This window comes from Cimex lectularius, unplaced genomic scaffold (assembly GCF_000648675.2).
Source record: "Cimex lectularius strain Harlan isolate CLEC.00 unplaced genomic scaffold, Clec_2.1 scaffold152, whole genome shotgun sequence".
NCBI lineage: Eukaryota > Metazoa > Arthropoda > Insecta > Hemiptera > Cimicidae > Cimex > Cimex lectularius.
The window spans coordinates 20,123-89,766 of record NW_019392749.1 but is presented as its reverse complement, the minus strand read 5'-3'; the positions used below and the strand labels follow the sequence as shown (position 1 = coordinate 89,766).

General features: G+C 35.1%; 1 protein-coding gene across 2 annotated transcripts; it reads left to right on the top strand.

The window, feature by feature from the left end:
- The first annotated feature begins 18,822 nt into the window (after positions 1 to 18,822).
- Positions 18,823 to 36,795, top strand: LOC106672615 (ejaculatory bulb-specific protein 3-like). 2 transcript variants are annotated; one of them, XM_014404167.2, is made up of 3 exons: positions 18,823 to 18,925; positions 36,286 to 36,451; positions 36,523 to 36,795. In XM_014404167.2, exons 1-3 carry the CDS (start codon positions 18,902 to 18,904, stop codon positions 36,663 to 36,665), a joined length of 333 nt encoding a protein of 110 aa, XP_014259653.1. In that variant the 5' UTR covers positions 18,823 to 18,901; the 3' UTR covers positions 36,666 to 36,795. The 2 variants fall into 2 exon arrangements, with proteins under 2 accessions (XP_014259653.1, XP_014259654.1); XM_014404168.2 differs by lacking the exon at positions 18,823 to 18,925 and adding an exon at positions 31,545 to 31,662.
- Positions 36,796 to 69,644: the final 32,849 nt, after the last annotated feature.

Below are 69,644 nucleotides of genomic sequence, written 5' to 3'. Positions count from 1 at the left end.
ATTCACTAATTTCGTGGTCCGCTTGACCAATTATTACAACTAATTAAGGTTTTTTAGTTGAGATAAAAAAGTCAATGGCACGAGCGGGATTCGAACCCACGATCTTCGGCTTGATACGCCGCTGCTCTAGCACTGGAGCTATCGTGACCTCGATCCACTCGGACATCACCTTCCTATCTCAACCCCACCTGTTGATGTCCGAGTGGATCGAGGTCACATTAGATCAAGTGGGAGAGCAGCGGCGTATCTAGACGAAGATCGTGGGTTCGAATCCCGCTCGTGCCATTGACTTTTTTATAAACCTTAATTAATTGTAAGATATTCGTATTGTAAATTTTGCTTATGTTGCAATTTACTAGATCAATAAGTGAACTGTTTCGCCAAATAACGGGTAAATGAGCGAATGTAAATTTTTGAATATGTTTTATTTACATTTTGAACTAATTGTAAGTCCGCTGTTTTACTTTTTATGTTTCTGATAAGCTGATGATGATGGATACTCGGAGAAGGCTTTTTTTTGTTCCTCAAGCATTACAGAATTGACTTATTGTACCTTAGTTCAGTGCAATCGACTCGATCCTTCTCTTAAGAAGTACTAGGTCATGATTGTCGTTGCATGGGTTTTCTTTGCATCCCAGGTTTGCCTCCATTGAGCTTCATATTTGAAGTTGATATGGGTGGCTTTTTCTTCCTCCTCATTGCATAATCTACAAATGGGGTCATCATGAAAAGTACCCATGCTGTGAAGATGTTTTCTCAGATGCCAGTGACCGGTAAATAGTCCCATCACTCCTCTGATGCCCTCCCTAACTGTTGCAGTGAGTTTGCCCGTTTTGGTGAAGGTTGTTTTAACATAAACCTACTGTGCCTAGCACCTCTAGAGTATATTCACTTCTCCTTTGCATTTTTTAAAATTCTATGTTTATTTTTGTTATCCAAAATAGGTTCAGGGCCTATATATGATCTTGCAGATCTTCCTCTTGCCAGTGTTTCTGCTTTTCGTTACCCTAAATCCCTTGTGTCCTGGAACCCAAGATATCATCAGGTTGTTGTGTTTCCCCATGTTTGGATGTATTCACAGACTATTTTGATGTTATTTTTTTACATGCTAATGCTTATGAAGATTTTTGGGCAATGTAACCTCTTGTAAGATCGTCTAGGTTACAAGCATTTATTTATTCGTATGACTTCAAAGACCGACATGTACTTCCCATAATGAGCTTGATTCCTCTTATTTTGGGTTTGTACAGAATATACCTGAACCGTTTCCTTAATTTGTTTTGGAGCCATTCGATTATCACGTCATGGTATTTCATTTCCTCCTGAATTTTTCCTCTCTTTGCAGTATGCAGACTTTGTAGGATGTTATAAAGAGTGTTTCTGAGATCATGTAGTCTCCGTTTCTAACACGGATAAAAAATGTTAAGAATAATAAGCTAGTAGTTTCCATTGTTTCCATTTCTCTATGTGGACTTTTGGTCTGACGGGTTTTGGCATTTCGATGATCCTGAAAAGCTTTGTATTTTCTGTATGATCTAAATGTCTAAAAATTATGAATTAAGTGGAAAAGATATTTATTTTCAAATGTCCTTTCGTACGTTGGCCTTTTCCCGGTCAATTTTTACATTTGAAAGATATGTTTGAACAGGAAGGCGAGGAAATTGTGCTAATCTCGTTTTTTATAAACGCTCCACTTTCCCTTAAACCAAAAAAAAAAGCAAAGTAATCGCTCCTAATATCTAGACGGTCCCTCTGCGTGGAACATTTTTCACTTTTCCCCCTTTTTTTTCCTCTCACTCTTTCTCCTCCATACAACAATTTTCAACTTATGCGGGGCCGGGCGTCATTCCTCGTTTTATCATCCCGTGTCACTTTTTCTGGCAGTAGTTCAAATTCCGTTTTACAAATACGTTTATTCGTCGATTGTTCACTGTTTATTTAATAAGAACGACTTGTCGGTGGAAAAAAATCCCACAGGATTTAGTTTTTCTCAAATCCCCCATTTCAATTGCTGCATGACGAATTTGGCTGACAATAGAATATTTCGTATCAAACAAACTCCTGGTGTAGATCTTCTCCAGCAATACCATCCGCAGTAATATTCGGACATGATCTTTTGGTCTGCACACTCTCACTGGTTTGGTCTTTTCATCAAACTGATCAACAACGACCGAGGTCCACCACCCTGCAGACATCCTGAAGAAATCTCACAAGTTGAAAATGAGTTTCTGCACCTCTTGACTAAATCTATTGAAATTTTGTGCACTTTTTACTTATACTTTGAAAACGGGGTTGTTTTATTGTATACAGTAGTGATAGTTTTGTGCACCTTGCATGAGATGAGAGTGAATGTATTTATTAGCGTGAATGTGTAGTGTGAGAGGGTTGATGAATTTGGCTGACAATAGAATATTTGCTATCAATCAACTCTTGGTGTAGGTCTTCTCCAGCTATAACATCCGCAGTAACATACGAAAATGATCTTTGGTCTGCACACCCTCACTGGTTTGGTCTTTTCATCAAATTGATCAACAATATTGAGTATCCCATCGACCTTCAATTAGGTCAGTTATACTATAGGTTTAAAGGGGGATGAAAGAATATCGAATACTCCACCATCTAAATGGAGTGAATAGGAAAGAATGTATTTAAGTATGAATGACGATATGAATGGGTTTTGTTCAAAGAACTTTCGTTGGGTCCCCGGATTGCCAACACTCAAGATGGGTAATTATTGGGGCCTATAGTAATAATAGTTGTGTATACCTAGGTTGTGTTGGGAATGAATGTATTTATTAGCGTGAATATACCAATCAGCGTGATGGGAAAGGATAGATGGTGGAAAATCGAGTACGCCATTGACCCTCAATTAAGATAGTTGTGTAAAGAGTGACGGAGGAATATCCACCCTAATTGAATGAATGGCACGTAAAAAGGAGTGAATATGTTTAAGAATGAATGTGAGTACGAATGGGTTTAGAACTACACGCGTTGGGTCTGCTCCCCACTGCCATAAGACTGCCAACACCCGAGGTGGGTGATTCTTGAGCCTGCCGGCAATTTACTGTAAATAGCAAAAGCTGGAATTGCCGGTGGACTGCGAGAAGCGAATAGTTCTACTCGGCGAGCATTTTGCCTTTAGTTGTACGTTGAGCCTATATAAATCCAAATCCAATCTCAAAATCCTCTAAAAATCGTAACAGGGAATCCAGATACTTGCTCTCATATCGGATGGCATTCCTACACGTTCTCTATATAGAACCAAGGAGTTGCACTCTTAAATTATTTGGGACACATAGAGCAACCTTTCTTTACATACCGGACACTTGTGGGAAAGGTTTGTGAATAAAGCGTGTTTACTCTAATTTTCAGATTTTGAGTGAAAGTTTATATTATTATGCCCTATTCAAGAAAAATTAAAAAAAAAAAAATCCGAGGTAAAAGTTAAATATTTTTAATAATGTGTTTCTTAGTGACCTGTTGTTAAATAATTTGTTGAAGTCGTGAGGAGCGGTCAAGAATGAGGTAATTTAGAAATATCCCTTTTCATTTTTTTGCTGACGTTTCGACCTTTATTCGGGTCATCTTCATTGCATAAAGTGTGGTGCTATTCTTGTGATGTCATGTTGGTTTAGTATCAAACTTTATGCCCAGAGGTCGAAACGTCGGCAAAAAAAAGAAAAAAGGCGTTTTTCTAAACTACGTCATTCTTGACCGCCCTTCACGACTTCAACAATTTTTTAATAATGCTTAATTAAGTTATATTATGATTTCCAATTAACTGATTATTTGGAAATCGTGAGGTGCTGTCTGGTGTGACGCAGGTTTCAGAAAAACTTTTTCTTTATTGTGCCAATGTTCCGATCTTTATTGAGATCATCTTCAGGGCTCAAAGTGTTTGTTTTCTGCGTATTTGTGCCAGTGGCACTCTCAACACGACACGCAAGAATGGCACAATTACGGAGAAAACAAACATTTGAGCCCTGAAGATGATCTCAACACAGATCGAAACGTTGGCACGATAAAAAAAATGTTTTTCGGAAACCTACGTCACACCAGACCGCATCTCACGATTTCCGAATAATCATAGACTAACGGTCACTATCAGCATGCATTTCCAATTATCCTTTGACAAAACAGTTATGAGAGAACTCTGAGCATCTCTTACCTCCATAATTGCATTGTATATAAAATTAATCAGGGTAGTTCCGGTAATCCGATTTGTATTTTGTTTATACCAAAATGAAGAGTACGGAAAAGAAGATTAATATGCAATAATTTTCTTCCTTAACATCTTCAACTAACCTTATGATATTTTCTTAAACCAATCCCCTTGTATTTCAAAAGTTTTGTACATCATTTTCTTTGTAATGAGTTTTATTTACACTTTTACATCGATCTTGAAATTTGAAAAACCTACTCTCCAAAATCATTTGATATCTTAAAAACATCAAAAGGATTATGTATAACAAAAAATTTAATCCTATTGAAAGCGTCTGGACCATGTGTGTGGAACATTTTCTTTATACCGGAAGGAAGAGGGAATTTCGGCATATAGTGCCTGTGTTGTGTACGGACTACAAGCACTAATGCAACTTCTAAGTAAATTACTATGGATTCGAATGCCTTACCCATTAAGGTAATTCGAGGGCTTGATTCTTATCACATCCTAGATCCTATCAAGGAGGCCCGCCATCTACCCTCCAGGGCCTTTTAACTTATCAGTGGATCAAAGGTACCTCAACTGACAGACAGTATGTCCTAACTTATGTTGTTGATGTACTTAAATTATACATTTAATCAACATTAAAAAAAACATAATGATGCTATTGTTAGCTACTTTATTTAATTAATTAGGACAAAATTGATGAAGAAAAATACTATCTTGGATTCTACTTTTCTGATCTTTTGTATAAAACTCTATTCACATTTTCATGATTAAAAAAATAAATAACGGCTTGTATTTGAAATTAAATGTAAAACACGAATTTGCTACATGATATGAAAATTATAAATCATACATGTGTAAATAAATATAAATTCAGCCCAATGACAGAAATTGTCAGCGATGATATCTTTGCTTTCGTGTTATTAAAACTAGAGATAGGCGGCCTTCTAAAACTCGAATTGAGATCCATCTGCTTCTCTATTTTTATAACTCACTGGCCAACTTCAGATTGTTAATAAACTTCTATAGCCTTGCCAGAGGTTCCTTAGTGCAGTATCTTGTTTGAGGCTTTTTCTCTCCTGGTTGTACCAATCTGCATCTACCTAGACCTCCATAAAAACATAAAACGTGTTCTGAGGTCTTCTCTTCTTCCTGGCAGTATCTCCAGTATTTCTTCTGTCTTTTCTCAGGCAGCAATGCCCTGTCAGGAGTCTAACCCGAATCCTGGTTACCCTCAAGTAAACTCATAGTCATTGAAACTAAAGAAATGTTTGCCAATTTAATATAAGTTTGATGTTGCCGATTTTTTTGCCTGTTCATATTTTAATTTTCGTTCAATGACCCAGACGATTCTAGAAAATCTGGTTATCCCATTTCATAACCTTGAATACCATGAATATTGTAGGGGACAACGCCAACCCCGACATCTACGCAGTGCCCCCTGGGAACCTCGATGCTGCCGGCACCCCACAGGGAGAGAGACGCCAAGGGATGCCCACGGGGGGGGGGTCTCACCTCTACTGTGGACGACGCTGGTAGATGAACTCCTACAAACATTGAGACAAGACTAATTTTACTGTTTAGGCTATGCGGACGACCTTGCCGAAGTAGTAAAAGGCCGCCAGGCAGACATCGTAATGGATCGCATTCAACGAGCCCTCAACCTGGTTGACCTGGTTGAGGTGGTGCAAAAGACAGGAGTCATCTATTAACCCCCTCAAAACCATTATGATTCCATTTACAAGGAAGAGGACAATAGGAAGCCTAAAAACTTCAAGTCTAAACAGGACCCCGATCGCATTTTCCAATGAGGTCAAATATCTAGGGAAATCAGGCGGCTCACATGGAATCCACATTTAACTAATACCACCAAGAGAGCTTTAATTGTCTGGGGGAGGTGCAGAGGACTCTGCATCAAAATCTACGGATTCAACCCCAAAATGACCCTATGCGTCTTAAGACCATGTTGACATATGGGACGGTGGTGTGGTGGACCAAGACTCTGCAGGCCAAATCAATCAGTTTATTAAGTGGCAACCAAATATAAGCTTGTCTCAGTGTCACTGGAGCCATGAGCACAACGCCAACTGCGGCTCTGGAGGTGTTGCTAAACCTCCCACCACTGCATATTCTAATCCAAGGAGAAGCCAGAGCAGCAGGCTTATAAAAGGACAACCAACTGCAAGGAACTTGCATCTAACTATCTTCTTGCAACTAGGAAGGAAAAACCACAAACAAGATCTTACACTAAGGAGCCGCTGTCAAGGCAAAGGTGGTTGATTAACAACCTGAAACTGGCCAGTTATAAAAAACAGGGGAGCACAATAGACCTACTCAGGTCGAGGTGCAGAAGGCCTTGTGGCCTTCTCTTTTGTCTCTATCCCAATCTTGAATATTTTTTTCTCGTCTGTTGGAAGAATATAAAAATTCAATTTTACGCGAAGACAACAGACCAACCTATTTAGGAACCCTTTCGTTTTTATCCAATTTAAAAACAATTGACTTAAGATTTTCCACGTGGGATCTTGTGATCTTGGTATTTAAGCAATTGACCAGAAACAATTGTGACCGGGCGACTTTATTAAAACTGGTTTCATCAAATGAAACCCTTCTCGGATTATCATCTTGTTTGGACAAAATTTCTTTTTAGAGTCCGAGAGCACTTAACGAGAGCACTCAGAATATTGCCCTGCGACCGTTACGTTCCTCTTTGTTGGATTACTTTTTATTACATCTACCATATTTGCTTTATGTTCCATGATGATTTGTACATTTTTCTTTATTATCTTTCTTCGAATAAGAAATGATTCATTAAGTTCAATATGATATGGTACACTTTCATATTTTTTAAAACTTTCTTTTTCGGTTGAAGAATCAGGGGAAATCCATTTCACAAACTGTACTTACGAGATAGTGAAACAACTTCGTAAGTATATACTATCACTATGATGGAATTATTAATACACATTATTATCGATTTTGAATATTATTGGTTAATAGAATGGGATTTTCTTCAAATAAGAAGTAAAAAAGACTAATAAATAAAATCAATTTACAATTTGGCAATGAACAAGTCAAGATATGAACTAAAATCGAAAATGATGTTTTAAAATTATTTTCAGTCATTTACCGAGAATGTTGTTCGTGTATGGCAATATTTTGCGTCCCTTATTTCTATTTTTGGCGTAAACAGTATACAAAGTTATATACAATGTTTTAGTGTATATATAATAGCTCATTGTAGTGATTTATTATAGTACACATACTAAGTTTGATGATAGTTGTATTTAGTATAATCTGTTTCGTTTGAATGTATTTATTAGCGTGTAGCGGCGTGATGGTTAAATGTTGAGTACTCCATGATAGGAACCGACTTGGGAGAATGTTGTGTAAATACATAGTACGTTTAGGTTAAAACTTCCTGCGTTGGGAGCTGGAATGACCTCGTTGTCGATAGTTGTAGGATTCTGCCTTGGCATGCTCCCAGACAGCTAATCGGTATCTAACATGATCCGCAATCGTCATACAAGACGGATAAGACCCCGAACTGCTAAAAAACCAAAGTGGGTTAATTGTTACTTGCGGAGAGGAGTCATATGCTCGATTGCATAGCCACCAATGCCGGCTGCTTTTTGATGTTTAAAGCAAATAATTTCTTGGCAGTACATCGTAGAGTTTTCCCTCGATAGAAAAACAAAATGTATGATTACAACACGCCACCTTTGGTCTTTTTGGATGAAGATTCTGCCTTGGCATGCTCCCAGACAGCTAATCGGTATCTAACATGATCCGCAATCGTCATACATTATCAATCTTTCATCGCATGTTATTATTATTCCAAGAAATATCTAATATTTTTTTACGACATAACAGAGAAAATAAAGCTCTTGGCATTTCAGTTGTTGAAGTTGGTTCAGCTCTTTCAGGAGATTTTGAGTTGTAAATATAAAAAAATTCTACTGATCTAAAAAATTTTACTGATTAAAATTCTACTGATGAGTATTTGCTTCAACAACTTCCTTAAGAAGTTCGACATCGACTATTGTTGAAGGACTTCCGATCTTCTGAAGAAACCTTTCACAACCGACGAATAGTTTTTATATTAGAACTTTCTTCATCCAAAATCTGGTTATATACCGTACCGCTTGGTCAGCTGAATGATCAAGTTTGACTGTACCAAAAAAATCATAAATCGTGTTTTCATTGACACAAGAGATAAAATAGATAATTATCCAGTGGTTAGTACAGATTGTACATATTTTTTTTATATCCGATAGAAAACGTGTTGTAATTCCTCAAAAAAAAAAAAAAAAAAAAAAAAAAAAAAAAAAAAAAAAAAAAAAAAACTAGAGGATAGTTAATGGACAAGAAAGTGTAAAGATTTACGGATCTGAACACATGCTTAAGATTTTTTCCCCCTGATGATAATATGTAGGGTCTGAGTCAGTTTTCAAAGAAATTTGAAAACTTTATGAAAAACTTAATTATGTTTATCTATAGGCATATTTAAAATAGTTTTGATGATGGCCTTACAATAAGTTGAAAGCTTGGCAGTATCAATTGAATTTGCTTTTTCTTCAAATTCATACCGTGCTCCAGAGTATTAGTGAATAGAAAAATGGTCGATACATCTATCACTTAAAACAGATAACGACAATAGATATTTTTTTTTGTAGTGTAATATATACAATTCGAATGTAATAATAAGTAATTAATCACTAATAGTGAACGCGTTCCTGCACATTATAAATATGTGGAAATTTTGCGAAGTGTAATTCATACGTCGTGTCATCAGCGAAGATTTAGACGTTTGCAATTTTCTGCTCATTCAACAGATTTTACAGAAATTCCAGGGTCCATTGGGCAATGGCGGAAGTTACTTAAAACTGAGGGGACCGCAGATATACAAACAAAGACTTATTTCACAATTTCTCCTCGCAGTAAGACACACAAGTCAATTGAATTACATAAATTACACATAGCCAGATTTCACCTTGACACTGTCCACTTAGAAATAGCATTAATGACAACATTCTTTTCAGATTTGTCCGGTGTGTAACCAATTCACAAAACGAATTTAACAATATATGTATTTCACAATATAAGCAATTTTTAAATACAATTAATGGTAATGATCAATAATTTATTTTTGTTACTAATAGTTTATAAATTGGAAAAACTCTTGTTCATTTTATTAATTAATATAAAATAAAATTAATATTCAAGATATAGCCCATCGTGTTTCACTGTCATTGGTCATTTTTCAGACAGTTACTCGAACGCGACGATTTTTATCAAATGATTATTGTGGATCGAAATGTGAAGAAATCAGACGGAGAGAGGTCAGGGCAATATGGTGAGTGCAATAGGAATTGGGAGGGATGTTCCAACTTTTTCTTGGTAGGACCATCCTTGTGACCGAGCTTGCTGTAACATAATTTCTTTACAGTTATCGAAACCTGCTTAACCTCGTGACAATTCGCGTCATTTTTTTGAAGTTGGGATCAGAATTCATAAAACAATCATCAAAAACAAATTTGTGATTAATAAGCACTTGATTGTAGAAAAGCAAAGCTTGGATTGTTTCAGTTGTTCCTTGCAGCAACTGGATAAGCCATTTGATCGATCCGCTGTAGGATTTGCAACTAAACCGACTTTTCATCACGCTTGGCAGTGTTTTGGTAGAATCTCTCTAAAACTTTTTTCCCCGCATCTTTCTGCCCAATCACCGGATAGCTGGACCGTAACTTCATGTTGGACTTGTCTACTACTCAGTTTTCACCTGCTATAGTTAATGGTTACTAACGTGTAAAAGGTTCTATAGAATTTCAATTAATTATTCTTTAAGTCTTAAGGTTGTAAGGTCTTGGTTGAGATGAAAAAGTTAGTGTCACGAGCGGGATTCGAACCCAGCCGAAGGTCGAAATAATTAATATGGTCAATTAGACCACTAAACATAAATGGGTTCTATATAATCTTCACAAACACAAACACCCAGAAGCTTACAGAGCTTCGACACTCCTCACCCCATGGCAAGTACTGGAGTACTTGTTGCATTTCATCTAAGTGACTGTAGAATGTCACTACGGTCATTAAACACCACTCACACGTTACTATCCTAACCTCATCAATATCCATCAATATTGATCCTTTCTTCCTCCCCAAAATTCGATTTCATGAGGCGTGCCGTGCCGTTCGATCACCTATCCTTTCACTTTTAGTAATTTCAAGAGCTGCTTCAACGTCTGTATTTGTCTATCAATGCCCTAATATAACGAGAATTTTCTCAGAAACCACGAACTTTTTTTTGCCGTAATTGATTTATAAACAAGTTTAGATAATGATCGATAAGTAAGCGTTGATGCCTTTATTGTGAACAACTAACAAGGTAACAAACCAAATACCTCCATCCTTTTGTACCTACCCAATTGGACCATTTTCAAGAGTCGGCCCCTATGAGAGCGAGAGTATTATAGGACAGCTTGGACTAATACTTCAGCTCTTCTTCTACGCAGATATCCCGACGTCACTTTTGTGCTTTCGAGTTCCAGGTACATGCCCTGCAAAAAGCCGAATGGAGCAAACATTCATTAAAAAGTAATGAAAGCAAAAGTACCTCATACAATATACTTCAATAACACTCCCAACCCCCAAAAAAAGCTGGGTCCGGTTCTAACTAACTCACGACTAACCTCGAACCAACACACACTCTGGAACAGCATGGGTTAAAAAGACTCTCGGACCCCCTACAACTTGTTTGAACCCAAATCTAGTGAGTGTACAAAGAACCAATGGGCCATCTACAAAACAGCTAAAATCAATTTGGACGTACGGTATAAAACTGTGGGACTAGACCTTTCAACATCCAATCCTATGAAGTCAATGTACCCTACATAGTCCCCAATATCTATATCAGTCTTAATAGCGCTACAACCGTTTGCGGATCCTGGCCTCCCAAATAGGTTTATGACCTTCCAACCTTCTGCTCGTGCCCAGTATCACAGGACACCTTGTCTCCTTGATCTCTTCTTCTACGCAGATATCCCGACGTCACCTTTGTGCTATCGAGTTCTAGATACATGTCCTGGAAATGCATCCATTATCTTATCCGGCACCTCCCCATCCTCCATTCTCACATCATGATCAGCCTTGCTTAATCTTGATATTACATTTACGACGCTCGCTTCTTCGTACAGATCGTACAACTGAACTACTTCCTCAACATCACATTTTACAATGAGGTCAAAATCCCATTCGTATAAAGTAATCCCAAACAAATACCTCACGTTCCAAAATAAACTCTTCTCTCACCCAATGGATTAGCTCAATCCTTATTCAATAGAAACCACTTCTGTAAAGCCACAAGACGACTGAAACAGAGCTGGCATCTCGACATCATTGACTATTTTAATCCTTTCCACCAGCCAATGAATACAGTCCTTCCAGACCAAAGTCTTCAGAACCGTGTTCAATGATCCATCCCTTCTATGTATCATCATAACCCTTCACAATGTACTTCGAACCCTTTTGCGTATAAAAACAATCACTAACTAATTTTTCACATTCTTCAATAAACTCAAACTTCAACCCAATCGATGAACTCAATCCTCATCCAATAAAACCCATTTAACCCATCTCGCGATATATTGACTAAATCCTTTGTAAATATTGTGAATAAATATCTCAATATATAATGTAAATAATATGCAGATTATAGTAAATAAAAAAATGAAAATATAATTTAATAATAACTTCAACTTGTAGCGTTATATTATCTTAAATCAATTAAATTTTCTGTTTAATGAAGTTTTTTAGTTTAAGAAGTTCTTTTGAGAGGATCTTCGGAAGAGGTCCAAACCTGTTTTGACCTCTTCCGAAGATCCTCTGAAAAGAACTTCTTGTATCCAGCAGGTCGATAATCTATTTTCATCGTTACATTTTTTAGTTTACTCTATTTAATAACAAGTTGTATTGATGAAAAACATTTTGATGTTATGCTACAATATATTTTTACACTGAGAGGTAAAAAAAGTGGCTACCCTTAATATTTTTAATGATCACTTAGACAATCCTGTATTTATTATTTTACAACAATATTTGGATCGTTTTAAAGGATTAGAGATAAATAAACCACAGATAAAATCTCAATGTGTGTTCAATTTACAATTTGGATCTAAAGCTTCTTTCTAAGTTTCTAGCGGTTTGATTTTTTAAGTTGAACCATTTTTAAGTTTCAAATTTGTTGAAGTGATGGTTCAGTGAAACGGATTCGACTAGAATCATAGGAATTAACTACTTCATTATTGGAAGTTGAAAGAAGTCAAGCGAATGTGTGCTTAAAATTCTCAGACAGGACAGCTGCCCGAAGGGTCTTCCATCGTCACCGAGGTACTGGAGGGTACACAAGAAGGCATGAAGGTCGTCGTCGTGTCCCATCTCAGAGGGATGATCGTTTTATTGTTTCGAATGTACTCGACATTCTACCGCTGTTAAGAACAAGCAACGACTTCAACAAGTTAGAAATGTTAATGTCAGCTGGATTACGAGCGAGAATCTCAGTATCGTAAGGTCACTCATTATTTAAGCTTTGTACCTCTATAAGCAATAAAGTTTCATTTAATTTGCAAAGTTTCTTTGAAGTGATGTAAGGGCAAGAAGATAACGTTATTCCCGGATATTTTTATGTCATAAAAATCTTTATATTCTCATATTTTGTAGAAATGAGAGGCCCTTTAAGTCACAGAAAGCTTGATATTACTTTTGATGCCGGTCGCAGTGGTTGCTTCTCCACTTGTATGTTTCAGTTGGAAATAGCATGATCGATCGTTTGGAAACGTTATTGATGTTGATATCTTTTGAGTTCCCAACCAGAGGTGGGCGAAACGGCCAGATAATCATTGCAAAGGGCGAGGCGGGGGTTGGGGCAAATCTGACGCCGGGGCTCGTAAAAGCTAATTACCGTGCAGTTGGCAAATTGTCCACACGATAACGAAATAACTCAGATGGGCATGTCGGGTGGAAGCCGAACATTGGAGTGGAATCCGCTCAGGGCAATTCAGAGCCGAGTTATAGTTGAGATCGCTTCATAGGAATCCGTTTGAATATGACGGAATTCCATGGATACCGACGGCCCACGGCCAATTAGTGTCATTTGACGAGTTTGATTTAGAGCACACTTCCACCCCGTTTCCCATATCCACTTTCTAACCCTCATGAAAACATTCATATTCAAGTATGGGGATGATTAATACGTCGAATATCATTTATTATACTTACTCCCCGGAAAATATATGCGCGAAATATAACAACACTTAAATATGGATTACATTCTTGCCATAGTAGACATGTACGACAACACCACATACTGACCGACCTAAACTTTTTGCACAAAAACATAATATTTGCCGCAAAACAAGAAAACAACAGCATAAACTTCCTTGTTTTGCAAGAGTGCCTTCTTGCAAAGGATGGCGATCATCAGAGTTTTTCATAATGCTAGGGAAGTGTAATGACGTAGCTTCCCGTTGCCTTCCTCACTGGTGCTGCATTGTATTTATGATAGATCCTTTAGATAGAGTCCATACTCCATTTTATTCTTCTTTAAACCACTATTTGGTTCTCCCTGTTAGCCATAAACGCAGGTCTCTTGCCTAGGATTACCAGACAATTCTGTGCGGCGTCTTTGGCAAAAGGAAGCCGACTTTTATGGGAACAACTTTGACCCTATTGTTTGGTTAGTACACGTAGGTAGAAGTTACCCTTTGGGTACCTGCAACTACGTGGCCTCCTCCTCACATCCCAGGATGACATATCAGTCTTTTCAATAGCCATACCAGATTTCGAGTTCGGGAATTTTTCGAAGGTCAGGTCTAAAATAGGCCTTGAGACTTTTGTATGTCTTCCTTCCAGCCGGTGTGTGACCATTGTACGTAGGTAAAACAATTTCACCTAGAGATCTGTCCAGCAACTCATCTCAATGGCGAAAATATTCCATTTTGATTTGTAAAATTTACAAATACTTACTTGTATTTAAATACCCAGATTAAAGTTCTATTAAAACCACAACACTTCTTTTTGTGGGTACAAACACCGCTTCCGTGGCGCTGCTGGGTTTTTCATTCATTGGGACAATACAAAACCCATACTTAATCGACGCGACTAAACGGAAATTGCACAGACACATCACTGATGCTGGCGAGAAGCAGAAATGGGTCTGACAGACCAAACCAGCAATAGTAGAAGAATTGATCGAAACGACCAACCTACATGTTCATTACTTCACAAACCGCACGGGAAAATCATTTTATTGACTTTTTCAAGTGACGCACTTACAAGTTTCTGTAACCATTAACTATATTCTAATAATAGATAGAAATTGGAACAATATTTTGTAAATTAACAGTCAAGCTGATAAATTTGTTTTGAGCATAAGTTTGTTACTAATAAAAGTTCTCCTTCAATACAGTAGAGCAGCCATTGATACTAGATTGATGCTAAATTTTCTTTGTAAATAGTTTATATTTATTGACTTTTGTCGGTGAAGAAATTACACGTAATGTGTATTTTTCCTTAAATGTTAAAACTAGTGCGGTGTAGCGGGTGAGTAATGTATTACTGCTTCCGTGAGCAGACTTCTCTATTGTGGTAGACGAACAAACGTGCGAGTTATTTGAACACATTATTGTCCATGTGATTCATCGTATGTACGCTTTGTATTCTCTAATATATAGTGAATACCTAACCAGGCTCTTTTGAGGACTGAGAATGCCACAAAAAAGAGAAGAGGTGTGTGTGTGTGTGTGAGAGAGAGAAAGAGAGAGAGAGTGAGAGAGAGAGAGAGAGAGAGAGAGAGAGAGAGAGAGTGAGAGAGAGAGTGAGTGAGACCCTTTTGCTATAATCGATTCGTATAAAGTATGGAGGAGAGATAATGCCAATTAAATTAACAAATGATGGACCTATTAGGCAGCGAACCAACTACCTCTGCCAAGATGTGTGTAACGTGTCATTTAGCTACCTCAACACCAAGAACATGTAATTCACCTTTAAAATAAAAAATATAATTAATGATCATCTCATTACCAGCAATTTCATCTCAGTTTACGAAAGAATGAGTGCGCTTGTGAGAAAACACAAAAGGAATAAAGCCCCAAAATCTCCTAGAAAGGAATGAACTTTGGGTGCTTCAGTGAACCACGTTGCTAGAAGGTAGCATTTACTTTTAAATTTCAGATTACGGACTTGATCGTAAATCTAACTCTATCAGATGGTTACAGAACAATGGCTAATCTTACCGACAAAAAGGCGGATTTTTACATATTTCAACTCCCGGACAACAATCGGAACGGAATAAGGCATTTCCACCAGTTGTCGCCACCCGGAAATGGTTAAAAATGAATTAAGTGTTCCCGGCTGTCTTTTCGCCTGTAATCCACCCGTAACAAAACAATCCCTGCCGCCCTTTTTCGAGGATCGCCACGCTCAAACGACGTGCTAACGTTTTGCTTTGTTACACACGAGTAAAAGTAGAACCCGAGAAACAACGCAACACCGGCCATTGGAAACGATGCAAGTAACACGGATATACCAAATATCTTATCCATTATCGGCCAAGGTGCGCCCAATGGGCAGAGACATTTTAATCAGGACATTTTTTCAACAGAAAATTACTCAAGCCACTGTGCATTGGCAAATCTAAAAACTACGTGGTTTATAAAGAACTCCAATTGTACGCGCTCTTCAACAATACGTCCTAACACCATGAACTATGGTTTAGGGTACAGAGAATCATGGCCGAAGAAGAAAAATCATACTACACAATGCCACACCTGCCTGCAATCGATTTTGTGTAATATTGGATACATTTGAAGAAAAATATTCTGCCAGTGATTTCATAGATACTGAAAAAGCAATTTGTTACATCCATATATTTTAATCAAACTGAAGCCTCTCTTAAAGGACACTGTACCAACGTTACTAGGTCCTGGCTGGCCGCTTGTTTTCTATGCATTTTGGAAGAGCTAATCCCAAATACCACGGGAGTGCTTGAAATGCACTTGGGATTTTTCTCTATTCACTTTTTACAAGTGTCCAAAACTAATAGAACTCTAAAAATTACATTGCTGACGAAACTCTCTCCAGTACGAATGCCTGTGAATGGTGCAAAAGAATGAATACAAGATTGAATGAAGAATAAACCTCAGTGCAAGTTCATATTGAGAAAACAGTATTTCTCTTCACCGTATGCCGACAACAGAAAGATACTGACTTCCATTCAAGTCAAAAACTTAGGACTGTACCTAGGCAGCAGACTGAGGATGTATATTTGTAGTCCTGTTGTACCAACGAAATTTTTCAGCAATATTAGTAGTTCGAGTATTCCTTGAGGTTGAGGCCCATATTTGTGGGGAAAAGCAAAGTCTCTTCTATGTAATTCATCAGGACATAGTAGCTAAATTCCATCACTTCTGCAGGTGCATCGGAGGTTCCGTGTTTTGGCTCAAGTGGATCAAAGGGAAGAGACGATTGGTCCAACCGGGAATCAATCTTTTTGGAGTACTTTGATTATTTGGAGGTTGTGAGATGCGGTCTGGTGTGACGTAGGTTTTAGAAAAACATTTTCTTTATCGTGCCAACGTTTCGATCTTTATTGAGATCATCTTCAGGGCTCAAAGTGTTTGTTTTCCGTGTAGATGTGTCACTCCTGTGTGCCGTGTAGAGAGTGCCAACTTTTACATACAATCATACATTTTACAAATTTTTTTTTCTGATTTCCAAACGGTCACATTACTCCCGGAGAAGGCATGTCTTGAAGTCCTGAGAAACCAACCTAGGCTGGCACCCTTCCCGCTGAAAGATTATGGGACGGTACGTCTCTGGGCACATGTGGAGGACGTGGAAGATTCTGTGGATAGGAGATAGTAGAAACGGCTTGAACGGAAGGGTTTGTGTGAGACAATAAGCTGGAGTGGAACTTCGGGAAGCGGGGACGGGAAGCCTTGAACGAAGGAACTTGAGGTCATTGGGGATGGTGAGGTTACACAAGAGGGAACTTGTAGAATTCTTTTAAACACTTTTGACTGGATGGCTTGGATATTGGAAGACTTCAGGGTACCCGAATACATCATGGTTTGGTTCTATAAGTCCGTATAGGTCGAATTATTGTTTTGTAGAGTGGTAGTTTATTGGTCACAGTTATGCCTGATTTTGGGCTCTAGCAGTCAGGCGAAATAATAAGTAGTCAAATAGAACGCCGCAAAATAGCGAAACAGCATTCATCCAAGTGGTGGTTGCCAGAGGCAGAAGAAACAAAGATGGAAAATATAAGAGCAGATCCGGATTCAAGAAAAACCTGATTTTATTGATTTGGAACTGGTCGATTTTGATGCCTCCGAAGTGGTGACGGCTCTGGTATTGTAGCGATATGGCGTGAATTTCCTAGTGCACGTGCTCGGATCTGTCTGCAGATCACACTAACCTTTCGATCCATCCTAACCCTTCTGCTCGAGGAGCCCTCTCTACACATGACCTTCTTGCACCTTAATCCATCACACTCAGTGCCAGCAGGTTTCTCATGGCATGTGTCCTTCGGGTTCAGCGATGGCATTAGTGTTGCTGTTGTGACCGTATGAAAAAAAGGTTTGCCTTTGCAAAAATACTTTGCTATTTGCTCATAGATTAATCATAATAATCAGATTATTATGGTATAAATAACTTTTATGAAATTGTTAATATACAGGGTATATCAACTTCTATATTCCATCCATTTAATTCGGAACGATTAACTTTAGCAAAAAATGGTCTTATACAAACTCCAAGTTAATTTTGCTAGAAATTGGGTGGTGGTAACAGATTTAACATAACTTTCTCATCTAGCTGGGAAATGACACTAACTTTGTTATTTTAAATAAGAATCCCATATTTTTATTATACACATCGATTCTAGAGCTCATTTTATGCCACTGAAAGGAAAATTTTCATAGGATCGACCTTTTCTGAGTTATGCACAACGGAAAACAAATGCTTTTTGTAACATCAAGATGGCCTTCAACAAGATGGTGTACGGTTCGTATCCAAAATTAACTTGTGGTTTGTATAACATCATTTTTTGCTAAAGTTAATCGTTTCTGAATTAAATGGGTAGACTGTAAAAGTTGATAGACCCTGTATTGTCTCGGGTGGGCTGAACAACTCCACAACCCATATTTTCAAATATGAAATAAAATAAACCCTATAAATTCATGGCGTAAGAAAATAGTAAAATGTAGAGTGATAAATACAATTACAAAAAAAGTAATCTGCGAGCTAGTCGCATGAATTAATAATACTGAATAGCCGAATGAATAGTAATGTGACATGGCCGCCTTGTCGCACCTTCGAGGACGTCGTAAAATACATCCTATAATCTGTAGAAACATGTAATAAAAAACTTCTTAGAATTGATGATTTGTAGCGTTCCCCGCTCTCAGCACAAGCGATGATATAACCCTGTTCCACAATTTAACTTAATCACACAAAAAAAAGGTTCATTTAATACCAATGAATATTATTATAAAAATGTTTTAAATTGTATTTCAAAAGAACATTTTCCATTTGAATTAACACGTACATAAACAGTCAAATCACGGTGCCGAATTTACCAGTATTTGAAGGGAGGGAGTGCCCAGATGGTGGTGGTAGGGAACTTTCTATAATAGTTTACTTTCCCTTCTCAAAGTAGTCACTCCTGAGGACAACATGAGCTCTTTAAGGTTTATTCAGGTCAGTCGAAGTACTCATTTCAATAAAATGTTTTGTCAATTTTTTTCCTTAAATATTCATTTTTTTATTTTAAGCCGGAATTACTGTTTTACTTTTTCAAGCAAGTTACTTTACAACGATAAATTGGCATTTGCCAAAATTTTTTATTCCGCGTAGGAAGATGTGTTTTTTATGTTTGTGTTCGGCAATGGTGTTTTATTTATTCTTAAACAGGATTTAAAAAAATCATACATTAGCAATTTATGGGACAATCTTGAAATTTTGACAAATTAAAATAATCCCAGTAACTCAGTACCTGTCCTCAACTTTCAGGATTTTCCAAATTTGCATTGATAATCTTTATGTCCTTTATTTTTACCTGCTCTTTATAACTCTTGCTTATAAAAATAAACATTTAATTTCTTATATATAGTTTTAAGTTTTTTCAATTTAATTTTTAAATCATTTTACTTTACCCGCTTATAATTTTTTAATCATTCGTTAAAAAAAATAAATAAAACAAATATAGTGTGAATAATAAGGAATTTAGTAAATAATTCGACGTAAGATACAATATAAAGTCTGCGAGTAAACATGTTCAAAATGATTTATTTACCAGATTGAATACTTAAATCTTGATGCTTTAATGTTCATTTAACCCCATGTACAAGATGTTCCATCCTCGATTAAAACAAGTTGTTTTGGGAACATTTCCTTGACATACATAGTCGATTTTTATTTCAGATCCAGAAGATCAAGTTGAAATTTTTTAAACTTTACTGTTTATGTTATGTTGAATTGTACATATCAAATCAACGCTAGTCCTAATTAGCAATGTGTACATTTCTTGTATTTATTACTGCCTCATTTTATGGAAATGTATTCATGTATTGTAATATTCTCCTGCTTTATTGTTCTTTATTACAAAGGTTCCCCGGCGGTGGTGTTTCCAAATGTCGTTATTAATTACGATTGTTGGCAGTTTTGGGTTAATCCGTTTTGAACCTTATTTCGCGTCTGTCCTTACAACCTATTCTTGCACGGGAGAGAAAAAAAATATTATGCTCTCGCAAATTTTATTAATTTATTTACAAAAGCTTTAATTTACAAACTAAAACCGTATTTTAAGAACAAACCAAAGGATTATATGAGAAAATTGTAAAATTATGGGAATATGTTTCATCTGTTTAATTGATTTGTCACGAAAGTAAACAAGAATATATTATAATTCAATTCAATTCGAGTACTATGGGGTAGTGTGATGCTAACCAGACTATCGTGTTTTTATCTTGTCTCTATGTTAATGAGTACTTGTGTTTGTTTGTGAATGCATTTATTAGCGTGAATGGAGGAAGATTGACTACTCGGGGGTGCTGTGAATACTAACCACACTATCATGTTTTTATCTTGTCTATGTTTTTGTGCATTTTTGTATGTTATTTGTGACTGGATGTGTGAATGTAATGTATTAGCGTGAATGGAGGGACTTATCCTCGATTAACTCGAGAAATATCGAGTATTCTGGGCTAGTGGGAATGAATATAGGAATGAAATTTATTAGCGTAATTAGTACACAATATGTTGAAAAATTAGTGAGCGGGACTCGAACCCACGACCTTCGTATAGGTATCCCAGCTTGAGCTATGGTGGCTTCTTGAAATTATGAAGAATGTGTGAATGTAATTTATAGTAAATCTATTATGTTTAGTGGTCTGATTGACCAAATAACTTCTTTCAATTAATTATTCTTTTTATGTAATGTCTTAGTTGAAATGAAAAAGTCAGTGTCACGAGCAGGATTCGAACCCACGACTTCGGCTCAATACTCCCCTGTTCTAACCACTTCAACTATCGGGACTTCGATCCACTCGGTCACAAACCACTCTCTCAACCTACAACCTTTCGAATTTTCCCTCCTTTTTTCAAATTTTTTTTGAAATTTTTCAAATGTCGTGTAATCAGGATTCGATTCTCGGCGACTTATGAAGTGGCCACGGGGAGCTGTTAGTGAAGTTTTACTTCGTTTTACTTATTAAATCCATTATATTTAGTAGTCTGATTGACCAAATTATTTCTTTCAATTAATTATTCTTTTTATGTAAGGTCTTGGTTGAAATGTAATTTATTAGTGTGAATGAACCCTTGGGATAGTTTGGATGACTAACCAACTATAACTAACCATATGATGTTTTTTTCTTGTTACTGTGTATTTGTGTTTGTAATTTATTATTTTATCCATCAATGACGAGCCCCTGAGATACAGAGAGGCTAGCAATAAAATAAAGAAAAAAGAGACTTAGTTCCAACAGGCTTTATTTTTTTCAAAGTAACAAAATATAATCTATTTATTGGATTTATTAGCTTGTAAATTGAAGAATTATGTTTGACCTAGGGTTAATAAATAATTTAGCTACCCAACTTTTCATACCTTATGAAAAATCGAGCTGAATGTTGATTCATCTGTTCTAAATTAGTCTTGGCCATAAAAATAATTTTATTCTTTGAGCTGAAAGTTACTGTATAATTTTGTTGTTTGTATTGAATTATAAATATTAGAACGTTAAACTAAGAATTGAAGAACATTAAAAATAAACTTACATAGTTACTAGAGTTTTGGTACGTTTGGTGTAAGTCACAAGAGGTGAAATAAATTGGTAAAATCTTGCATTAGATAACATAAATGCAAACTAAAGAAATATATTTTTAGGTTGAAGTCGTGGCAGGATAAAAATAAAACTATTGATGTTATATATGTTTTTTACGATTTGCGGTTATAGATTAATAATTAAACATTCATACATTGATGGCTGAAAAAAATTCAATTGGAGGACTTGCAATAACTTTTATCTTATTTAATTAAATTAATTTATTTATATAGTGATGTTTATTATTTTGTAATTTTTTTAAAACTAATAAATAAATATTTACCGTCTTTTTCAACCATTATTCAATGAATATTATTTTCTCGTTACTATTTTCAGTTATGAACAAGGATGGAACGCTAATCAAAAGGCAAAATCTTGTACTTGTCTAAATTAAGGGAACCCAATTATTTATTTCGAGATACTTTGAAGTCTTCGAAATTAAATTGGCTTCAGCTTCAGATTAACAATACAGAGGGATGTTACGTCTGAAAATATTTGCCTGAATATTTTCAAAGAAACACACAATGGAGATAAGTAAATTTAATTAAGCCGGTATGGTGACGTCCGCCTGTGCGTCTTCGAATCTTCTGAATCCAAGTAAATTATTTCGAAAAAAAAGAAATTTGACCTATTGTTGAAAATGACGAGTTATCGGATTATTAGAATATAATAATTAAGTACAAAATAATAAATTATCTCACTAAATGGAAAGCTTTTTCAATACAAGAGGTAATTGATTTATTGATAAAAGGTGGATCATTGAAACGACATATTATTTCAAAGAAACTTTAGAATACATCGACACATAGTTGTGCATCGAAACCAGGTTAAAAAATAGCCTCCTTTATTTTCAAAGTCAACATTTGCGTTTTCCTACAGGTAATTAAGAATTCATTCTCTTGTAATTTCCATCATATCCGAGAGCATGCAAATTTTCACGAATATATTTCCATTGTAAGTTAAATTGTTGCCCCACCCCCCGCGTACCAGGTGCCTAGTTTTGAAATTAAGTCCAAAATACTTGCGCTCCCGCCACTTATTTGTTAAGAACCGTGAGTCAGCCGTCGGTGATAGCTTGATATGGAGAAAGCGGATCAACGAAAGAAAAAGAAACAAGAAAACCGTTATGTAATGATTTTGTTCAGTTTATTCTGTCATGCGTCAGGATTCCGGTACCTTACGTAAGAATATCCGGTAAGCGATATACTATCATGCAACGTGGCAAAGGTTAGAAAGACAATTTCTTTTTCGTTTATGACAGTTATTTTACTCGTAAATTGTTAGCTAAAAGTTATAATTAAATGAAAAAATATCTCAAAGAGGAATTTCTGCACTTAACTTATTTAGAATCTTTATGTTTAGTGGTATAATTGACCATTAAATATTTCAATTATTCTTTTTATGTAAGGTCTGGCTATCGTGACTTCGATGGTGTCCGAGTGTATCCTAATCACGATAGCTCAAGTGGTTAGTGGAGCGGCGTATTGAGCCGAAGGTCGTGGGTTCGAATCCCGCTCGTCACACTAACTTTTTCACCTCAACCAAGACCTTTCATAAAAAGAATAATTAATTTTGAAGTATATTTAGAACTTTGCATAAGTTAGACGGATAAAGATTGAATTAAAATTGTACCAAAAAAAAATACACGAAAATAATAATTTTGAATAATACAAAAATAATTTTTTTGTAAAATCTTGGTTGAGATGAAAAAGTTAGTGTCACGGGCGGGATTCGAACCCATGACCTTCGACCCAATACGCCGCTAATCTAACCACTTGAATTTCTGCATTTAACTTATTTCAAACATTTATGTATAGTGGTCTAATTGGCCGTATTAATTATTTCAGTTATTCTTTTTACGTAAGGTCTTAGTTATCGCGTGACTTCGATGGTGTCCGAGTTTATCGAAGTCACTATAGCTCAAGTGGTTAGTGGAGCAACGTATTGAGCCGAAGGCGGTGGGTTCGAATCCCGCTCGTGACACTAACTTTTTCATCTCAACCAAGATTTTACAAAAAAATAATAATTTCTTGAAGTGGATTTAGTACTTTGCATCAGTTAGATGAATAAAGGTTGGATTAAAATTGTACCTTGGGAAAAAAAAACATACAGGCACATATTAGTAAATGATGATTCCAAGGGTTTTATCTACATATAAAAATTATTAATTACTCCTACAGAATGTATTGTGGTGAAGATGTCATACAAATATGATTAAAAGAATAAATATGTTAAACTTAGTTTACCGTTAGCATCATCCATTTATAACCTTCAGTCACGAATCTTTTCTTCATTTTATTTCATTTAAAAAAAGGGTGTTAAGATGTAAAATATATTAGAATTATGTAGTTCCGTTGTTTTTAAACGTTATCTTGTCTTTTTATTTTGATTGTAAAGACTGTGCACAAACCGCAAGCGCTCGATTTTTTAATTCAAGCCCGATTCACGGAAAATTCGGTTTTGAGTTAAGTGTCGTCGGCTTTATTGAAAATCCCGTCAGACTTTCAATGGGGTTTCACCTGGGTCCCGTGAGGTTGATGGAAACAAAGTTCTTTGGACGCAAGTTACATGAAGGCGAACTTGTATTTCCGGCTTAATTAGATTTCCTTCGATATACCTCCACCTTCGTCTTATACATACTAAATAACACGGATAACTTTTAACACTCTTCTAATCTCCCCGCACTCATCAGTGGTAGAAACAATGGGGGGTTTTTTTGGAAACCTCTTCCGTTGTAAAGAAAGAACTTGAATCTGAACGAAGTTTTGAAAGTAAGTAAAAAATTCAAAGCCGACTTAGATCAAAGTGTACTCTTGTATATATACATTGCTTATTTACTAGATATACATAAAAAGTAAATAAAACATCCTCACAAGTTTATCAAACGAATATGTTAGTTGTAAACGTAGAGAAAACTTGTGAAATTTTTATTTAAAGGATTGCAAGTCGGGCAAAGGACTTCAATTAGACTTAGAGGAAAACTAGGGGTTTTTAAAACCTTTGAAAATCACAGGTTCAGGTACAGGACTTGACTTTTCTTCACTGTCCTTTACCGTTGTTTATTGAATGTCTGACGGTTGACAGTTTCTACCTGTTTTAAGTAGAGTTCTGTCGAAATAATCTTTACCTTCCAAGCATATTGTTAATATAAACTCTCTTTTTTTTTTGATTATTCGGAAATCGTGAGATGCGGTCTGGTGTGACGTAGGATTTAGAAAAACATTTTCTTTATCGTGCCAAAGTTTCGATCTTTATTGAGATCATCTTCAGGGCCTGGGATTTACAAACATTGTTTAAATTTAACAAATACATGTAGGATGTGGAAAAAAAGTGAATTTATACAATGCAAAAAAAAATTTTATATTCAATCAAAGTATTTTTGCTCACTCAAAGTGTTTGTTTTCTGCGTAATTGTGCCTTTATTGTGTGTCGTGTTGAGAGTCCCAGTTAGATATTGCTGTGTTGAGTGAGTAGAAATGCTTTGATTGAATTAAAAAAAATTTTTTTTTGCACTGTATAAATTCCGTTTTTTTCCAAATCCTACATGTATTTGTTAAATTTAAACAATGTTTGTAAATCCCAGGCCCTGAAGATGATCTCAATAATGAGTGAAACGTTGGCACGATAAAGAAAACGTTTTTCTAAAATCTACGTCACACCAGACCGCATCTCACGATTTCCGAATAGTCACTAATCACCACACATTTCCAATTAACCTTTGACAAATCTTTTTTTCATGATTACTTGATTGATGGGATACAATGACAAATCAAGAAAACAAATGAACGATAAATAATGGTAAAATTAAAGATAAGGTATGTAGCCCCACAGCTCGGCTTTTTTGGTCATATTTTATTTGAAATTTGTCGTCTTTGCGGTTTAGAGCGAAACTATGTACATAGTTTTTGGATATCAAACTGTGTCCTTGGCAGGAGCGATGTTTATGAATGGGTTGAAGCGGTTAATTCCGATCTCGAAAAGGATTTCAAAATGATGCTGACAAAGGAAAGACGGTTTAGTAGCGTAATGAGGAAGTATCCAATGTGACATTGGTGACAATAGACTTGGCACAAATCATTTCTGTACTCAATGACGTGAAAAACCTATGTCAGCTGTGGTTTAAATATTGTTTATTTTCTTTAACAGAAAGAACTGATAAAAAAAATCTGTGCTATGTTTTACCTTGAAAATTTATGTATCCTCCCAAAATTTTTCAAATGAATATTGGCTGATCTCAATTGAGCATTCCGCTCTATCTATTTCGCATAACAAAAATTGGCTTTTAAACAATGTTAAAAAACTACGAATAATAGATTAACGTTATAAATAAGTAATCTTTTTATGTAAAGTTTTGGTTGAAATGAAAAAGTTAGTAGTGTTCGAATCCCGCTCGTGACACTTTTTTCATTTCAACCAAATCCTTACATAAAAAGATTAATTAATTGAAAGAAGTAATTTGGCCAATCAGACATCTATATATAATGGATTATGAATAAGGCATTCTTGATGTGTACTCGAGACAACTAAATTAAAGATGTGTGGCGATTAGTGACCGTTAGTCGATGATTATTCAGAAATCGTGAGATGAGGTCTGGTGTGATGTAGTTTTCAGAAAAACATTTTCTTTATCGGGCCAACGTTTCGATCTTTACTGGGATCATCTTCAGGGCCTGGGATTTACAAACATTGTTTAAATTTAACAAATACATGTAGGATGTGGAAAAAAGTGAATTTATACAATGCAAAATATATTTTTTATATTCAATTAAAGTATTTCTACTCACTCTGTGTAATTGTACCATTCTTACCTTATACAATAATGTCTTTTCTGTACCGACTTCCTTCCCCAAGATGATCTCAATAAAGATCGAAACGTTGGCACGATAAAGGAAATGTTTTTCTAAAACCTACGTCACACCAGACCGCATCTCACGATTTTTGAATAAATTAAAGATATTCACATAAAAAATCGTATTAAATATACTATTGCTTAAGCATGAATTCATGATGTAATACATTGTTCAGTCTTTGTTCGTAATTAATATCGATTTTTGAAGCCTTTTTTTCAGTTCAATTTAACTAATTTTTGCAACTGTGTCGCTAGGGATATTTGCAGTAGCGGTGATAATTCTTTCCCCTAGGTCGTTAACATCACGTGATGAAGTTCTGTGTTATATGCCCCAAAGAGAAAAAAAGTCGAGGGGGTGTTAAATCAATTTCAATCAATCGTATTAACCTTGGTGGCCACCGTACTGGGCAAAACGTTCCACACCATCGCCCAGGGAAATTGTGGTCGAGGAACCGCATTCCTGGAGATTCTTTAAAATCAGGCGGAATTTTTTTTCGAGACAGTTGACTGTACGTATATCCTGATAAGGTCCACACTCCCCCTGTAGGTAGTGATAAAGATTGGACCAAATCAAATTCCGATATAGCTAAGTTGTTTCCAGAGCATCTTTCAACAATATTCACTCCATAGCATGATATACTTAACAGAATTAGCGGCATAATATTGAACAGTGAATATGTAACCCTTTCTACCTCCTAAAGTAATTACTCGATTAGACATACGACACACTATTAAACAACTATCTCCTTGAAAAGCTACAGGATATGATCTCATTAAAACACAGGCTTACTTTACTTAACATACCTACACAACGCTGCACTCAGTATCACATATTTTCCATTGCAATGAAGTTCTCATAATAAAAGGATACACAAGCCAGATAAAGCTTCGGATCTTTCTAGTTCATATCAACCCTTCTCTTATCTATCGTTGTCAAAATTCGAGAAAACTCCTTCTCCGAAGATTAATGCTATAATTGAAAATTCTAATATCGTCAGTTTGGATTTCGCTCATTTCACTCGACAACGCAACAGCTCCATCGTATTGCTGACAATTTCGCCGCTTTTCTTAAAAAAACCAGCATTGCTTTGGGTGTCTTTATTGATGTAGAATGGGGTGGCTTCAGGGATGCATTCGTGGCCCATTTCTATATTCATATAAACTGCAGATATTTCTACATTTCAACACATAAATTCGCTGATGTACAGCGATTCGTACCCGTAATTCGGACCCCTCCATAAAACTCAACACTTGAATGAATTAAAAATACTGTTGACAGTGGAAAATTAATATGAACCTAACGATTTTACCCTGTTTAAATGTGCTTATTTCCCAGTTAGTATAAATGGAACCTCATTGTCTATCTTGGACTTTTCATGGATAAACGGAATCCCCCACACAAAGCTGAAAAGACAAGAATCGAAGCGATGTTATAAATTATTAAAAAAGACTAAGTGTGGGGCTTAACCAAAAATTACTACTAGTACGACAGTTATCATTTCCTACTTTTTCCACCAGAAAATCCTTCAAGACGATTGAAGCGAAAGTGGCTCCGGGACCTTCTAGTGAGTGATGAATGACGGGTTTTCAGTATGAAGGAGAGCTGTCACTGGGCAACTTCTCCTACAAGTGCCTTATACGACAAATTCAGAATATATAAAAATTATGAAAACGTTCATAGAAACGCTGCCCAAGCCTTTTGTAACAACTTTTTTACAATAAATCACACCTTTCCTCTGAAGAAAACGTCAATGTTTAATGCGCGTATTTTACAATAAAAAACGTAGCTAAACAGAAACTAACATTAAAACCTCTTTAGCGATACTTGCATGATTTTGTTTTGATAGGTCACTTTTGTTGGGATTTTAAGTCTTACCCATTAGGGTCAATAATTCTAAGCCAAAGGTCATTTTTGCTTCGACCATAAAAGTATTCAATTTTTTCTACTTCTATCAATTTCCAGGATATGTTTTAAAACATCTGCTTTTGTTTACTGTTTGGTAAAGTATTTGGAGTACTTTTAGTCGATGTAATCTCGAGAAAACGCATTTTTATCAATACATCGATACTTATTGTCAAAAAAACAAACAAACATAAAACATGATGAACCAAGGGAAAGGAAATTCGTTTTAACAAGTTCTTTTTTTGGAACAAACTTTTAGCCTTTATTTAATAAGTTGTTTCTTCTTTGTTTAGTACCATGTTCTTTCAGTTTATAACTTTTTGTAAAATTTAATTGGTGTTGTCCGACTATTTATAAGTGTATAGAAATTCAAGATGCTAATTTTCTTAAGCGGGGATTTTTTTATCAGGAAAAGTTGAACTTTTGGGCGTGTATCATAACCGAATTTATCCCATTACATTGGATACAATAATGACGAAAGTCTAACGTGAAAAAGATATTGATAAAAAAGTATTGTATCTCTTTGATTATGTAATTTATTATTTAATATAGCTCCTCTACAAACTAAAGCGCGTCCTTCCAACGATTTATACTTAATTTTGCTCCAACTAACAGGTCGATTTTTTTGAGTTCGCCAAGGATCGGCCTATTGCCCTATGAGAGCGGGAGGGCCTTAGGGCAGTGTGCTAGGACCACTCCTTTACCTCCTCTACATATCAGACATATGCCGTGCTTTCCTCTCATCCTGATCCCGCTATTGCTTCGAAGGAGCTCCATGTACGCGTTGAACGAATATGAAGCAAACTTGAAAGATAATGATTAACGAAAACAAATGCAGCCGTGTTAAATTTACCATCCGAAGCAAAACCTCATAAAATATTCATCAACAACATTTCTATCCCTATAACTGACGGCTTACGCTTCTTTGTGTTCTATATTGACTCACGCTTCACCTGGAACCATGCATACAAATTAAAAGACAGGAATTGACTACGCTATAAACTACTTGGGCCTAAATCTAATGTCGGAAAAAAATTCGCTCTACAAAATATTACTGAAACAGATTTGGATATATGGACTAAAACTATGGGGCACCTTTAAAGCTACTAATATCCAACGAATTCAGTTCTTCCAATCCAAAGTCTTTAGAATTTAGTCAAAACTCCCTATCTCAATATGTCTCCAATAGCACCCCCCCGCAACGACCTCAAAATACTCTTTGTAAATTAATTAATCTCCAACAAATTTTATAAGTACCACGATAAAATCTCCACTCACCCTAACCCATGTCCAACAGTCCATCCCTTAAATCCCGTCAGACGACTAAAGCGGAGATGGCTCCGGGACCTAAACGCCATGGACTAGTGACCTTGAGTTAAGTTGAGAGAAGAACAATGGTTGCTAACTACCTTCAAGACATAATATATTGTAAATATGAATGATCAAATACATAAAATTACAAATATATTATTTACACAGATGGTAATAAATATTTTAATATATGAATTTATGACATTTAGTTTTAAGAGAGCCGAGGAATTCATTTTAGATGATTAAACAAAGACACGTTTTGGGAGTATTTTTCATTTCAAGCATTTGGAATTAACTATTTCTACGAATGATAGATATGCTATGCTATGCATAGATATGCTAGGAAACCTAGAAATATAGAAACACAAGGAACTCCACACTAAAACGAAAATCAATAACAGCTCACGTACATCCTTTACGTTTTACATTATAAAAATTGAAAAGCAAAAGAATTTTCCATCAAGATAACAGAAAACAAACCACAGACACACTCCTATCATCTTTTGCGACATACATACAAAAAGTAACTGGCAAAAAAAAAAAAAAAAAAATTACCGCTGAAGTTAACAAAAAGTCGAAACGCGTTCTACAAACGGAAATTACCATGCTAACATAGAAGTTACAGAGTTCAGATGTAGAAAAATATCCTGTGCATAAGTAAGACTAAAAAAACTCTTTGATACATTTTAAAATTTAAACTCCATTAAAAAATAATTCCGGTAGGCCGGTTGGTGGATGCACTGGCAACTTTCGAATCGAAGGTAAAAAATGAGAAATCGGCAGCTGCAGAGGGATGGGAGTGATGCTGGTCGGCAACCCGTCGTGACTTCACCTTCCAACCCCCTGGACAAGGGAGAAATAGAGAGATGGAGAGAGCGAGAGAGAGAGAGGAAGCTGTCCACTTTAGGCGCACCAAGTAATAACCAGAACAGAGTTATCTCTCAGTTTTTCCAATCCGACCAACAATCTCTTCCAGTCCGATTCCTAAATTAGACATTTATTGAGTTCTGCGGCTAAACCGCCCATCCAACTCTCGGTATTAATCAAAAATGACGATCTTTATCCGACAACTGTTTTCAATCTCGGATCATTCACAAGCCCCCTTGATGAATATTTTTTTCCTCGATCGGCGATATGAAAAATGTTTCAGTGATTTTCTTCTGACGCATGCTTATTTTTGTACAATTGGAATATGTTAAACTTTAATAAAATTTCTCCGAATCTGAAATATTTAACAGTAAAACTTTTTCTGTTATTACATTTTGGTTGTTAATTCCAATTTGCTGATGATAAAAGTTTCATATCAGTGATAAGATAAGCTTTATGAATATTTTAAGCTATATAAGTGATTATTTTCACTCCAATTTCTTGGTTTTAAATTTTGAAAAAATCGTTTATAAAATTCTCTGGCGGTACTTAAAAATAATGTCAAATTCTTAGGGCTCAACTTGACAATCACTTAAGCTAGTATAGTCACATTGATGAAATAAGCATCAAACGCTTGATTTATGCTTTGAAATTTACAAATTGAGGAATCAAGTAGTTAATAACACGTTGAGAATGCTGTACATGGGTCTTTTCTAGGACATAACCGGCTATGGAGTGCAATTCTAGGATTGAGAAGCTATGCTGTGAAGATTTTAAAGTTACAAAAGAAAAAAAATGGTTTGACGCTTAATGTATTGTACTAGTTACAGAGAACACTGTAAGCCCCTATTTTTGTAAATTCGAAATGATGAATATACCTGCTTTGTTCATGTACGCTAACATTAAATATTTAAGAGAAAATTTAAAAAGTTACTTAAAGGTCTGTGATGTTATCTCACTGAATACTACAGGCCAACTAAGTTTAGTTTTGCTCTGTAAGAAAAAAGCCAAAACATGTGATTCTAACCATTTGTTCGCCATGAGAATTTTCAATATTCACACATCATTTCATAAGAGTTATAAGGAAAAAAATCATAAAAAATCTCTTTTACAAAGGAGGAATATCTAAGCGCTAAATTTTGGGAAATATTGTAACCTTAACGAAGCATGACGTACTATGTGTGTATGTATACCTCATTGCGAATAAATTCTAATTGTTAGTTTAAAAAACTGATAAATTTTACTTAAATAATGTAAGGTATGATAATCTTTTCTGTGTTAAATTTTTGGGTAAATTATTCAAAGATTTTACAATGAGGTAATGAGAAACTAAGTCAGTGCACCCTAGTTATCAGAAATTAAGACCTCCACCGTGATTCAGAATGGAAATAGTAGAGGAAGCGAAAGCCGCTATAGCCCACCATCAAACGCTTAGAGGACATGATAACGTATTAAGCAGTCCACCTGCTAAACATGAACCCCTCGCCAGACGACTCAAACGCTTTCTGTTTTTCCCTTTTCTTTTTCCCTGGGCACTCTCAACACGACACACAAGAATGGCACAATTGCGCAGAAAACAAACACATCGAGCCCTGAAGATGATCTCAATAAAGACCGAAACGATGGCACGACAAAGAAAATCTTTTTCTAAAACCTATGTCACACCAGACCGCATCTCACGATCACCAAATAATCATTAACGGTCACTAAACACCACACATTTTAAAAATGTATGATAACATCTATAAAAGAAAATTTGCAAAAATGGCTGAGAACAGCGGACAAATGCTTATGCAGGAAAAAGTATTCCAGTTAAAAAATTGACAATATTTATAATATAAAACTGACAACATTCAAAAGACCGAAATGTCTTTTTTCTACTATTAGAATAAAAATATTTAAAAGTATATTTACTGACCAATACAGGGTGTTCGACTACTTGTGTTACAAACTTTGCCAGTAGATTCTACATTCAAAATGGAACCAAAAAGTCTAAATTCACTATGGTCCGAATCTCAGCAGTTTCGGAGTTATTTCACTTTTTCTGATTTTTAAGATGTCACGACTTTGCTTCAGATAAACAATGATAACGCCAGAACTATAAGGTTTTGAATAAACCGTTGATACCATTGAAAACTAGGTTAAATTTTAAATAAGATGTGATCAATATTAAACTTGTAAACGTTCGGGAAATAAGTGTTTAGTTGCGAGAACGTTTTGTTGTAAGTATTCACCACAGCCACTCAATACATATACTCACACGCTGACCTATCTGCAACGCCAATATCATCACCATCCAAGCATACTGCAATTTCGACCTCTGACTCGAATCTTAACAAACTACCTCCGGCACCAAGAATATCTCGAGTTTACAAAGAGTGGTGAAAAACGGGGAGGACAAAACTGAATGAAGAAAAAAAAATCACTGTAGGTACAAATTGAAAAAACAGTCTTGCTCTTCACCTTACATCAACAACAGAAAGATATAGTCTTCTATCATATCCTTAGGATTATATCTAGATAGCACCAGACCTCATCTCACGATCTTTGAATAATTATCGTCTAACGGTCACTAATCACTACACATGTTTGGGTAAAATTGAATTTCTTTGTATCGTGACTTTTAACAATAAACATTTTTGCAATTACATTGGTTGCCTATTAATCAAATGTTGTACGGCAGATAAAATTGAAACAGTAGAGCTACCTATAAAACCAACTTAACCCACCATCAATCGCTTAAATGCCTCATGATTGCTGGTGCGGTGATACGGTGAATGTGTCATTTAAGAACGGAAAAAATATATCATATATGTAATTTTTATTGGCTATGGTAGTTATTAGAAAAAGATTACATATTAGCTGTGATAATAGCTGATTGGAAATTTCAAGATTGGAGGAAAAAACAGAAAGCGTTTGAGTCGTCTGGTTAGTTGATGTTTAACAGGTGGACTGGTTAATACGTTATCATGTCCTCTAAGCTTTTGATGGTGGGCTATAGCGGTTCCTCTACTATTTCCATTTTGAATCACAGTGGAGGTCTTCATTTCTGATGTACCAGGGTGCATTGAGTAAGCTTCTAATTACCTCATTGTAAATTCTTTTATTTTGCTGTTGGTATGCTGGCAGAGCCCAAAGCCTATGCCGTATGCCGTAAGTCCTTATAGGCTTGGTAAAGTAAAAGCTTACTTTCAATAGGCAAATGCGAGCTTCTGCCCATTTTTCGGAATTTGACGGTGAACTTTTCATTCTTTTTTTTACTTGCTTTCTTTCGGAAGAGTACAACTAATATCATGCCAAGGTTTTGCTTAGGTAGCGTATGGGATTTCATGATAGTTAAAAGGCAGCTCATATACGTTGAATTTTCTAAATTCACTGAAAATTAATTGAACTAAATTAATTGAAACTATCGTTCCATCCTTAATCCCAGCTTGGCATTAGTGTTGAACTATCACAAAAATTATATTTTCACGGAGTTTTTATGTGGTAAGCCTGAAGGAAACGGCTTATCGTTTCAACTTCACGACCTATCCGGGAGACTTTTTTATTATTTTGGAAACATTAAAAAACAGTCTGTATAACTGAAAATAATTACCACTCGTCCTTACCCGTGCACTAGCAAAATGTCTAAATGGGGTGAAAGTGTCAGTACGATTTTGAATCTGACAGGCTCATTTTTCTTCAAAATTTTCTAAGATTGTTTCTTAGTTTATTAGTTTAAAGGAGTCACTCAATAAAAAAATTACAATTTTTTCGTTTGCATTAATAAACTAAACTAATCCTTCTCGGGTATTTTCGCAAGGACAAAATGATAATCTGAATGCCAAAATTATTTCTCGAAAAGTAGCACGGTGTTTCGAGGAATGCTCAGATCAAATACGTACCATAATTCATTTACAAAAATTTGCTTGCAACATAGTTTTGTTTGTGGAAATTTAATAATTAGTACATTTCGATGATTGGTGATTGCTAGCTAACAGTTTCTTCGTTTGGTGTTGCATAGAAGCCACTAATTCGCCTGGCCTTTTAACAGATTTTGTTTATATAATCATGAAATAAATATTAAATAGTAATATTCATTTTATAATATGAAGACAAAATTAGGAAAGACATCGATCCACAAAGCATTCGCGAGTCAGTTGAGGAACAGTTTTCAAATTTGATCTAGGCCGGAAGTATCTCTTTCCTACATCAATATAGCAGTTGTAAGTAGATATATCATGTTCGTAATGGGATATTCCTGGCAATAATGACCTGTTTAAAAATGTATTGTTAAAAATGAAAGAAGATTTGTACAAAATTTTATTAAAACTGGTGATGTGGTTTACAAAGGAATGGTACCGATGGGAGGACAATTTTCCCATTAGATAATGTCGAGGTTTACCATTGATTTTACTCCATTATATTTAGTAGTCTATTGACCAAATTACTTTTTTCAATTAATTAATCTTTTTATGTAAGGGTTTGGTTGAAACGAAAAACCCAGTGCCACGAGCGGGATTCGAACCCACCTTCGGCTCAGTATACCGCTGCTCTACTACTTGAGCTATTTGACTTCGATCCACTCCTCATCTCAACCTACATTAATTGTACTGTAACTAAATGAATTTATTTTCGGTGTTTCCTGCAGTTGGATTATGCGAACGATAATTGTCTAAATAGTAGTGTTGTTGGTTTTATCTTTTAATTTAATCAGAAATAGAGTTGGTGAAGAATACGATAATAAGAAAAATACATAGAAGTCTAAACTCACATGGCTAAAAACGAGACATTTTGTTTGCATTAAGAACCTGTTTTTTAAGAACAAAAGGCATTGTCAAACAGTAAGGAAATAAACTAAGTTTTAATAAAAATTTGGACAGGGGTTCACAAGATGTACCAATAAGAGCCCAATTTTCCCAGGTAAGGTTGAAGAGCGACTCATTTAGTATTTACATATTTACTTTATGTTTCTTCCTTATGGAAAAATGATAAATTGAAATAAAAAGTAATTATTTATATAATAATCGATGTGATTCCTTAGGAATGAAGATGTATCTATTTTTTTCCATACAGTCAATTAAGTTTTCACGGTTAAAAAAATTATCGGTGGATCTCAATGGATTGGGCTCACGAGTCTCGAGATTCAATTACGTTCGAGATAGAGTTGGGACGAACACATAATACCATTACTATGAATGCGAGGGTGGAGGGGTGAGGGAGAAACAGTAATCTAGATTTGCGGCCGTTTTATCCAAATGGTATCTGTTCTGGTAGTTAGGGGTGTCTTGGGTCCTGCGGTTCGGCTTGATTTATCTCCGTGGTATATTGGCGTGAGGGTGAGCTACCTACATCCCCTCAGCCTCTCTTCACCGGCATAACTTTCTCTCTGTCCTCCAAGCTCTATAACTAATACATTAATTCAATCCTGGGTCTATGCCTGGATAAACTTTAAACCTAGTTATGAGTTTGGGCCTGCGGTCATCTTTTGTGGATCCGTCGTAATTTCCCTTTCCCTTTTACAATTAAAAATATTGACTGCATTTGTTTTCAATTAAACGAAAAAAAGGCAGTTCTCTCGACAACTGCAGTTTTGAGTACGTGGAAGTCTCATGAATGATATGAGATTTCTTCTTAGGGTCTATGGGATGATGAACTTGTAGTTTCTTGCCTACCTTCAGTGCTAGATGGAATTATATGTTTTTACAGAATCCATCACTGAAGATGACAAGTACCAGCTCGAAAGACCAAAACGACCAGAATCAACCAAACTACATAACGAATCAAGCACAAAAGTTGTATTTTAATTTTTTTTTTTTTGTTACAGATAGCGGTAATTTTTGCTTGCACGATTATCTGCTTCGCTGCTGACGATTCCTCGATCTCTGGCGACGCTCTAGAAGCCGCCCTCAAGGACAAGAGGTACCTCATGAGGCAGCTGAGATGCGCCATAGGAGAAGGACCTTGCGATCCTGTCGGTCGACGCCTTAAAAGCAAGTATCTCTTTCCTACATCAATATTTTTATGAATCCAATAAAAAATGTTGTATTATTTTTGTTTCTAGTTTACGCTCCTTTAGTCCTGAGAGGAGCCTGTCCCAAGTGTTCACCGACGGAAGTACGCCAGATCCAACAGGTGCTCGTCTTCATCCAAAGAAATTATCCCAAGGAGTGGAACCAAATTTTGAAACAATACGGTGGACAGTGAACGCCGCAAAAGCACATTAAACCGGTGTTTAATATGCAATATTTATTTTTACCAATAAATAACATTTTTGAGTAAAGTCAGTTTCAAAGAGGAACGTCAGTTTTGAATCTCAATAAAAATTAAAAAAGGATACTGCTTTAATACCCAAATCTATGATATAATTAAGATGTGATCATTGATTAATTTCTAATTAATTAAATTAATGTATTTTGTTTTTGAAAACGTGTTTTCTTATTGGAATGCTTTTTAAATTATTTATTGTCTCAGTGAAAAATTGGCAACTGGATTCAATTTAAACAATTCGGTGTCTTGGTACGTCCAAGGATTTCACTTGATAAAAAGAAACACCCTGGAACGTCGAATGTTTATTTTGTATCCGCAAAATTGCTATGGCCCTTTGATAGACTATGCAACAACAATGCCGACTGTCCTGATCGCCAAGAAGATGAGAAACAAATACAACAACCTATCTGGATTCTATAACTATAAAGGCTCAAGTAAATACAGTTTAGAATGATGAATGATTTACATTTGGATCTTTTTACGCCTTCAACCAGATATCACAGTACTACAATTAATAGTTATTCAGATATCGTGAGATGCGGTCGGGTGTGATGTAGGTTTCGGAAAAACATTTTCTTTATCGTGCCAACGTTTCGATCTTTTATTGAGATCATCTTCAGGGCTCAAAGTGTTTGTCTTCTGCGTAATTGTGCCATCATCTCAGATGATCTAAATACAAGATCGAAACGTTGGCACGATAAAGAAAACGTTTTTCTGAAACCTACATCACACCCGACCGCATCTCACGATATCTGAATAACTATCGATTAACGGTCACTAACCTCTACACATTACTACAATTAATTTCATCGATGTGTAACATTGGAAAAGCGTGTTTCAGGTAAGGGTCAATGTGAAAGAGTTTTGTATAACTCTGATGAATCTGCCGAATTCGATTGGGGGGAAATACAAAGAACAAAATAATGATTATTTCTTTCAATTAATTATTCTTTTTATGTAAAGTTTTGGTTGAAATGAAAAAGTTAGTCTCACAAGCGGGATTTCAACCTGCGACCTTCGGCTTAATACGCCCCTGCTCTATCCACTTCAAGGTCACAATAGCTCAAGTGGTTAGATAGGGGCGTGTTGAGCCGAAGGTCGTAGGTTCGAATCCCGCTCGTGACTAACTTTTCCATTTCGACCAAGACCTTATATAAAAATAATAATTAATTGGAAGAAGTAATTTGGTCAATCAGACCAATAAATATAATCGATTTAATAAAGATTATTATTAAATTAATCAAAGACGAGAAAAAAAGCATTGCTTTTATTTGCTGTTATTTAAAAATGGTTTAAAATATTATGGATTAACAATGCATCATTTAAGAAAAGTGAACTGTTTCTAGGTCTTACAGCTAGTAATAAAGTAAAAGCGAGCTTTTTTGAAGAAGCTGATGATAGACGATGCGCTCAAGTTATAGGAACATCTCACAATTTGATATGCCCTTATGCGTGCAGATAGACAAATAAATGAAAGTGCTATATTTTTCTTTTTACAATATTAAGTTATTAGAAACTACTCCATTATTTGGTGGTAATATTGAACACTTTGCAAGAGCATGGTGGAAAACGTCAGCGGATGGTGATGATGATGAAAGGAGACTCGGAATTGGGGGTTCCCTAATCATTTTAACTTTTTGACTTATTGTACTTTCCTAGTTACTTAGTTCAGCGCAATCGACTCGATCATTCCTAAGAAATACCAGGATTATGGGTTTCTGATTTTATTGATTATTTTTGTGTGCCTGATCCCATTCAGTTTGTTTGTTTATGGAGCCTAAATTGAGCTTTTCCTTACTTGTCCTTCTATAAAATAATCGTAGATCGAACAATGGTCGGTGTCAGGTCCAAAACTTCAACATATACTTAGGGATTCTTTTTAGAAAGAAAATTATCAATACTGTACTCATTATCAGTATCGTAAGATTAATATCGAAACAAAAATATCAATTCCCTGTCGAAACTTCCCATTAAGAATGTAACTAGATGAATATTACTAGAAATACTATCTAAAATTTGCTTGGGAACACGTTTTATTTTATTACCTACATTAATTCACGATTTCTGAAATATATGAGCATCGCTATTACTAATATGGACAAAGAGGATCTACTGATCAAGCGTAGACTGTTTCATAACCAAATGGGTCATCACAAAACGAAAGAAGATAGGTGCCAGTCATAATAAACCTCACCAAAATTGACAAACTACAGCTATACGGAATAAAACGCAGGGGAGTGATAGGGATACTGGTCACTGTGATCTGGTAAAATACTTACATAAACATGGGTATATTTAATGATGACCACATTTCTAGGTTATGCAATGAGGGGGAAAACTGCCAACCACATTGTCTTATTCAAGTTGGTCGAACCGGACTAGGAAACTAGGAAAAATGCAACAATTCACATATAGTCTAGAATATCGAATCTTAGCTTTCTCATATCCTCCTTATCAACATCAGCATTTGGAAAATTATACCATAAAGTGGTGAAACCCTTTTGAAAGAATGTAAAAAAAAGTAGCGAGGTGCAGAAATGCTAGAAATACTATCTAATATATTAAATTTGCTTTAGAACACATTTACTAGATAATTACTTTCATTCTCGATATCTGAAATTGCTTTAGCAGTATAGGCAATGAAGATGTGCAAAGACCAGCTATAGACCGAATGTCTATTGGGATAAAGAGATCAAACATGAATTCCTCCATTTCCCTCCACTAAGAACAAAAGGAAAATGACGAGCTCAAGAGGTGCCAGACATCGGAAATTCATGGTTTAAGAACTCTCGTCAAAACTGGCAAACACAAGCTAGACAAAATAAAACCCGGATGACTAATAGGCATCTGAAAACACCTACATAAAATGGGTGTATTTTCAAAGTTGATCATAGTTACAGGCTATGCAATGAGTAAAAAATACTTCCGCCCTCATTATCTTATTCAAGTTGAATGCTTTACGGTAGTTGCGAGGTTTTTATGAAATTTACGGTAAGGGAACGTATTTCATCTTGAACGAAAGAGACGCGTATAGAGATGTGTAGTTAGGTTTGATACATAAAATGGAGCTTCTAGTATTTTTCGTAGTATTGAGGACTGGGCAGTTTGAATGCGGTGGATATTGCAATGTTTTGCCACACTTCCACACTTCCAGTTGGTAAGTCCATACCGGCTTAATTATGTGTTGTAAAGCAGCCTTTTATTTTTGAAAGGTAAATTAGAACCGTTACAGTTCGTGGTCCGATTGACCAATTAACATTTTTCAATTAATTAATATTTATGAAAGGTATTGGTTGTGATAAAAAAGTCAATGTCACGAGCGGGATTCGAACCCACGACCTTCGGCTAAATACGCCGCTACTCTACCACTTGTGCTATCGTGACTTCGCCCCGTTCGGACACTAACTTCCCATCTCAAAATTCGAGAGTTGAGGTTGACACTATGAACCTACAGTGATTTTGTTCTTCATTCTGTCTTGTTCTCCCCTTTTTTCACCACTCTTTCCTGTTCTTGGTTGTCGAAGGTAGTTTGTTAGGATTCGAGTTAGAGGTCGAAATTGCAGTATGCTTGGATGGTGATGATATTGGAGTTGCAGGTAGGTCAGCTTGTGAGTACATGTAATGAGTGGCTGTGATGAATACTTACAACAAGACCTTATTTATTATTCCCTTTACAACAAAAATATACAGGGTGTTCGGCTACTCGTGTTACAAACTTTGCCAGTCGATTCTACATTTAAGTTTTTCATTTTTTATTATTATTAATCGTTCCACCTTACCAATCTGTTAGCCACGGTTTTTTTCCTTTCCTCCATCTATTTCTTCACCTTTAAAAAAAGTAAATAAAAAAGAAATTACACCACTTAAAAAGATATTAAATGGAGTACCTTTTCTGAAATTTGCTGGTCTCTAGGGTTGGAAATAGTAGGCTAGAATCACCATAGTAAGTTTTTTGACTTTGAAAAAAATATATTTTTCAAAGTTCTCGCAACTAAACACTTATTTTCCGAACGTTTACACGTTTAATATTGATCACATCTGATTGAAAATATAGCCTAGTTTTCAATGGTATCAATGGATTTATACAAAACCTTTTAGTTGTGGAGTTATCATTGTTTATCTGAAGCAAAGTCTTGAAATCTTAAAAAATTAGAAAAGGTGTAATAACTCCGAAACTGCTGAGATTTGGACCATAATTAATTTAAACTTTTTGGTTTCATTTTGAATGTAGAATCTATTGGCAAAGTTTGTAACACGAGCCGAACACCCTGTATATAGATCTATAAATACATTTTTAAATATTTTTATTCTAATAGGAGAAAAAAGACATTTCCGTCTTCTGAATGCTATCAGTTTTATAATAGAAATATTATCAATTTTTTAACTGGAATACTTTTACCTGCATAAGCATTTGTCCGCTGTTGTCAGCCATTTTTGCAAATTTTCTTTTATAGATGTTATCATACATTTTTAAAATGTGTGGTGTTTAGTGACCGTTAATGATTATTTGGTGATCGTGAGATGAAGTCTAGTGTGACGTAGGTTTTAGAAAAAGATTTTCTTTATCGCGCTAACGCTTCGATCTTTATTGAGATCATCTTCAGGGTTCAAAGTGTTTGTTTTCTGCGTTGTTGTGTCATTCTTGTGTATCCTGTTGAGAGTGCCAGACTGGCACAATAATAAAGTCAATAAAGAACGAAAGGTTGGCACGATAAAGAAAATGTTTTTCTAAAACCTACATCACACCAAACCGCATCTCACCATCTCCAAATAATCATTTTCAAAATGTTAAGGAAATCTTTTCAGAGGATCTTCGGAAGAGGTCAAAACAGAGAAAACTTCTTTACGGTTTTCGCCGAGCTTTCGACAGTTTTATACTGTCATCTTCAGGGCCTGTTTTATTATCATATAAACAAACAATTAAAACATGAAAAAACAATAATTAGAACAATAATTGGATATCTTACTTTAAAACCTTAATAGGAAATTAAACAACATGGTGCTTTGGGCACAGAAGTACATTATGTTTTTTTCGGCTCAGCATCTAAATATTGATTTAAAAGGAATACATTAACAATTAAAAATTATAGCTAAAATTACAGTAAAAATAAAGTTAAAAAACGTGGTCGAGAAAGGTTACATCATATAAGTCTAAAAAACCAATAAAATCCATCTTTTTTTAGTTTTTCAGGTACAAATGATCACAGTACGTTTCCCAAATATATATATATATATACCATTAACTTATTTTAAAATTTAAATAACAATAAAGTAGGATCACAGATCAAATCAATAAAAACCGATAAAAACAATCTCTACGACGAGGGGAAACAAAGGATACGGGAAATTATCGTTTTTTCTCCTAGTTAACATAAAATCCGCCACTAGGGCGATGTTCTACTTTCCCTCCTTTGCTTAGAAATCCTGTATTCATTTAGGAGACCTGCAAAGACCGAAATGGATCCCAACCTATCAGTTTTGACCTCTTCCGAAGATCCTCTGAAAAGACTTCTTGTATCCAGCAGGTCGATAATCTAGTTCATTGTTAAGGAAATATTAAAGACCAACAAAATAGAAAAATCTTTTATTTTTTCAGGATACACTCCAACAATGAGGGTTCTGTATTATTTCTTTATGACCCAAACTGCCGCCTTCCGGGCCCATGTGATTGAGGAATATGTTGATGATGGATTTGGCACGATCATTTGGCAGCAGATGTTCTCCATCCAAGATATCAGCATACCGCCCCTGATAAACGTTTAACTTTAAGGATTGTTTAAGAACATCGATATTATGTTGTTCATGAATCAATTTCTTAACTGAGTTTTCCTTTAACTATATCAAACCCATGATGAGTCGTACCTGAAATTATTTAAAAAAATTAGTTATAAGTATAAAGAGGGAAGAAAAATTAAATGGATTCTATAAATCTTAAAATCGGTTACTTGATTCAATTTAACTTGGGACTACCTTAATTATCATGCGTCAACTAGTGGGGATAAGATCGGTGTTACTCAATTTGAAAATTTGCGCAACCTTTTCATCACTATTCTGAGGACTTCCACCAACTCTCACTCGACGAAACAATTAAATTTCTAAACCATCTGTCCTTTTGTACAATAGTTCCCATTGTTTATTGTATTGATTTATTGTAAGAGATAATTGATTGTGAATTATGTACATTTCTATTCGTGTTCTACCTTCACTCCTGTAGTAGCTCGTGGACGTTTTATATTTAATTGAAAAATCAAAGCGAGGAAAGATTGGGGAAAAGAAGAAAGACCGAGATAGGACAAAACCTAATAAATATTGCAATAAAGAAAACTTTTTATTTAATAACCATTTGTTGGCAATTGGGCTGAAAGGAGGCAACGTTTATTGGCGTCGTCCACAGCTGGTGGTGATTATTTGTCGATAACTACTCTCTGCTCCATTGGAACATCTGAGCTCGGCTTGCAATCGAATCCCCACTAACACATGTCACTTAGTCTGAATGAATAAGATTTGTGTTCGTTCTCTTCGATCAAATTTACTTTTATTTATCGATTTACTTTCTAAGCAAGTCAATGTCAACGTTTTATTAGGTTGTGACATGTCAAATGTTCGTTAAAGTGTTAACTTTACTGCATATTTCTTCAACTGGCGAATAAGCTTTTCTAGTTTCTCTTAATTTAAATTAAGTGGGAACGATCCTACCTCCTAACGCTTTTTCACCTTCTGACGTTCATTCTACCATACAATACCTAAAATCAAAGAAAGCTCCAGGTTTTGATCTTATTTCCCCAAACATTCTCCAACACCTTCCCAAAAAGGCCGTCATACTCATTACATACCTATTTCTGTTCTTCGTACAACCTACTTACACTATACACTATAGCTTGGAAGCACTCTTATATTAGAATGTGCCCTAAGGCAAAAAAAGCCAACTCTTTGTACTGCTTCATACAGGCCACTTTGGGTAAAATTTTAGAAAAACTCCTATTGAAAAGAATTCTTCCGATTCTAAATTTTCATTTTTTCGCAACAATCACTCAACGGTCCAACAGTGTCACCGCGTATAATTCCTCCTCACTTGAGATGGGACAATGCTGTTCTGGGGCCTTTCTTGACGTAAGCCAACTTTTGATCGAGCTTGGCACCCGGGCCTGTTGTTTATGCTCAATGGCATCCTTCCATCCACCCACTATCTCATACTGCAGTTACCTCACTGACCGATTCTTCCAAGTCATCGAAGGCCATTCCCTCTCAGCATATTTCCCTATACATGCTGGTGTTCCTCAGGGTAGCGTTCTAGTCCCTACAGTATACGAGGTGTTCACACCTGACATGCCATCACATCATCTATCATATATCATCACACCACCATATTCACATTTGCAGACGATACAGCAATTCTCTCTAACAACTGCGACCTTGTCATTTTCACTCGAAATCTCCAGCAACACCTTATACTTCTAGAGTCTTGGCGTAAAAAAGGAGGTTAAAATTTAACATAGACAAATCCACCCACATTACCTTCTCTCTCCGTAAAAAGAACCCCCCTGTTTTCTTAAATAATATTCCCCTCCCAACTGCGGACAAGGTGCGGTAACTCGGACTGTGCATCGACAAACGCCTGACGTGGAATCTTCACACACGACTAAAACGTCAACAGGTTATGACACGATATAGAGCTCTTGCACGACTTTTTTACAAACGTTCTAATTTACAATTAATTAATATTTATGAAAGGTATTGTTTGAGATAAAAAAGTCAGTGTCAGGACTAGATTCTGTCTGCATAGACGGGGGAGGTTAGCAATTCCACTTTTAACAAAACCGCGGCAGGAGCGGATCCGGAAGTTCTTACGTTGGAGGAGCCTCAATACTCCTGGAGATTGGTCTCTCTATCAAGGGAGTGCGTGGAAGACCAGGCTGAAGCATTTCAGCCACCGTGGGTAGCTCTTTACGCGCGGCATACCGTCTGATGCTTAATGCAGACCCAACCACTCGGATTGGGCAAGCGGGGTGTGAGGTTTGTCTTGGCCCCTCGAGGCTGGGACAGCTTCTACACCAACGCTTGTGCTGTAACACACATTCAATCGTGAGCGGTGGTGCGTCATCTCTCATCTTGAGAATCAAAACGTCCGGTAAGGCCATGTGCCAGGTACGGACGTTAACAATCCTCATTGTCCTTTTAAGGACGACCGAGTATTTGGGAACGCATGCCACAAAGGATTAAAAATCGTTTGGGTTGATAAAAGTCTTGGCGAAACATCTTGTAATATTTCCGTTGTCCGTTGGCGTCGTAATGCGCTGAGATGCGCTACCAGTCCTCCCGTTGGTAGGTACAGTCTCTAGATTTTCTATTTTGTTTTATCTACCTAACAGGAAATATCGGTTCAAATTAATATAATAAGGATAAATTACCAATATTCATTTTCGAGCAGTTTAAAATCTCGGTTAATTTTAACTGAAATGTAATTATAAATCATTATTACCGTGGCCTTGCAATATTGACAGCTGAATGAACCAAAGTTGAAAGTGCGCTTGAATCTTGTTGACGTATCAGCTCTACTGGTAATTAATTAAAACTTCGTTGAAGTATGAATTGATCGGGTTTGGTATAACACAATGCCACAAGAATTCAGTCTGCACCTGCCCAGGTTCTAATTCTCTCTAATGAGCATTCTCAGCCTATTTCAGTAATGTAACAGAAGTGGATTTACTCTTCCTGTGCACCGTTTTATCCGACCTGAACCTGGACTTTTGGAAAAAAACTTTACACACCAGTTTTAAATGCAAGGCTGTTTTGAAATTTTCTCTTCTACTCAAACACTAATTAATAGAAGTTAGTCATTTCAAAATCGCTTTAGTTTTGTTTGTAAGCAACATACTATTTGTGGTAGTTTCTAATTTTTACAAAAGAATAAGTCATCGGAAAACATGGTGACTAACTGTGAAGTATCACCATAACCGTGGTTTTTAAAACTGCTATAATGATTAGGATTATGACATAACAAATCAATTTCATCGCATTCCAGTTGTTAATAAACTGACTTACAAAATATTAAACTATCACATAATTGGCAGCGATTTTTTCATTAAGATTAATAGTTAATGAAAAATTAGTTAGATTTTTATTTAAATATATTTACAACATGTTTTGCTTGCTATAAAGTACATGTTTGCTTGGTATGAATTAACATTTTCACAATTACTTTTAATAGATGATTCAGTTCTTTAATATTCATAGATATGTTGTTAACAAAGCTATATAAATTGTGTCGAGAGATAGCATAAAAGTATGTCTGTAAAATGACGAATCTCGTTTTTTTCCCAGCTCAAAGCATTTAAATTATTTAGTTTGTTGATAAAATCTATATACACTCGGAAAGAAAAACAAAAGAATCGAATTCTCATATTTTTTTGTTTATTTGAATCTATATGATTTTTATCGTAGTCAAACTTAAGCAGACGTCAGGATCGTGGTTCTTACAATCTGACTACCCTGGCCGCTTATGCTCGATTTTTTCATCAGTCATCAATAAAACATAAAATCATTAGAAAAGCTGTATATCACAAGAAATAAAGAAGGTATTGGCAGTTTTAAGAGTATATGGTTAATCATGGGAGTTGATTTATTGATGTTCGATTTGTATCCACTTCTTAAAACCAAAATTACAATTTTGTCAAAACTCAAAGTGGTGGACTCAGTTGGAACCAGTTGTCCTCCCTCGTATACTGAAATTTGACATAGTCTTAACATGTTCTTTGCTTAGTTCACTGATTGATTGAATATTGATTGAGGGGTCAAACAGTATTTCAAGAATTATTTAAAATTCAAATTATAAAAATATGCATTTTTCACCTAATTGTATGGTTTCAGAATGTACGTAATGGTTAGATGTACTAAATAAATATGTAATTTAATAGACAGGACTAGACTACTAATAGAGTACAGATTAATTGCGGTGGCAATTTAAGCCGAAATAGGTCGTCTAATACTCCTAGATCCAATGAATTCACTAACTATTCATGAGGTTACATAAATCTGTTTGGATTTATGGAGATTAACTCTCACAGAGAAGGCATCAATTTTAAGTGGAATCTTCAGGTAAAAGCTTATTACTAAAATCGATATCGCTTAAAATTGGTACAAGTACCGGTTAAAAGCGAGAAAACGTGATTAGAATAATTTTTTGTATAAATTTTTGTTTTTGATTGAAAAGTGTCGATTTAAAGAAAATTGTGTTTTGTAACTATCATTGATTTTTTAAAACCAATTATGATGTACGTAAGCATACACTACCAAAATATGAAATTCTTACTGAAGGTGTTGTAGCTCACCGAACATTTTGGTCATTAAACCACTGGATAATCACAGTTATTTTAAAATATACGATATATTTAAGACATTGTAACACATTACAAATTGATTTATAATATTCACAAATGATTTTGGGCTTATGCAATTTGGAGATAGAATTAGAATTTATGCCTTAATCCCTTTCTAGGTTATAAACGGAAATGATTTCCAAGGGGTGTCGATTGGAAGGAGAGGAGCGTTGGAAATCTTTTTGGGCGGTGTTTGACAAGACTCGAAACACGATATTGAGCAAAGAGCGTCGCTCTGCATTGTAAACAGAACCTCGTTCCAGGTCAAGTACATCTGTTATATAACTCCGATTCCATCGACACCAACAAATCCGTAAACCCGCCTTCAACCGACACCAACTTCATATCCGGCAAGAAGACGGACGTTGACTTTTAACAACCGTAAATGATTTTAAACTGTGAAATGTTGGGTTCTCGTAAACTTTGACTTATCGTCTAAAATGGGATTTAGTTCTAGTCTTCTGCGGTTGAGAAACTAATTGTTCAAAATCCATAAAATCCATTTCGAGATCGAATACCTTTTTAAGATCACAGTAACGGAACAATGGTGAGAAATTAGCGCCAATTCGTATAACACATAAATATGTAAGAAAAAATAATCAATAAGAAGTATATAAAAATAGAGCGGAATTGATTATCTAGTTTCCTTAGCAAAGAGAGAGATTTGTAATACAATATGGGTTGGTTTTACTAAATAATTTTAACTGTGCTAATACAACTATCATTATTTTATGTAAATATATTATGACTTGAACTCTAGTCACAAAGGTGGAACAGTTTATAGCTTTTCTTTACGCGTTGTATCGGGAGTACCACAAGGTACAGACTTAGGCCCAATTTTATTTCTTTTATATATTAATAATTTTTTGAAAATTAAATTCTCTGGAAAAATATTTTGTTGTGTAGACGATACTGGTATTATTTTCTCTGCTGATAATTTAATTAATTTAACTAAAACTATACACATGAAAATGATTAATTTTTGATAAAACTGCCACTTTCTACTTTTAAACACAAAAAATGTAATGCATTACACTTTTCATTGAAAAATAAAATAAATATTAATAATATAAAATTTGCTTTTGATATTGTGATGATAATCATCATTTCACTTCCTATCCCTGTTGCTTGCGGTGTTAGATATCTTGATGTGACATTGGATCAAATTTGAGATTTAATTTACATATGGTTTCTTTGGTTTTCCATCTGAGAAAGCTCTTTTATAAATTTAGAATTTTACGCAACTTTATTAAAATTGAACTCTTAAGACAATATATTTTTCTCTTGCACAATCCTTAACAGCCTATGGTATTGTTTCATGGGGTGGTACTAATAAATGCTGCACTAAGACTCTGGATGTAACTATAAACAATTTTTTACATTATTTTACGTAAACCGTATAGATATAATACGAAAAAATTATACAGTGAATTTTAAAGTAATTAATCTATACCAAATCTTTCTTAAATGTTTGGAAAGATTGGATATACTGGATATTGGATGCCCCACAGTTCCCCCTCGTATGTTCACAGTTGTGGCAGTAATGTTTTGAATAGAGGTAATGATTTTTGTCTAAACTGATTTCAGCCTTAAAGGTTATCTCAGTTATCCCAGTATGCAATTAAGTTGTTGTCTCTTATGTGGGGCTTCCATGTCAGTGTGTTGTAGGTATATTCCTACCTCGTTGATTGGCAGTACATATGTAGAAGTAGGCATTAAACAAATGATAGCTCATTGTTGTTGAAGTAAAGTGGAAAGCAAGACCGTTATTTTAATACACATTTTTCACAGTTTTTTTGCTTTTCACAGTTTGCTTCTGCTTGTACTCCACTTTTAGCAATAGTCTTTTACAATAGGACAATAGCAATACACCGTTAGGATATGTAGGTTATATCGTTTTTATTGGCTGAAACCCCGGTTTGGCCAAATAACCTAATAAAATTCACAGTTAGTCGATCTTCTCAAGCACAACAACAATCTGTAAAAAATAAATTAAAAAGTAATTAACTAAGTAATTCAAAGGATATTGTTAACATTCAGCACATACACAAAGCCTCGTGTGAACACTATTAAGTAAATTACTTATGAATTATTTAGTAAAGTGAATTAAAATAAAAAAAAACGATTGTTTTTTATTCAGTATGAATGCAAGAGAGGATCGTTTACATTTGAATGTTGTGTGTGCCATAAATTAAATGAATTTGGAAATGTTTATCTTGAAAAAGGGACGCTCACTATTGAGGAGAATAGGGAAATCCTATCGGGGAAAAATAGGGACAGCTTACACAAATATTTGATCAAAACCTGGAACTGTATAGGTTAAGTTTATTTGATCTAACAGTTCTATTTTAACAACTAACTTTTGATAGATGGCGTGTGTTCTAGTTATCAAATAGCTCAGATTGGGCCTTCATTTTACCTTTGTTAAAACAGAAAACCTTCGGTTTCCCAAATTAATTATGGGAGTAATTTGAGTAATAGTTCATAATTAAGAAAACAAAAGGGTTTCTACTCTCCAACCTCAAATTACAAAATACAAAGAATAAATGTAGAAGTATCATTCGGGTGTAATATACTGCGCCCTTAAAGAGTTATTGCATCCTAGATAAATAAATAAATTTAAAAGAAATAATTTTTGTTTGAATATTGTAAAGTCGTGCGGAATGAGTTGGTAGTGTCTTTTTGAACTATCTTGTCCGTGGAAAATCTCTTGTGGCATGCATCAAACTAAGGTAAACAGATGCTGTTAAAATCTTCAGGAGAGTAAATGCTTTTAGTATTGATTTTTATATTTCATTTCCTTTATCATATTCTAACCCAGCATTGACAACCACCTGATGATTGAAGGGAGGAGAGACATTACTGTTAGAGTAATAGTAGAAAGTTTACGTGCATGGGGTGAAGGATAGGACCTAGGGCACTTCCTCGGAGACACTGGCATTAATTGGGAAAATAAAAAAAGTGCATGACTCTCACAAGCCTCGGATAAGTGGAAGGATTATCCACCTGCAGAGGCCGGAATAGTTATTAGAGAAAATAGTTATTTTCTTCCATCAGCCCCTGCCTGGTGATCTGAGCGTCATTGACCGGCGTAAATGTCAATTGTACCGCCTGTGGCACTCTTGGGCTTGAAGAACCTATTCATCTTGCTAAATCTTGACAAATGTCTCCAGGAAAAAACATCACAGCATTATATTCAATATGAAACGTACAACCTGATGGAATTTCTGTAGGAAAACCAAACTGACAGTTTGATATCATAAGATTCAAGGGTTTGGGATGAATATCTTCGGTATCATCTTCGAATGCGAAGAAACAGCTCACGGGAGATTTAACCTAAATCTAAGGAATGAAATTGAAGCAATGCCAGTAATGACCTGATACTTCTAAGAAGAAGGATTAAGTCTATTGCACTGAACTAAGGAACTTGGAAGGTACAATATGCCATAAGGCTGCAAAGCTTGGAGAGTACAAACCCCGCTTCCTAGTATCCTTATACCATACCATGGGATGAAGGCGTTTAAGTTGGCATTTGCCCAGAATATTATCAGATTTAGAATGGGGTAATGAACTGATAGGCCGATATGTTATTTGAAATTGACGAAGTTTGTTTGGTTTAGCAATTGTATGTATTTTATCAATGGGGAAAAACTAACACCCAAACCCACCACTTAAGACTCAAGATGGTCTCAGGGTAGCGTTCTGGCTCCAGACTATACCAGGTGTTCATAGCTGACATGCCATTACATTCCGAAACCGCCTCATTCACATTTGCAGACGATACAGCAATTCTCTTGCAACCTTGTCATTTCCACTCGAAACCTCCAACAACTCACACTACTAGAGTCTTGTGTTAAAAGAAACGGATAAAATTTAACATAGACAAATCCACCCTCATTACCTTCACTCTCCATAAAAAAATCCCCCCCCCCATTTTCATAAATAATATTCCCCACCCAACTGCGCACAAGGTGCAAAAACTCGGACTGTACATCGACAAACGCCTGACGAGGAATCCTCACACACGACTGAGACGTCAGGAGGTTATGACATCGGCCCAGTACTTAACACAACGTTAAATACTACATACTCCATTTTATGTATCGAACTTACATGTACAGACTTACATATTCCCTTTCGTTCAAGATGAAATCCGTTCCCGTTACCGTACATATCATATAAACCTCCAAACTACGTTAAATCAGCACATCAGAAACCTCGCATCCCGACGAATCCCCTCAAACCCTCCCCGCCGATTGAAGAGACAATGGCCGCGAGATCTTCTAGGAAGTGATGGTGATGATAGTGAAAGTGATAATGACACAAGTATCAATTAAACAGACAATACAGAAACATTGGAGTAATAAACAATGGGTGTTTTCTTCACTCTTGGTTTTAGTTTTGTGTATATTACCTTGCTCATAGTTATTCATTACCTAGTTGAAGGTAGTTGTAATGTACTTCAAATTATAAAAAAAAGATGGTGAAGTGACGAAACGCGTTTGACAGAGAACCAAGTTTATCAGAAACGATCAAGGCTACGTATTGCGCATAATTACATTAATTTATATTTACAATGTTATTATTGCATTTATGTAGCATAAGTTTAGTTGAAATAGATTGAAGTTGTTAAATAAAGCTGATATGTCTGTGTGATGTGATGCCAGCGATTCTGACTAACTATTCTTGTTTCAATGTTAAATTTTAACCAAAGTCCTGTTTTTTCTTTATACCGTATGTTGTAAGTTCTCGTAGACAAGGGATTTACATGCAAAATTAGAACTTATATTTGACTAACTCGGTTAATTATCGAGTCGATTGATTCGAGAGGTTAGTCGGAGTGTAACACGTGTGACACGAGTTCCCTCGAGGGTTCTTCATTGGCTCAACTTGTCCGAATTCCCGGATGGCATCAAGTTAGGGGAAATCATGTAAAAGAGGGTGTGAGGAAGCTAAGCTAATTTAGAGCAAGCCCCGGGCAGGGAGCAATCGGCCCATTTCTTGTCCCTTCCATGCTCTCCCATTCCTTCATGGATCCAATCCGAACAGAGTTCTCCCCTTTTTTCTAAAAAACCCTCAGATTTAACGATTTTTCTCTCACAGCGTACTTCTTTGTGTTTCGTAAGTTGAAAAGTTAAAGGAGGAAAGTTAACAACTTCCATGTTTTTTAACGACTTCGTTTACGTTATCCAATTTTGGCTTACTCCCAGCAGCAGCCTATGTTTAAAAATCGTTGGTTATCCACTTTCTCGTAGAACCAAGAAGATTGAAGAATTGAGGTATATACAATAAACCGTTAATGTTTCTATTATTTTATTGTGAGATTTCTTCCCTAGATTTGCAGGATGATGAATCACTCTTTTCCGACCATTGTGGTTTATCAGGTTTAAAATATTATTTTTCCGTAAAATCTCACCCTTGCGTCAATTAACATTGAAAAATTTTACATATACGGTGCACGATAAATATGTTTCTAAGAAATTACGTCGTATTTTAGATTTCAGTTTGGTATACCGATGGAATAAATAAATAAATAAATAAACCTTTCCTTTAGAAATTGTATAAATTTCTTAAAATAAAATTGTATACGAGAACATGTTTTCTTGAGTTTTGAAAAAATTTCTTAAGTCTGTGCCTGTAAACCGAGAAGCACGTTTTGACAGTTCCTGTTTAACCTTAAGCGTTCCATGTGATTATTCATATTATTTTTGATGTACCGGTAGTTGACTTTTTCCGATCATTTTGATTTTCTCGTTGTTTTTTTAAAATCTGAGCAAGTCTTCTAAAAATAACTGAGCTGTGTATGTACTTGATTCGCATTGTAAAATCTCCTGTCCAATACAAGAATTGACATGATCATTTAAATACAATCAATACAATTACACGATGCCGGAATTTTGAACTTCTAGCGTGACATGTATCCAAACCAATACCTCTCAAAAACTTTTCAAACCTGAGCAAGGAAACATGTATACAAAAGCCGCCTCACCAAAAAAACATCAGATCAAGTGCTTATTGACCTGAAACCCAGGAATCTAGCAAAGTTTACTACCTACTTCCATAAAAAGCAATTGACGTTTGGCAAGTAGAGCAAAGCCCAACTTAAAAAAATTATGAAAGAGCTTTGGCACGCCATTAAGCAAACCATAGGGTACAGACAGAACTAGAATCATGTGCACCATTGATAGTACACGTAAGTCACGAAACCTCTCAATTATAACAGGCAATAAACACGATTAGCAAAGTTTGTGCGAATACTCCTGTTATCATTGTGCAATTCATCTTTTCACAGTCCAGCTCCTTTCAGAGTTGACACGGTGATGGATTTTTCGTTCAATGCACGCATGCTTAAAACGACTCTGGTGCAATCCTGTTAATTTTTTAATGAAAACGTTTTTTTCTGTAGCCACTGGCACACCTAACCCTTAATTCAAAATGTACTCCACTTAGGATTAACTGGTGTTTCCATAATTTTCCATAATCAAGAATAAAATAAAAAAATTACATATAATTCAGACAAGAAAATAAACTTAATACGGCAAGGTAACCGTCTGCCGGAGCTTGGATTAATTATTGACTAATCCTATAAAATAAACGTACAAATGCATTAAATTAAATATATGCTAAATGTAATATCTATAACAAAATACTAAATCAAAAGGACACAAAACAGGGAAGTAAAAATCAATGAGCGGAGCTGAGACCGGAGAAACAGAAACACCAAATATCAAGGGAAAGAGCGGGGGAAAAGAGATGGGCAGTAAAAGAGAAAAAGAAAAGAGAATTACTAATTAAAATAGTTTACTATTAACCTTGAATAAGCCCAGGCCGCTTTAGCATAATTTACTAAGTGCGTCCAATCTGGTCCGTTGAGCAATCTGATGAATCTGTCCATTGATACGGTTCTTTCGCCAAACGCAGACAAACGATAGGGGGAGTAAAGCCCAATCATTTTGGCGTACATACCCTCGCTGGGTTGGTCTCTCATCACCTTTCACATTTCGCCAACATCTGCGTGTCTCTGTGATTTCTGTGATAGGTATACCAAAATTAACGGCCGAATTACATCACCTCGCAGATAACTCAAAGAAAGCCCGCAATATTTCGGTGGTTTAGGTTTTCGTGGCGGGGCAGAAAAATTTAAACAGTTCCTCCCCCCAGGTATGCAAGTGATTAACAACTCTGAATCTGGCAGAGATGTGAAATTAGTTTTTCAGGAGATAGAAAAGAACAGCGAGGAACGAACGAGAAGGAACGTCTCTCGACGTCTTACTTTATATGATCTTATATGTGTTTGACATATAAGATCTAAAGTAAAGATAAACCACTCGTAGCGTGCTATACAAACATGTTTTGAAGACACCATGACAGTTCAACTGAGAAATTTGATTTAAATGGTTGGCGGAGAAAAGAAAACCCATGTGCTCCAACAGATTCTTATTTAGTTTGTTTCAGGTTCATCGGCCAATCCTCAGCAGCGTCAATGGGCCATTCTTTATTCTGATTCCCCATAAAACGGACGATTAGATTTAATCATGTGCTGCATGGCTTTTCCTACGTTGCGTCGGAAAATGGACCCTCTGTGTATTCAACTTAAGAAAACAAAGATTATTTTCTAGATGTTTCCCATGTTTTCGTTAGGGTCTGAAACGCTGACTCTTTTCTAAAAACTTTCAACGCTTCCATAAAAGATTGTGTGTTACATGTTTACAATCTGCTGCTCGGCTTTCGCATGAAAAGAATGTTTATTTACCAGCTGTGCTGAATTGAGATCACGTAGACGTTGAGCGAGTTAAAGGAGCTGGTGATTAAAGATCCCAGAAGAGGGAAGCGGTGTTGCCTGAGAACGGTTCATTAATCCAATTTCAGGGAGGGACTGTGAGGAGCTCCCTATCCGTCGACGGCCCCCTGCGTCAAACCCACGCCCTTCCATTATTTTACTCGGGCCTTGTTATTTTTTACAACTCTCTATTTGCCAAACTACTTAAAGCGAATGTTTTGACGAGCTAGGCTTATTTATGACTTGCTTATTTTCATGGACTTTAATCAAAGTTTTCCAGTTAACTTCCCCTAACAGATGCTTATTTGTAAAAGATGCTGACAGTCAATTTATCCATCAGTTTCGCGCTGATTTAAAATCGTCGACTGATTCTAAAATGAACAAAAAAGTAAATAATAGTTAATATATAACATACATTGTTAACTATATGCAATGCTAAATTACATTATTGTATAAGTAAAAAAGTACATGATGGCAAACTGTCGTACATTATAATCATATTTATTTATATACGGATATAAACATATACACACTTTTACAAAAATATATAAATTTATTACAAGTAATTAATCATAAAACGGGCTTATCATTCTAAGAATATTCATACTAATAAATACACCAAGATTTACACATAAAATGGTGTTATTTACAATAATATTCATATGGATATAAAATAAAGAAGAATTTTATCATATAAATACAATGTATTGGGTTGTCCGGAAAATAATGCAGGATTTTAAGTTTTCATTAAAAAAAATCTATATAAAATATTCTGTTTACGTTTACAGGATTACTCATTTGTATGAATGTCAACACTTATTAATCCTCTTCCAAATGATATTGTTTGTTTACCTCTGTAGCATTCCGCTACTTGGAAATAATTCAGTCATCCTTATAATGTCAAAGCGAGAATTTCGTACGATTTTCTTTTACGAGTTTAAACTCGGCCGAAGCGGAGCCCAAACGGCTAGAAACATTAACCAAGTCTGGGGCGAGGGTTGTGTTAATGAGTGCACTGTGCAAAGGTGGTTTAAAAAATTTCGGGAGGGAGATTTCAGCCTTGAAGATGAAGAAGGTCGTGGAAGGCCTTCCTCTCTTAATGATGATGTTCTGCGATCAGTGGTGGGTGCAGAGCAACTCAAAGTCAGTAAAACGACCGTCGCTGACCACCTCAAGGCGATTGGAAAAGTGAAAAAACTCGAAAATTGGGTTCCACACTCATTAAACGATCGCCAAAAAAATCAGCGCTTTGATGTTTGTGCATCACTTCTTTGTCGAAACAAAAATGACCCATTTCTGGCCAGAATTGTTACATGTGACGAAAAGTGGATTCTCTACGATAACACTAGACGTTCTGGACAGTGGCTCGACAAAGGAGAAGCTCCAATACATTTTCCAAAGCCCCCAACTCATCAAAAAAAGGTAATGGTTACGGTATGGTGGGCTTCATTTGGTTTAATACACTACAGCTTCTTAAATCCTGGCGAAACCATCAATGCTGAATCATACTGTAACCAAATTAATACCATGCATCAGAAATTGGCAGTAATGAAGCCCTCTTTGGTCAATCGGAAAGGGCCCATTTTGTTGCATGACAACGCTCGACCACATGTGTCACGTGTAACGTCACAAAAATTATTGGAGCTTAGCTATGAAACTTTGCCTCACCCACCCTACTCTCCGGACCTCTCGCCTACTGACTACCATTTTTTTAGACACCTGGACCACTACTTAGAACACATAATATTCAAAAATCAAACGGAACTGGAAAATGCATTTATTGACTTTATCAATTCTAAAAATTCTGAATTCTACTCAGACGGAATTAATAAGTTACCAACACGTTGGGAGAAATGTATTGAGAGTATGGGAAATTATTTTGATTAAAGAACATTGCTTTAAAGTAACTAGTTTCTTTTTTTTTGTTTAATACCAAAATCCTGCATTATTTTCCGGACAACCCAATATATATATGCCTAGATTATCAAGATTTGTTTAGCGAACTGTGAAGTTGGTTCAGAAAAATATTAATAGAGGAATTAAATTTTTTGCCATAGTTTTATGCTGCCTAAGCTGATAAGGAGTAGTGGAGAAGTTAATATTGCTTAGAAGTTGAAGACAGCCAATGCATGAATTAATATTTATTTAGAAATCTTGAGATGCGGTCTGGTGTGATGTAGGTTTCAGAAAAACATTTTCTTTATCGTGCCAACGTTTCGATCTTTATTGAGATCATCTTCAGGGCCTGGGATTTACAAACATTGTTTACATAACAATTACATTTTGGATGTGGAAAAGAGAATTTATGAAGGAAATGTATGCTGGTTTGTTTATATTCGATAGACTTAATGTAGTATTATTAGTAATAGTGGATGGTGTTAGTGTTGAGTTGTAATTGTTGATTATTCTGTTAATTATGTGTTTAGGGTAGAGATTGGTATGGAGGATTTGTTTGTATGTATATTTTTATGTTCTTGTGGTGAAATAATTCATGGCTTAAGGTAATCATTCTGTGACGTAACCCTTTGGCCGTGTTTATTATTGTATGAAGGGGATGGTGAGATGTAAGTTGAGGTAGCGATCTGTGTTTCTTGGTTTTTGATACCAATCCGTGATTAAAGTGCCATCAGGTTGTTTTATTACGTGAGTATCTAAAAATCGCAGCTACGCCAATATCATTAATCAAATTCAATACAGATAACATACCTATATCATCACATTACATTCCACACATCAAATATTTTTCACTTAGTCTAATTTCCCAACAATTGAGCTTTCCTTTTTCTATTTATCCCTTTCTATATAATCCTGAAAGGATAATCTGGCCGAACCATTACGAACACATTTTTTCCCTTCATCAGCTCTTTTCACCTCAAAGAAGCCGACGCCTTATTCAAAAATGTCTTTTCTATACCGACTTCCTTCCTCACCCCTTCAAAATCCAACGTATATAAACACAAAATAGCAAAATCTCACTGGCACTCTCGACACGACACGCAAGAATGGTACAATTACACAGAAGACAAACACTTTGAGCGAGTAGAAATACTTTGATTGAATATATAAAAAAATATATTTTGCATTGTATAAATTCACTTTTCCACATCCAAAATGTATTGTTATATGTAAACAATGTTTGTAAATCACAGGCCCTGAAGTTGATCTCAATAAAGATCGAAACGTTGGCACGATAAAGAAAATGTTTTCTGAAACCTACATCACACCAGACCGCATCTCACGATATCCGAATAATCATCGATTAACGGTCACTAATCATCACACATTCATGTAAAAATCTCACCATTGAGGAATATAATAATGTCACGGAATTTACCTCTAAATCTAGATATCACGATATATAATAATTATAATAATCACGATATATTCCAATTTATAATTAAAGGTTATAACAAGACCATTTGTGATGGTTTTTGAGGATAAATAGGAGCTGTTTATTTTATAATTGTAGTTGATACAAAAGTTAGATCTATAGAAACTTATTTTGTATCATTTTTCAACATTTAGCATTAAAATGTTTTTAGATGAAGTAAATTTAAGTCAGTTTGCAGCAGCATCCTCATTAGTTTTAATTGCTCTTAATATTTTTAGGTCCCGGCAAAAAGGAGAGGAATTGAATAACATATAACAGAATTCCTTTAATAAAAATATTGAACTGGGGGAAAGTTGAGCACCTTGTGGAACACCGGAATATGCATTAATTGGCTCAGAGTATATCCTCATTTTTTTATTATTGGAGACGATGTGACAAATAGTTTGAAAACCAAGAGAGTACTATTGATGTCTACTGCTTTAAGTTTTGAAATTAATTTTTTTATGGCCAACTCTGTCGAATGCCTTTGAAAAATCTGAGTAAATGATATCAACTTGTTTCCCTTTTTCTATTTTCTTGGATCTTGTTTCTGTCATTATTAGTAGATTAGTCAGGATGGAGCGATCTTTAATGAATCCATGCTGACATAGTTGTATAATTTGTCTAAACATAGTTTATAGATAGTTAGATAGACATAACATAGAACATTATAGAACATAGATATATTATAATTAAATAAAATATTTTAGGGATGTGTGGTAAAATGGATACTGGGTGGCAGTTTTTTTACAGTATTCCGCTCTCCTTGTTTATACAATGGTATAATAAACCCTATTTTCTATAAATCAAGAAAACACCTTGATCGGGGAAAAAGTTAAAAATTTGTTGAAGAGTAGGCGCCAATACAAATCTACATTGGTATAGAAGTTCCGTGAGGTCCAGGAAATTTATCAATCTTATTAGAATTCAACTAGGTGAGAGAAAATAGATTCTAATGTAATAGTGAGTGAGTTTAATATATTAAAGTAATACATTAATAAAAATTGACCTAACAAAAATAAAATAAATCAATCATAATGGAATAAGTAAAAAGGACAACAAAACAAAAATAAGAAGAAAATATATCTTATATATTCTTTTGATGATAAGACACATGCCGAAGGATATTTTCCAGGTAGCAAAGAGGAATCTTGAACTTGAAAAAAATCGGACTTTTTTAAAGTACACAATTAAAAAAACAATATTACACCTTGAAATAAATTTTAAACGTTATTCTTTTATGCCTTTTACATCACTGTAAATCTTTTTCTGCCCGAAAAATGGATTTTTTAAAATTGTAATTGGACTAATAAGAAAAATGTTGGTTTTACATCATTCTTTGCCAGAGCCAATCTTATTTTACATAGAATAACATTTTTTTACCTTACCAATCACTTGTTAGTGCACTTTAAAGTATAAAGTACATATATTATATATTAATTTTAATATACTACTTTAATATAATACATAGATTTAAGTATAAAGTAAGTATAAATAGCTGTAAAAAAGGGGAAACCGAATATCCTCTCGTGAAGAAAAGTAAGTTTTAAAAGATAATACGTTTATTTTCCATGCAACTTTCTTGCTTGTGCAACAGTTCAAAGTTATAGCAAGTTTTTTATTTACTGGTTAAAACTTCTTAGTAAAAAATTTAATACAAAAATTTTTGGTATTGAACAGCTCCATTTTGCTACAAGTGTCGAAAGTAATTTACTATAATAAATATTAAGCTAAATAAGTTCATACAAGTTTAGGTGTAAAATGAAAATAAAAATAAATTATATCTCTATGTAGAACACAGAAAACTTTTTTCTATAGAATTAATTATTCTCTAAAAAGAATAAATCGTGGTATTTTTACAAGTGCCGTTGATTGGACGACAAAAAAGTTTTAATTAGAATTGGGAAGGAAATCATTCCCTCGCTTGGAACAATCGACAACCACAATCTAGCACTGTTAATTTAACAAGGTCCCGGTTTCGTTTTTGACTGATTTAAACTGAATTCATTGGAAATGTTCTGTTTTTTACGACTACGAAATACTTCGAAAGAAATGTAAAATAAAAAAAAATTAGTTCCCTTTATCGGCATTTTTTTATTTCTTTTATAGTGTTTTGTAATTAAACTGCTGATAATTGCTAGCTAATAAACGCCCGAGTACTTTGTTGGAACGATTATGTTTATTATCAAAGCGCTCATAATCAATAGTAATTAACGAATCTAAAACTTTTTTTACTAGCAATAAAATGCAATATTGGCTGTTTTAGTTTGTTCGTACTAGACGTGGTAAGAAAAAACTTAGACGGTGAGTCTTATTTAACATTATTTTTATTTAACATACAAAAAGATAAAATAAGATGAGAAATTTTACAAATCTTGTCTTTATAATTTAATAATAATTTAAATCTTTATTTTATAATTGAACATGAAAGTATATAAGAAAGTAAAAAACAAAAAATCACACAGAACCAGAAGGGATTTGATAATAAAAAAGTACTATACTTGCTGCAAAAAGTGACAATAAACGCCACCTTAATATCAGTTCTGTGAGTGAGGAAGGGTAGATTAATTATGCAAACTGCTGCCGTCCCTCCGACTCGTATTTGTATGTAAATGTATCTTCCCTACATTTCTCCACCAGATATAGCTAGAATATAATTTCCAATCCTCCTTCTTGCAAACAAACACCACCCAGGTTAGCCGTGGATTAGTCGAAATAGAAAGTATTTTTGCTTGTTAATGTTGAAGAAGAAGAAAAACGATCGTTATGATTTAATTAAACTTATAAATTCTTAGGGCGCTCGTTATGTATGAGTTCTATTGAAATGTACAGGATAGATTCTCACAGTTTTCCCCTGGGGTTCATTAAGAGCGCCAAGTCCCCTCCTCGCCTTATCGTGTTCTGCGAAGCACGTGCTTATGTTATGGCAGTCCCTACTTTGCCTGTGTTCATTGATTCACCGCTTTGTAATTATCCTGCACAAGTGCTTCTGCAATTATATTATGTTTGTATTGCCAATTGACGGTATTTTAACCAATATTGGCCGTCTTGAGGGGGAAAGAGTAAAGAAACGCTGAACAATTTCTAAAAATGAATTAATAAAATATTTTTAAACACATCAGTAACATTAATTATTTAACACATGAAACACATTGTGTCGTTCTACTGTCAGAAAATAGCAAGAAAATTTAGCATCATTGTTTTAATGATTATTTAATTAAAAAATGGATCGATTAAATTTGCTAACAGACAGGACTTTTCCATCCATATTTTGATTTTAGCAGGGGGGATATATATATATNATATATATATATAGAGAGAGAGAGAGAGAGAATGAGAAATACAAAAGAACTTTCGAAGTAAACGTTTTTGCCTATTTATTTCTAGCTTATAACAATTGGTTTATTTTTCATATAACTTTTCTCATTTTTTCTTTCAACTATCTATGACTATCATTTAATTGTGTTTGTCAGTTCAAAATCAAACTCGTTCAAAAAAAAATTTCGACGAATGTGTATTTGAAGTTTTTACCTTGGAAATTTTATTTTCATATTAACACTATTTTCATGATCAAATATCACTTCATTCAGTAAAAAATTGTTGTTTTTACTATTAACAATGAGTTTATAAAGAAAATAATTAACAAATTGTTTTAGATAATTTTATCTCAAAGGAATTGCTTAAACTTATTCACAGTATTCTCGAAAAAGTTGGGATATGATTAAAAATGCTAAACCTACAATAAAATGCAGGGTGTCCTTTTTATATACCGACTGAATTTCTCTTGATCCAATGGTGCTATACGTGTTTAATATTTTTAGCCAAGTTTCAAATTTTTGCCTTTCTTTCGAGAAAAATTATACAGCGTACCTCAAGCCCAGTTCAATTTCAGAATTTCAAATACAACCCTGTATATCCTGACAAACCATTTTAAAGTTTTGTTTACGCTGAAAACAATGGTGCAATCGGATTTTAAATTAGTCAAAAAATGACAAAGCCATGAAAAAAACATTTGAAAACAAGTTTCAACCAAGACCTTACATACAAAGAATAATTAATTGAAAGAAGTAAGGTCAATCGGACCACTAAACATAATGAGTTTGAAAAAACGGATTTCGTTTGTTTCGTTGTTAACTCCAATAATTTGCTTCTTCACTAAAATAAACATTAATTGTCTTTAAATTCACTAATTTCGTGGTCCGCTTGACCAATTAATACATTATAATTAATTAAGGTTTTTAGTTGAGATAAAAAAGTCAATGGCACGAGCGGGATTCGAACCCACGATCTTCGGCTTGATGCGCCGCTCCTCTTCCACTTGAGCTATCGTGACCTCGATCCACTCGGACACCAACTTCCCATCTCAACCGCACCTTTTTAATCTTCCCTCCTTTTTGCCATTTTTTGTCGTCGAGAATCCAACCCGATTACACGACATTTGAAAAATGGCAAAAAGGAGGGAAAATTCAAAAGGTGCGGTTGAGATGGGAAGTTGGTGTCCGAGTGGATCGAAGTCACGATAGCTTAAATGGTAGAGCAGCGGCGTATCAATCCGAAGATCGTGGGTTCAAATCCCGCTCGTGCCACTGACTTTTTTTATCTCAACTAAGAACCTTAATTAATTATAATTAACTGCCTTTATTGTTTAAATTCTGTCATTGTTTGTCAAACTAGCATTATGTGAGCAAATCTTAATTTTTGGAAGTAAATAAATTTTACAATAGTACCTGTACGTTTCATTCAGTATTCAATTAAAAAAACAACGGAAGAGCACATTTTTCTGATCGCAGCGAATGTATATGAACTACTACTTTGTTGATGTGGTGGTATTACGCATCGTGCAATCGAGTTGTATTCCCAGAAATTTACTGATCCCCGAGAGTAAGCCACAAAACTTTTATTCGTGTCGCTCGAAATATGAGAAGATAAGGATCAGTTTTCTGTTCCATCATCATGAAACCGGTAGCGTAATTTCAATGAGGTGTTGAATATTTTACTGTATGTTCGCAAAAATTCCTATCTTGGAATGTTGGAAGGGTTTTAGGCTTTTAAAAAAATAAAATTAGAGATGTACTCCGGACTTACAATTTTAAGCCGTACCGCAGTCATCTCGGCATAAACAAAATTAACAATTCAGCCAGATACAGTACAAAAACGAATCTAAATGAAAGGTTAAAAAAAAGTCAAATCGTCCACAAAAGACTTCATGTAGAATCAGTAGTAACTTGCTTTTTCTGAACAAAAGATTTCGATGGGATTATTGGAATTCGAGTTAATCCACTAAGTCGGCGAAGGTAAAACCTTGTATTCACTTATTTCAGTACCCATAATATTTCGTAGTCTGATTGACTAAATGACTTCTTTCAATTAATTAATCTTTATGTAAGGTATTGGTTGAAATTCATTTGTCGCCGAGAATCGAATCCTGATTACACGACATTTGAAAAGTGGCAAAAATGAGGGAAAATTCGAAAGGTAGGTTGAGATGGGGAGTGTCAGAGTGGATGGATGTCACGATAGCTCAAGTCGTAGAGTAGCGGCGTATTGAGCCGAAGGTCGTGGGTTCGGATTCCGCTCGTGACACTAACTTTTTCATTTCAACCAATACCTTACATAAAGATTAATTAATATTTCAGTACGTTTTTCAAACCAGGATTTTTACACATAATTAAACGTAAGTTATTAACTTTGTTTTTTAAAACGTTAAAACAACTAAACAAATAAGCCTAAAAATAATTAACAACAATAATGAGAGATCTTTTCTTTTTATTTCTGGTCGGTCTAAAATTTTTAGAAAAGAAACATACAAATTCTCCTAGTTTAAGAAAAACCGAAAAAGTTACAAAATTTTACATAATTAAGTAAAACGCCTTAAATCTTTTGTAGTTTTTTGGAATATTTGCAAATTGCAAGGAATTTTAAAGAAGATAAAAAACAACCACATCGCATGTGATATAGGGATTTAAAAGAAAAGGGACTTTTTTAGTGAGACCCCCTTAAGAAAAACCCTCATACTAAACCCGCAAGACCGGTGAGTATTGCAGAAGTGTTGGTTTCTCGTGCCTTTAGGACGACTTGTAAGATTACACTAAATTAATTATTCAGCTGATAAATAGGTTATTTATATTAAAAGTAGTCAAAAAAGTTTAAAGAACAAGAAATAATAAAGTTAAGGATGAATACAAAATCAGGGAACGAAGTCCCTAAGTCAGTTAAGCCACCCAGTCCACAAACAATTACTCATTTAAGCAATCTGTTTTTATATTCGGTATTTTACAATACACAAAAATACCACAAAGCAATATGAAAAAATTCAACGCACTGAATTTAATCAACATCACTTCCTAAAAAATCAGTGTTGCTCAGTTTTATCCAAATTCGGGACGAAAGGAAATTATTATTGTTATAAATGTATTTTGTTATATATATATATATAACATAAATCAATTCAAAAATACTTCTTCAAATTTATATAATTTTTCTGACTTATCCTGATAGCTCACAATCCATTAAAACAAAAATATTTACTTAAAAGTTTTCACGAAGAAATCTATAATTTTACATTTTAGGAAAAATGTACTTCGCTTTGTAGTTGTTATCTTTAAATATCAACTGTATTGCTTCATTTTTATTTTCTGTACTTATTTGAAATTGTGTCTTCAAATTGCCCATAGAATTATTTGCACTACACATTTTCTAATTAAATAGACACACATTCACATATCCAACATTCCAATAATTAAGTCAAATAACGCAATCAAATTTTCTGTACTTGATTTTCATTTTATTAATATATCTTGAGTGGACCAGAAATCTTTTCTTAGCTAATAATACATCCATGTTTAAGCATTTTTTTTATTCAATATGAGTACTGATTTTTTAAGAGTTCGCTTTATTCTCAAAATCACTAGAGTACATAAGAATTTTCCATTTTATCCAATGATATTGTCTTTATCTCTATTTAGATAATCATAACTCAGCACATCTGTCCCATTATAGCCTGGCTTATCTACATACCTTATAAGAGAAGTTAAAAAAAAAAGATAAAGAAAGGTATTTTGAGAAACTCCTCAGGAATAGTTTTCAAACATGGGTTCGAATCCCGCTTGTGACAGCTTTTTCATCTCAACTAAGACCTTACTAAAAAGAATAATTGATTGAAATAATTAATATGGACAATTTGACCACTAAACATAAATGGATTAATATATAATAAGTAAAGAAGTATTACTTCACTAACAACTCCCAGTGGCCATTTCATGAATCGCTGAGAATCGAACCCTAATTACACGACATTTGAAAACTGATAAAAAGGGGGAAAATTCGAAAGGTTGTAGGTTGAGGTAGGGAGTTGGTGTCCTAGTGGATTGCTGTTGTGCTGTTGTAAGTTACTATTGCTCAAGTGGCTAGAGCAGCGGCGTATTGAGCCGAAGGTCGTCCAGTTCGAATCCCGCGCGTGACACTAAAGAAAAACTGTTCATCTCAACCAAGACCTTACTAAAAAGAATAATTAATTGAAATAATTATTATGGTCAATTAGACCACTAAACATAAATTGAGAAATATAATATAATTTGTATATGTACATTTATGTTGAATGTTTTTAGAATCCCTTACTAGTTAAAAGGGAGGTTAAGTATTTTTCAACCCTTTCAAAGTGGCATTAAGTCAAATAACGCAATAAAATTTTCTGTACTTGATTTTCGTTTTATTAATATGTCTTGGGTGAACCAGTAATCTTTTCTTAGCTAATAATATATCCATGTTTAAGCATTTTTATTTTTATTTAATAAATGTACTGATTTTTTAAGAGTTCACTTTATTCTCAAAATCACTAGAGTACATAACAATTTTCCATTTTGTTCAATGATATTGTCTTTATCTCTATTAAGATAATCATAACTCAGCACATCTATCCCATTATAGCCTAGGCACATTTACATAACACCTTATAAGAGAAGTTTTTAAAAAAATAAAGGTATTTTGAGAAACTGCTCATGAGTGGTTTTCAAACTCATTCCAGTAAGTACTACGTATAAATGAGTGTATAACTTGTATAATGGTGATGCAGCCATGGTAGCAATAAATAATTAATTATGGGTTTATATTGACTTCGGAAATAAAAGGGGAGGAGAAAAATAAATCCTCAAGCTCTGGAATGCGTCCAGATGAATTTACACAATGCAAAGGATGTCCTGAGCCATCTTTTCACCTGGACCTCCATACCTGTCCTGATCTAAGAACCGTGGGTAATCGAGGGAATGGTAAGAGTGATAACATTAAATACAGATAAATTGGTTTACCGTAGAGACCGTTACATACCTAAACCTACAATAATAAACTCGAAAATGAACTTTTTATCAATTCCAGAATACGCATGAAGGGAGTTGGTTGGTGTAGGTAGAAGGGCCTCTTTGCTCGAGAATGGGAACAACTATACGGGCTTCAGCCTATTTTCCTGGAGAGAACGTATAAGTACCTCCACAGCAGATAAAATAACTTGTTCTGCACTGCAAGAACAAAAACATCCACTGTGATGCCAACGCACACCATGCCAGCTGGGCCAGTACCAGTAACAACAAAAGTAGTTAGATAAGATCATAGCAGTGGGTAATACAGGGAATAAACAATCTTTGGTGACTACTACTAGGAGAGGTCTTAGATCTCACATTAGAAAGTGTATATGTTCAACAATATCAAAAAGTGGCATGTCTCGTCGGAACATCATGTCATCAAACATCATCATGTCCGATCCTAGGATTATAATTAAGAACCGAAGGGACAAACAGAGATCTCCCATGGTGGAATAATGAACTCAATAATGAAAGGACTAAAACAAGAAATGCCCTAACCAAATACAATAAAACGCTGAGAAAAGCAAAAAGAAAATCAAGGGAGAAATTCGGTGAAGGGATTTTTTTAAAAATTTGTTTCCACTTTACTAAGACGCTCTTTTTCTTACAAGTAGCAATTTGTTTAAATTAGACCATTTTATACCTTAAGAAACAGTCCATAAATAACTTTTATAACAAGAATTTCAATTAATAAAGAGAGTATCATCTCGTTTAATTATATTTTCACCCAGCTGTTTAAAGCTGCAACGCTTATACCAAACTGCGTGAAATATGTCTTCCAGAGGGGGAAAAGGAGAAGCAGAAGGAGACGGTGGCACGGGTAGCGGTAGCATAGCCGAGTATTATATATTTGAGTCTCGGTATACACAAAGGGAAAGATTTGTTGATCTCGACTCTTTCCACTAGAAGGGAGACAGATTTATCCCCTTATCTCACGGGTGAAACCATGTTCATAACAATTCCAATCACTTTGGTCTTTTTACTGAGAAATTGGTTTTATTTGATTCCATTTCGAAAAAAATGGAAAGCTTTCATTGACGATTTTTTCGCTGAGTGAAATAATAATGTTCACACAAACTATGCTAATTAAATGTGTTAAAGTTGAGAGGTTTTCAACGCAAATGTGCCATTTTGAAACTAATGGCACACTCGACACTCAATAGCACGGTCTTGGGTGTCACGGACTATTTCGTAAACTCTTTCAAAGTTAAGGCTTTAGTTTACTTATCAAGGAAGAATCAAGTTATATTATATCTCCAATGAGGGTGAAGTAGGAGGTCAATTCTAGAAAATTATCTCTAGGAAAAATCTTTAATAGTAATTAACAACAATGAAAAAGCCATTGCTTCGCTCCAAAAAACGGCAACAGCTTTATAGATCTGATTATTGCTAACGTTTCGAAACTGACTGGAAGTACTACTTAATTAGCAAAGTTTCGTAATACGTAACTTTTCTGTATCAAATTAATTTTAATGAAGTGAGAAAAATCAATCCAAACGTGTACAATTTCGTCCGATATAAAGTGAAAGAAGCAGATTGGGTCAAATTTGCTCATAAATTAAAACAAGAAGCACATCTGAGGTTTTTGGAATCGACGAGAGATATACACGACTGGAACAAACTCTGTCAGAAGAAATTGAAAATTTAGACGATTATTACATGATCCCGAGGAATCGGCGGCAATTATCGTGCAGTTAATTACAAAAGCCTGCGAACATGCGATACCAAAATATGACACAAAGAAAAGATCATCGTTAAAAAAAGACCCCGGTGGTCCAAACAATTAACTGAAAAAAGGAAACAAATATGATAATTGAAGAGGATCTTCCACTAAAAATGAACCTTACGACTAGAAAGGAAAAACTTATATTATAATGCCAAAAACGAATACCCAAATGAAATTCTTTCGCCTAAGTTTGAAGCGTGGAAACGGTTTTGCAGTGCAACAAACAATAAAAAAACGTGAAATGCGGTCTAGAAAACAAATTTCTTCAATTGAACTACCTACATTAATGAAAAAAAATACGGGACCTACACTGAAGACTTTCACGAACCTCTAAACTTTATCATGGATAACTTTCTCCGCTTGCTACCACTGATGAAGTATTCCATAACGATCTCAGATGCAGTGCAAACCAAGAAATAAACTCTGTAAATGATAGTCTTTTTACAGCTCAAGAGATAGCATCGCTCTTAGAGAAAATGCAGGAAAAATCTCAGGAATGGGCCTAATATCACCTAACATCTTTAAAGATGCTTTTAAGACCCTGCCGGTAACTATATTCAACAACTACAACCAAAGCCTGATTCGCGGAATTTTCCTCAGAAAATGGAAAGAAGCAATTATTATCATTATTATTAAGCCGGGAAAAGAGAATTCGATGGACGTTTTGAAGTTTCGCCCTATCAGCCTGCTTCCAATAGCTGGAACGGCCCCTGAAAAACTTCTGATAACTAGAATTTTCTTGACAGCAACAGGCTTGTATCAAAAAGCCAATTTGGATTCGTACCTCAAAAGAGTATGGTCGACGCGTTAGTAGAAATGAAAGAACAGGTTGAAACAAACCTGGAATGCCGGAGAAGAGTTCTGCTGATTTCCTTGGTTGTTGAAGGGGCTTTCGACGCTGCTTGGTGGCCTGCCATACTCAACCAATTAAGATTGAAAAAGTGCCCACAAAATTTGTTTAAATTGTCGGCAAGTCATTTTTCTGAGAGAAGGGCCAGATTACAGATTAATAACTTCGATATTTCGGAGCATGTAAGTCCAGGGGGTCTTCAGTGGTCGTGGACCGGTTTCTGGAACATCCTCTTCAGTGCCCTTCTAGAGCTCCAGCTTTCCTATGATGCAAAATTGCTAGCGTATGTGGATGATTTGCTGGTGATAGTTTCATCCTTTTGTGAGTTGGACAGCGAATGAAGTTATGATGATGCTGGAAAAATGGCCCTTTGAGAATAAGACGTTCTTCAATCCCATTAAATGTTGTACATCACGAAATGAAATTGAAGTGCGGAGATAAAAGTGTTCATACGCGAAAG

Bases quoted from the DNA above. Each gene is read 5' to 3' on its own strand.
- LOC106672615 (XM_014404167.2), top strand. From the start codon at position 18,902: ATGAGCTCTTTAAGGTTTATTCAG. The intron at 18,926-36,285 runs GTCAGTCGAAGT...TTTTTGTTACAG, and splicing joins GCTCTTTAAGGTTTATTCAG to ATAGCGGTAATTTTTGCTTG. The intron at 36,452-36,522 runs GCAAGTATCTCT...TTTTGTTTCTAG, and splicing joins TGTCGGTCGACGCCTTAAAA to TTTACGCTCCTTTAGTCCTG.